The sequence below is a fragment of the Trichosurus vulpecula genome, chromosome X (genome assembly GCF_011100635.1).
Source record: "Trichosurus vulpecula isolate mTriVul1 chromosome X, mTriVul1.pri, whole genome shotgun sequence".
NCBI classification, from domain to species: domain Eukaryota; kingdom Metazoa; phylum Chordata; class Mammalia; order Diprotodontia; family Phalangeridae; genus Trichosurus; species Trichosurus vulpecula.
The window spans coordinates 57,725,336-57,797,424 of NC_050582.1; the positions used below are offsets into that span (position 1 = coordinate 57,725,336).

Genomic DNA, 72,089 nt, shown 5'->3' on the forward strand with positions numbered 1-72,089 from the left:
TAACTCCCTCACAAGTTGACACTGAATCACAGTTGTACTGAACATGGTCATGACAGCCTGATGTTAAATTTTCACTGTGAGCATTTACACCTTAGAAATTGGTAAACACTAAAATTCAGGAATAGATTCAGTGTTTTGTTGATCGTTCAGACTTAAGAAAGTGATGCAGAAAATGTTGATAGTGCATATCAAACTTAAACATATGTTATGCATACTTTTTACCCCCAGAGAGTCAGTTGTTAAGAATTTACCAGCACACTAGTGCATTGAACCACTAATGACTATATCCTTCAATTTGGTCCTGCAGCTAGTTCAGACTCTGCCTAACAAAATCTACCATCTGTTTTCTGTCTTGATCAGAATAGCATGAAAGACTTGATCAAATGCTCCTGAACATTTCTCTGTCGTCGGTTATATGTCTCTGACTTCCAAACACTCCGGGTTCTCTGGTTGACCCCAGTTTTAACCTTCCCTATTTACTACCCATCTCTGTGAATCATCTGTTCCAGAATTTTGCTAGGAATCAGTCAAACTCCTTGGGTTATAGTTTGCAGATTCAGTTCCCTTCCATTTTGTTGAAATTGGGAAAACATTTTGTTCTTCTTGTGTATTAAAGCAAATGAAAATGTTGCATTATTTTGATGTTATGATGGAATTCTTTTTGTAACTCTCATGATTTTTTCCTTCCTGAATGTGGAAGTTATGCCATGTGGGGCATCTATCCCTAATAATACTGATGTCAGGCCATTGCCAGTGGCTCTTTTGAGCATAATTTCCTTTTTTATTACTTTTTTTTTGCTTTTTGGCAGGGCAATTGGGCTGAAGTGACTTGCCCAAGGTCACACAGGTAGTACATGTGTCAAGTATCTGAGGCTGGATTTGAACTCAGGTCCTCCTGACTCCAGGGCCGGTGCTCTACTCACTGAGCCACCTAGCTGCCCCTCCTTTTTTATTTCTATTGCTACTGTGAGATTGTATTTTTCTTTGTCTGATAGAATGACTGAGGTCCCGGCTTTTTTGGATGCATGGTAAATTTTGTTCCTGTTTCTCATTTTGATATTTTCATTTTATATGTCTTTGCTTTTTAGATGTAGATTAAACAGTAGGCTGAGGGGCTTTCTTATTTTATCCATTCTGCTGCTGTCTTGAATTTTTTTTGGATGGTTTCATGCTTTCATGTGCAAAGTTATGAGAGTTTCATTTCTGTTTTATCAGTTTGGGTCTTTAGTATTGTTTTTTTGTCCTCTTTTATACCTCTTTTAAATAAGTGCTTTCCCCCTAGGATTATTTTTGCTTAAACTGCTTTGATATAACCCTATTCCCACAGTTCTCTTCCCCATCCCCAGTCCTTCCATCCTCCTTATTCCCATTTATTAGTAATGGTTAATTCAAAATCTCCCCTTTTTCCTTCCCTTTGACTTATGGGTTTTTTTTCCTGAATATTTGAAAAACATAAATTTTATTGATCTCTTTTGTTTTCACAATGCCTAAATTTCCCTCCCCCTCATTACTCCCAGAGTTATTCATCCTTTAAACAGGTATCTAAGGAGCAGGTAGGTGGTGCAGTGGTTAGAGCACCAGCCCTGAAGTCAGGAGTAACTGAGTTCAGATATGACTTCAGATACTTACTAGCTGGGTCACCCTGGGCAAGTCACTTAACTCCAATTGCTTAAAACAAAAACGAACAATATGTATTTTAAAAATCATCTACACTAGTGGATATATCAAAAAAATCTGATAACATATTCAATTCACCTCTGCAAAAGAATGAGTATGGGTATCTTTAAAAGGAAAAATATTTGGACCTAAGCTTGTCCTCCAAGAGTGTTTAGTGAATGAGTTAAGGCTTGATGTTCTCCACTCTTAATTCTCAGGGCTTCTTGAAGCCTTAAATTCCTCTCTTCTGTGGTGTTAAAGACCTGCTCACTTCCATCCACTCTGTCTTGTGCAGATTGTCTACCTCGTCCCCAGCAGTGTTGCCCTGGCTTCTTCAGGAGAGTCCAGAGGATAAAAAGCAGCCTGTGTGCTTGTGTTTGTGTTCACAGTTCCTGGCAATGTTAAGCATGGAGAAACACTCTCTCTGTTATCTATCTTCCTCCCTCCCTCCCTATCCTATCCTCTCTCTCTATATATATTGCTGTTTATCTGACTATTCTATTATCTATCCTGTCTCTACGCTATCACTGTCCATCTGTTCTATCTATCTCTCTATCTATCTACCTATCTACCTATCAGTCCATCTGTCTTTCTATCTCTATATCTATCTACCTGCTTATCTATTTATCTGTTCTTTCTATATATCTGTATATCTATCTATCTATCTGCCTATCTATCTACTTCTCTATCAATCCATCTGTCTATGTATCTCTATATCTACCTGCTTATCTATTTATTTGTTCTTTCTATGTATCTGTATATCTATCTATCTATATATATCTATCTATCTACCTATCTCTCTCTGTCTGCCTATCTTTCTATCAATATATCTACCTGTCTGTCTACATACCTACCTAGCTATCTCTATATCTATCTATCTACATGTCTATCTATCTCTTCTATCTGTCTGTCTGTCTCTATATCTATCTACTTGTTTATCTATTTATCTGTATCATCTATCTATCTCTATATCTATCTATCTACCTGTCTATCTAGCTGTTCTCTCTGTCTGTCTCTATGTCTATCTACTTGTTTATCTATTTGTCTGTCTCATCTGTCTATCTATCTATTTACCTATCTATCTCTATCTCTATCTACCTACCTCTGTCTTTATCTATCTGCCTATCTATGTACCTATCTATCTCTATATCTATCTACCTGTTTTTCTCTTCTATCTATCTATCAACCTGTCTATCTGCTTATCTATCTTGCTATCAATCTATCTACCTGTCTGTCTATCTATGTACCTATCTATCTATCTCTATATCTGTCTACCTGACTATCTATCTGTTTGTTCTATCTTTTTATCTATCTGTCTATATCTGTATCTATCTACCAGTTTATCTATTTATCTGTTCTATCTATCTATCTATCTCTATCTACCTATCTCTCTCTCTCTATCTGCTTGTCTATCTCTATAGCTATCTACCAGTCTATCTACCTATCTACCTACCTATCTCTATATCTATCTACCTGTCTATCTATCTGTTCTGTCTCTATATCTACTTGTTTATCTGTCTCATTTATCTATCTTTTCATCTATCTACTTATCTATCTCTATCTCTGTCTACCTTCCTATCTCTCTCTTTATCTATGTGTCTATCTATCTGTCTATCTATCTATCTACCAATCTGTCCATCTGTCTATGTACCTATCTCTATATCTATCTGACTGCCTATCTATCTAGCAATCTATCTGTATATCTATGTATCTATGTATCTATGTATCTATCTATCTATCTATCTATCTATCTGCTTATCTATCAATCTACCTGCCTATCTATCTATTTTTCTATCTTTCTATATATCTATATTTCTGTCTATCTGTCTTTCTGTGTCTATATCTATTTATCAATCTAGCTCCTTATGTATTTATCTGTTCTTTCTTTTTATCTATGTATCTATCTCTATATCTATCTACCTATGTAACAGATCTATGTATCTGTTCTATCTATCTATCTGTCCATGTATCTGTCTGTCTGTCTCTTTCTATTTATTTCTATATCTATCTACCTGTTTCTCTATTTATCTGTTCTATCTATCTATGTATCTGTCTCTATCTACCTACTTATATCTATCTGCCAATCTTTTTAAGAGTCTACTACCTGTCTGTCTGTCTAGCTACCTACCTACCTATCTCTATATCTATCTATCTACATGTCTATTTATCTGTTCTACCTATCTATTCTGTCTATCTGTCTCTATATCTGTCTAGCTGTTTATCTATTTATCTGTCTCTTCTGTCTGTCTATCTATTTACCTGTCTCTTTCTACTTACTTAGCTCTTTCTTTATCTATCTGCCTATCTATCAATCTATCTATCTGTCTGTCTATCTATGTACCTATCTCTACATCTTTCTATCTACCTGTCTATCTGTTTGTTCTATCTTTCTATGTATCTCTATATCTATCTACCTGTTTATCTATTTATCCGTTCTAGCTATCTATCTATCAATCATTCTATCTGTCTGTCTGTCTGTCTATTTACCTATAGACAAACACAGTTGACTAAGAACTAACTGAAGCTGCCCTGGTCTCCACACCCAGGCCAATAAATTGCCTGGGGTTGACCAGACAATGTCACTTCTGGCCTCTGTTATTTTGTAGATCTCCCCTCCAGAGATTCCCAAACTTTTTTATGGGTTTTTGCTTGTTATGCAAAACAACTCATCTCTTGAAACTGTGAGATGCCTGACACCTCCCACCTGCAGCTTAGCCATTGTCTCTGCCTAAATACCCTATATAAACCCCATTCCCAGCCCCTTCCTTGGGTACTCCAGCACTTGCTATGTGGCACCCCTGGGCTGCAATTCACTTACCCCATTAAAGACATTCATTTTGTTGTATTGACTATTTTCATTTGACACTATCCTATGTCTATCTCTATCCTATTTATCCCTATTTATTTGAAGCCACACTTGGCCTTCTAGGTCCTCAGGGGCAGCCTTTTGACTGAGTCCAAGTTTTACAGAACCAATCCTTTTCTTAAGGGAAATTGTTCTGTGAAGTTGGGATTCAGTCAAAGGGCTGCACTTGAGGACCTAGAGGGCCAAATATGGCCTTGAGGCTGCAGCTTCCCCACTCCTGATCCTATCTCTGTCTGTCTGTTCTGTCATTCTATCTATATAATCTTTCTTGTCCTGTGGAAACAACTGTAATTGCTCTACCTCTACCACATAATTCCTTTTTCCATTGTTTTTTGAAAGTTAGTGGGGACTGGAAAAAAAGCTCTAGGCCTACATCATGTGACCATCATACATTTTGTTGGTCACACGATCAGGCAGTTCTATCTTTTTTCTAAGAAGTTTTTTTTTCCTTTGTTCTCTTTGATATTTTTATTGTCTCCTAATCTGCAATTTTATTTTCTAGTTCAGCTATCAATCAGCCTTCAAGTGATATAGAAAAGCTAACTCCCCTATAGCTATACTGTATACCTGTGACCCTTAATTTGTCACTGCCTATCCTGTCTTCCAGATCAGTTGTTTTGGCTTGTTAGAGATCATATATTCCTTTAATTTTGGTACTTCAGTATTTTTATATTCCAAATCTGTTAAACAACAACAACAACTCACTAATCAGGTTACAAAAGGAGGATCCATGTTGGAGAGTTACTCTAAACCCATAAAAGAGAGATTATTTCTCTTTGGGGATTCTAAATCCAGAGAATTCATTCTAAAGTTTTTCTATCTCACTTCACTTTTGTTCCATGTCTTGGAAGTCCACAGATTTCTGAATTTCCTCTCAGGCGTTGGTTCACTTCCTTTTTTAAAAAATTTGCATTTGGGGGGATGGAGCCAAGATGGCAGCTGGAAAACAGGGACTAGCATAAGCACCCCGCCAAGTCCCTGCAAAAACCTATAAAAATGGCTCTGAACCAATTGTACAACTGCAGAACACACAAAATAGCATAGGGAAGCAGAGCTCCAGCCCAGGACAGCCTGGATGGTCTCTGGTTAAGGTCTACCATGCACGGAGCTGGGATCGGAGCAGAGCCCAGTGTGAGTCGCACGGACCAACCAGACCAGGAGCCAGGCAGAGCGAGCCCTAGTGCCCTAAATCAGTGAGCTGCAGCAGTTACCAGACTTCTCAACCCACAAACACCAAAGAAAACAGAGAAGGTTAGTGGGAAAAGCTGCTGGGGACAGAGTGGAAGAAGGAGTTCCCAATTCAGCCACTGCCCCAGGGGCAGCAGAGGTGGGGCAGCTACAGAACTACAGCTGTAGTTGCTTTCAGCCCCAGGCCCACCTGGTGGGAGGAATTAAGTGGCAGATCAGAGCAGGAATGCAGAGTCTGCTGAAGATCTAAGTCCAGTCTGGGTTGGGGGTTCTTGGGGAAGGAAGAGTGCCGGTGTGGTGGAGCTGGCGCATCCCCCCAAGCTTGGAACATAGTACTCTTTACTCTACCAGCAGTCATACCCCACTGAAAAACTCAAGGGTCAAGTAAGTTGGCTGGGAATATGGCCAGGCAGCAAAAACGCACCCAGATACAATCTCAGACTTTGGAATCTTTCTTTGGTGACAAAGAAGACCAAAACATACAGCCAGAAGAAGTTAACAAAGTCAAAGAGCCTACAGCAAAAGCCTCCAAGAAAAACATGAACTGCTCTCAGGCTCAGAAAGGATTTGGAAAAGCAAGTTAAAGAAGTAGAGGAAAAATTGGGAAGACAAATAAGAAGGATGCCTGAAAACCATGAAAAACAAGTCAATGACTTGCTAAAGGAGATCCAAAAAAATGCTGAAAGATATACTGAAGAAAACAACACCTTAAAAAACAGACTAACTCAAATGGCAAAAGAGCTCCAAAAAGCCAATGAATGTCTTGAAAGGCAGAATTAGCCAAATGAAAAAGGAGGTCCAAAAGACTGCTGAAGAAAATACTACCTTAAAAATTAGATTGGAGCAAGTGGAAGCTAGTGACTTTATGGGAAATCAAGATATTATAAAACAGAACCAAAGGAATGAAAAAGTGGAAGACAATATGAAATATCTCATTGGGAAAACCACTGACCTGGAAAATAGATCCAGGAGAAATAATTTAAAAATTATTGGACTACCTGAAAGCCATGATCAAAAAAAGAGCCTAGATATCATCTTTCAAGAAATTATCAAGGAGAACTGCCCTGATATTCTAGAGCCACAGGGCAAAACAGAAATTGAAAGAATCCACCGATCGCCTCCTCAAATAGATCCTAAAAAGAAATCTCCCAGGAATATTGTCGCCAAATTCCAGAGCTCCCAGATCAAGGAGAAAATACTGCAAGCAGCCAGAAAGAAACAATTTGAGTATTGTGGAAACACAATCAGAATATCCTAAGATCTAGCAGCTTCTACATTAAGAGATCGAAGGGCTTGGAATACGATATTCCAGAGGTCAGTGGAGCTAGGATTAAAACCAAGAATCACCTACCCAGCAAAACTGAGTATCATGCTCCAAGGCAAAATATGGACTTTCAATAAAATGGAGGACTTTCAAGCTTTCTCAGTGAAAAGACCAGAGCTGAATAGAAAATTTGACTTTCAAACACAAGAATCAAGAGAAGCATGAAAAGGTAATCAAGAAAAAGAACAAGAAAAAGAAATTGTAAGGGACTTACTAAAGTTGAACTGTTTTGTTTACATTCCTACATGGAAAGACCTCAGTATTAGGGTAGCTGAAGGGCATATGTGTGTGTGTGTGTGTGTGTGTGTGTGTGTGTGTGTGTGTATATATCTTTATGTATATATGTATATGTGAGTGTGTATGTATATATATATGTATGCATTTATAGAGAGAGAGAGAGTGGGCACAGGGTGAGTTGAAGATGAAGGGAAGATATCTAAAAGAAATAAAATGAAATTAAGGGATGAGAGAGCAATATATTGAGAGAAGGAGATAGGGAGAGATAGGATGGGGTAAATTATCTCACATAAAAGTGGCAAGAAAAAGCAGTTATGTAGGAAGAGAAGAGAAGGCAGGTGAGGGGGAATGAGTGAATCTTGCTCTCATCGGATTTGACCTGAGGAGGGAATACCATACATACTCATTTGGGTATCTTACCACACAGGAAAGAAGGAGGAAGAAGATAAAAAAGGGGGGATGATAGAAGGGAGGGCAGATGGGGGTGGAGGTAATCAAAAACAAACACTTTCAAAAAGGGACAGGGTCAAGGGAGAAAATTCAATAAAGGGGGATAGGTTAGGAAGAAGCAAATATAGTTAGTCTTTCATAACATGAGTATTGTGGAAGGGTTATACATAACGATACACATGTGGCCTATGTTGAATTTCTTGACTTCTTAGGGAGGGTGGGTGGGAAGGGAAGAAGGGAGAAAATTTGGAACTCAAAGTTTTAAAAACAGATGTTCAAAAACAAAACAAAAAAAAGTGTTTGCATGCAACTAGAAAATAAGATACACAGGCAATGGGGCATAGAAATTTATCTTGCCCTACAAGAAAGGAAGGGAAAAGGGGAGGGGAGGGGAGTGGGGTGACAGAAGGGAGGGCTGACTGGAGAACAGCGCAACCAGAATATATACCATCTTGGAGTGGGGGGGAGGGTAGAAATGAGGAAAAAATTTGTAATTCAAACTCTTGTGAAAATCAATGCTGAAAACTAAATATATTAAATAAAAAATTTCAAGCATGAAAAAAAATTTGTATTTGTTAATAAGGTTTCATGACCTCTTTGAGCATTCAGTACACACCCCTCCTTTGAATGATTCTCTCCATTGCTTTATCTATTTTTATTCTACACAACATTTTTTCCCTTACAATTATTAATTCATTAGCCATTTTTCCCTTAGAGTCCCCCTTCATTTACCTTCTGACTTCTCTTCTTTTGCTGATGAATATACTCACAAGGCTAGGAGATTTAGGGTATACCAATCTGGGTCCCTGACTTTAATGCCCTGTTGGGGAAACAGAACTGGTAGAAGCTGGGTTTGATTTCCATTTCTTCAGTCCAGATGCAGCCACACATACTGGTCTTTTGCCTCAGTTTATTCCTTGGCTCTCATTTCCTTCTTTATCTGGGCTGAATCAGTATCTACCCATTTTCAAAGGATGAGAGGATGGGGGATATTCCAAAAAGAGATTGTGCAGCCTGCTGGGATCTAAAGCAAGGGCTTGTCCTAACAACAGAACATCTGTGAAGTTGAGATTCAGTCAACGTACCACACTTGAGGACCTAGAGGGCCACATGTGACCTCGAGGCCACAGCTTGCCCACCACTGGTAGAAAGAAACTAGCCTCCCTTCCCCCTTTCTCAGTCGGCATCTGATGTTTATGGTTGGATGGAAAGAGGGCAGTGGGTCATACTAAGCTAGCAAAGTCTCTACGGAGGAGAGGATCCACAGGCACAACCCCACAGGCCAATTTGTATGTCCCTTCTTGAAACAGACAACCATTCAACTCAGAGGAGATAATGAGTGATTCTCTCTTTGTTCTGACCACAATAAACATTGGAAATACTCTCCACACCATGCACCAGAATGCTAGCTTCTCACAGACTCTTTATAAAGCTATCTTCATAAAGTTGCTATGTAACACCCCAGCAAAAATTATTCCAGGAGGGTGAGGTTTCTGCTTAGCTCTTTCCTGTCTTCCTTCAGGTTCTTCATAGAGCCTCATGGATCACAGATAAACACACCATCTCCATGAATCCACAAGGAGAAGTATTTCACATTAAACCGTTTTCACAATTGTCATTTTCATACTCTCCCCTCCATTGTTTTTCTCCCAACATTTGATCTCAAATATGCAGGACAGACATCGTGAGGGTTCGAGGTGTCCCCAGAGGTGACACCTATGATCATAACATTGGTTACAGGTACAATATTGCGAATACTTATGGACAGATAGACACATAGTTAGATGGATGTCTTTCTGTTGGTTATGATGCTATTTGTTAATCAAGTATATCTTTAATCATCATGATATTTATTGAAGTGGCAACTTTGACTGAATCCAAACTTTACAGAACAAATCTCCTTAATAAAAGTATTTGTTCTGTAAAACTTGGACTCAGTCAAAAGGCCTCACCCACATCCATTTATTAAAGGGATTTGTTTTATGAAGTTTGGATTCAGTCCAAGGGTCATACCTGAGAACCTAGAGGGACCTGGAGGCTGCAGGTTTCCCACCTCTGCTTTAGCTCATTAAGATGAAATAAAAATAAATAAAAATTAAATATTAAATAAAAATTAATATCTAATGAATTAGATTGTGGTCTTGATTTAATTAACTCATGAATAAAAAGAAATTGCAATTATATGAAAGAAAAAAATTCTTCCCCGTAACCTTAGGTCACGACCGAGCTTGGGATTAAAAAGTTAAATGTAGAGCTGAACCACAAGTGATACAGTCTGAAGCTGCGTGAACGACCAAGGAGTGTGGTCAGATCCCAGTTCCCATTACCTGTTACAATATATTTCTCTTGACCCTGGTTAGGTGCACTCTGTTCTTGGTTATCACTCAGATTTTAAGTTATGCTTCAGAAATCGAAATCTTGTTCTTGGAAACTATTTTTCAATTCAAATTTTGTTGTTTTTCCAATTAACAAGCACTTCTTTTCTCTCCCCACCCCCACAGTCTCCATTCCAAATGATCAATTAAGAAAAGAAAGAAAAGTAAAACCCTTAGAACAAATCTGCATGGTCAAGCAAAAAAATTCTTATATTGGCCATTTCCAAAAATGTATGTAATGTATGTGTAATTTTGCACTTGAAGGGACACAGAAAGGCATAGACAGAAAGAAAAGAAAGAGATGGAGAGACAGAGAAAGACAGGGAAAGACAGAGAGAGGGTGCACACACATTTATTAAGCATTTACTATATGCCAAGCATGATGCTAAGCCCCGGGATACAAATACAGGCCAGCAAGACAATTTGTACCTTTCAAGGGGCTTACATTCTATGGGGGACACGTTGCTGAAAGGAAAGGGGCTGGAGCAAACAAACACTGCCCCATGGGAAGCAAGAAGAAAATGTCTGGAGACATGAGTCCTGAGTGAACTGAAGTGTGATCCAGCCTCTCCTGAAATTGTGGTCTTGGCAGGCAGTCACTAATCTAAGGAGATCGGGTCTCAGAGTTTTCTCTAGGGTGGCAAAGTGGCTAGGGAGGAAGAGAGGGAGGGGGGAGAGAGACAGAGACAGAGATAGAGAGACAGATACAGAGAGACAGAAAGAGACAGGGAGAGAGACAGTAAGAGAAAGAGAGACGGAGACAGAGACAGAAACACGCACAGAGAGACAGAGACATAGAGAGACAGGGAGAGAAAGAGAGACAGAGACAGAGAAAGAAGACAGAGAGGAGATAGGCAGAGGGTTTAGAAGAGAGTGAAAATGGAGGGGGTAGACTGCTTTCTCAAGGACTTTAGCAGAGAAAGGAAGTTGGGAGAGATATAGGAAAATAGGTAAGGGAGTCCCTGCATTTGTAGGCACTAGGGAAGGCACCAGAAGACAGGGAGAGAGACTGAAGATGGAGGGTAAGGGTAGGGATGGGAAATGATAGCAGGGGCAATCTGCTAGAGAAGATTGGGGTGGGAGATGGGAAGGACTGCTTCATCAGACATAGGGGCCTGAAGGAGGAGATCATGACCTAGGGCCTTGCCCCTCCTCCTCTTCCCTCCTCTCTCAGCTGGGCATCTTGCCTTCTATTTCACTGAAAAAACTTGAGGCCATTTCCCTGAGAGCTTGCCCTTCTCAGCTTGCATCCTTCTGACACAATCTCCTCCTTCAGGCCCCTATATCTGATGAAGAACTCCTAGGGGCTTCTTTAAGGACACACAGCTAGGAGGTAACCTGGCATAGATTTGAACTCAGGAACTTGGGCTCCAAATACAACAGTCCTTCCACTGTGTCCCCCTCAGGGACCAACAGTCTTGGTCCGAGAGGTCTCAGATTAAGAGTGGAAGGAGCCCTGAGAGATGATCTAATCTACAGCATCCGCTCCAATTTTTAAAACCTTTACAGAATTAAAATAGTTTAACCTCCCCAAAAGGGTGAAGTACGTTTCATTTCAATAGATTTAACACCGCAAATAAGACTCAACTACACTGATAGCATACATTACAATTTGAAATCTGCAAAGCTGGTAGATGTTTTTGTGATATTGATTTTAAAAATATTTACTTCACACCAAAATAAAGTCAGAATGGGTGCATGATTTAGGAGTAAAGGCTGATACTATAAGCAGTTTGGGAGAGCAAGGAATAGTTTACCTGTCAGATTTATGGGAAAGGGAAGACTTCATGACCCAACAAGAGATAGAGAGCATTACAAAATGCAAAGCTGAGAATTTTGATTATGCTAAAGTGAAAAGTTCTCATATAAACAAAGCCAATGCAACAAAGATTAGGAGGGAAGCAGAAAATTGAGAGAAAATCTTTACAACTAGTGTCTCTGATAAAGGCCTCATATCTAAAATATACAGGGAACTGAGCCAAATTTATAGGAATAAAAGTCATTGCCCAATTGGGAAATTGTTGAACAAGCAGTTTTCAGAGGAGGAAATTATAGGCATATGAAAAAATGCTCTAAATCACTATTGATTAGAGAAATGTAAATCAGAACAGCTCTTAGGTACCACATCTCTCCTGTCAGATTGGCTAAAATGACAAAACAGGAAAATGATAAATGCTGGAGAGGATGTGGGAAAATTGGAACATTAATAAATTGTTGGTGGAGTTAACAGATCCAGCCATTTTGGAGAGCAGTTTGGAACTATGCCCAAAGGGCTAGAAAAATGTGCACTCTTTGACCCAGCAATACCACTTCTAGGGGTGTATCCCAAAGAGACCACACAAGTGGGAAAAGGAACCGTAGGTACAAAATATTTATAGCAGCTCTTTTTGTGGTGGCAAAGAACTGGAAATCAAGGGGATGCCCATCAACTGGGGAATGGCTGAACAAGTTGTGGTGTATGAAAGAAATGGAATACTATTGTGCTATAAGAAATGGGGAAGATATGGACTTCATAATAACCTGGAAAGACCTACATGATCTGATGCTGAGTGAGCAGAGCAGAACAAGGAGAACATTATACACAACCACAGACATATTGATTCTGTGATGACTAACTTTGATAGACTTGGTTCCTGTCAGCAATACAAGGCTAAAAGGACAACTCCAAAGGACTCATGATGGAGAGAGCTAGCTACATCCAGAGAAAGAACTGGGGAGTCTGAATGTAGATTGAGGCAAACTGTTTGCTCTCTTTTTTTTCCTCTTTTTTTTGGTTTCGTTTCTTCTCTGTCATGATTCATTCCATTGGTCATAATTCTTCTTTGCAACTTGACTATTGTGTAAATAAGTTTAATGCAAAGGTTTATGTAGAATCTGTATCAGACTGCATGCCGTCTTGGGGAATGAGGGGAAGGGAGGGAAGGGAAGAAAATTTGAAACTCAAAAGCATGTAAAATTAACTGTTGTAAACCAAAATAAAAAATCTAATTAAAAAATATTTACTTTGCAGTACTGCATTTAGGGCAGCTTGGCGATACAGTGGATAGTGTGCCAGGCCTGGGGTCAGGAAGAAGAGTCCAACCTGGCCTCAGACACTGAACTAGTTGTGTGACCCTGGGCAAGTCACTTCACCCTGTTTGCCTCCCTTTCCTCATCTGTAAAATGAGAAGGAAAAGGCAAACCGCTGCAGTAACTTTGCCAAGAAAACCCCAAGTGGGGTCAGGAAGTCATCTCCACGCTTTTTCAGATGTCAATTATAATTGAATTCCAGCTGTAGAGCAGGAGAGAAATGTGAAGGGAACCATTCCTACAATATTGAAGCAAGGGAATGAAAAGTACAATTTTTACCGTGTAGGAACCATTTTTCGGAGTAATTGTCCTGGGTCTGGGGCATCCCACTCGCCGTCACTGAGGGGGTACATCCAAAGAAGAATGCAATGGCCATTTGTCCAGATGGCCAGTTTCGCTTCCGTTGGGCCCTTTCCCCACATTTGCCAGATGGAATCGGGGTGCTGGGCAATGAGTCGGGGGCACAAACGAGACGGAGCAGACCCAAAGCAGACCAGAAACATGGAATCTTTGTCAAAAATCAGTGTACTCCGACCCCCCCCCCCCCCCGCTGAAGTATATATAATCCCAGGCCTAGATCTCAGCATAATACGTCTATATACTGTTTCTCCAAATAAGTGGTGGGCACCACTGAGCGGGACCATAAATAGATCACACGTTTCATAGGAATGTATGTGCAGAGCCCATACCGGATTGCATGCCGTCCTGGGGAGGGAGGGGAAGAAAATTTAAAACTTATGGAAATTAATGTTGAAAACTGAAAAGGAATAAAATATTTTAAAAAACAGACCACACCAACGGCAATTTTATCATCTTAAGGTTTTTTGTGGCAGTGGGGGCAGAACGATCACTGTGTTCTCAGTTGTGAAATAATGTATCTACCTCGGCTATTTCGCACACTCACTGACTGGAACATGTGTGTTTAAAAAGTGCCTTTTCAGAAATGGTGAACAGACTGATGGTATAATGGCTAAAAGGAAACAAGTATTTTGCAGAATAACGGAGCCCTCTCTCTCACTGCGGCCCCACCCCCACCCCCGCCATGACAAACTCAGCCTATCCGGTGCATGGCGGCGTGAGGTCTCCTCACACTTGCTGGGAGGTATTTATTTAGTCCCAAGATGCCGGGGCCCTTCCAAATTGTCCTTAAACCCAAGCATAGGCATAGTTTGAACGCTATTGCCCAAATGCCCTGCATTTTGCGTATGGGGAAACTGAGGTCCATGGAGAAGAAGGTCCCGCCAGGAGGCTGACTTTTGAATTCAGACCCGGGAGCTTCCCACCACCTCATTGGAGCTTCAGGCAGTTACGTAACCTTGGCCCCAGCCCCCACCCTCTTCCCGCCTTTTCCCCGGGGAAGCAACAGCTCCGCGGCCCACGTTGCTACCTTGCTACATTGTTACATTGCTGTCTATAAAAGGCGGGTCCGCGGCGTCCCACGCACTCGCTTCGGGACAGCGAGAGAGGCAGCAGCTCACAACCAGCTCCGCCCTCCGCAGCCCCGACCACCGGCCCTAGGCCTTTTCTCTTATCTTTACAGCTCCTGAGTTCCAGCCAGAGACCGGACGAGTGGGGAGGTGGCCGTCCAGCCAGCCGGCGATTCCAGCTAGCGGGTCCAGCCGTCCAGTCGGAGGTTCCAGTCTCCCAGCCGGAGGGTGCAGCCGTCCAGTCGGAGGTTCCAGCCGTCCAGCCGGTGGTTCCAGCCGTCCAGCTAGCGGGTCCACCCGTCCAGTCGGAGGTTCCAGCCGTCCAGCCGGAGGTTCCAGCCGTCCAGTCGGAGGTTCCAGCCGTCCAGCCGGAGGTTCCAGCCGTCCAGTCGGAGGTTCCAGCCGTCCAGCCGGAGGGTGCAGCCGTCCAGTCGGAGGGTCCAGCCGTCCAGCCGGAAACCAGAGAAGGCGGGAGTGTGCAGTCCGCAGCAGCAGAAGCTACCAGCGGAGGTGCCCCAGGCCCACTTAGCCTGTTGAGAAATGGCTGATTCGCGTATCCGAGGTGACTGGGGGAGAGCGCAGTTTAGGGAACTTGCCGCGGCCCTAGAGGGGGAGCCTGTGCTGACCTTCCGTGGGCCTAAGATGCGCAGGGGGGAGTGTGTCCTCGCAGACACCAAGGATCTGAAGGTCAGATACCTGGTGCACTACGGCGGAGGGCGTGTGAATGCCCCAAGGGGGGAGTGGGAGGTTCCCCAGGCAGCCGCCCAGATGGAGGTTGAGCCTAAGGCCGAGCCCGCACCTGAGCTCCAGGCCCAGGCCGAGGTCGAGGCCGAGCTTGACACGAGTGGCTCGGAGGCCGGGCCCAGCAGCGGCCTCAGCACCATCCCTGGTCGAGGCCGCAGCCTCGAGCGTAGTTACAGCCTCGAGCGTAGTTACAGCCCCAAGCGGCGCCGCGGCCGCTGCCGCAGCCCCGGCTCCGGCCCCGGCCGCAGCCGTGTTACTACCCCCAGCCCCAAGCGGCGCCGCCACCGCGGCCGCAGCCCCAGCCCACGCCGCAGCCGCCCCCGCAGCCCCAGCCCCTGCCCCAGCCAACGGCCCAGCCGCAGCCGCAGCCGCAGCCGCAGCCGCAGCCGGAGCACCACCAGCAGCACCATCACCCTCCTCGGAGACGAGGGCCTGATGCTCCCCAGAGAGGACGACTGTAGAAGCCCGGCCGCGAGCCCGGGAGCGGGGCGTGCCGACGCCCCACTCCTAAGACAGCAGCCCTTTGCCCTCAGACAAGATCTCTCCGAAGATCAGCTCTGCTCCGCTGTTGTCACCGGTCGGTGCGAGTACCAATGGGTCCCCGAGAATCGCCTGCTCCGTTACACTGTTGCCCACATGCAGCTGGACAGCGATACCGCCCTCCAAGTGGCGGCCAAGAGAGAGCAGCAGGACTGCCCCGTCTCGTCGTCAGGGGCCAGCGCCTTCGGGGCCGCGGCCGCGGCCCCCAAGCCACTACCCAGCAAGAGGGGCCGCCGGGGGAGAAGCCGCGGGAGGGGGAGGGCCTGCTTGCAAAGGCGCGAGTCCTGGGGAGCCAGGGCGTCGGCCGGGGATTTACAGTCAGAGGGTAAGATCTACATCCCCAAAGTCTTGAAGCCCCTGCTCGTTCAAGACTGGGAAATGGTGACCTTGGGGAAAAAGCTCTTCACCCTGCCTGCTAGGAAAACCGTTGATGCCATCCTGACTGAGTATGCGTCCTTGTATGAAAATTTGGGCACTCCCGCCAAGAAGCATGCAGTCCATGAGCTGATGGCCGTAATCAAAGTGTACTTTGATTCGGTGCTGGGGACCCAGCTCCTGTACAATTTCGAGCGACCTCAGTATGCTGAGATCGTCGTCAGCCAACCCATTGCCAAAATGTCCCAGATATATGGAGGTGCCCACCTGCTGCGTGCTTTCCCGCAGATGAGCTCCATGCTGGCCGCTGCTACTCTGACTGAGGGGTGCCTTAACGTTCTGCTCAACCATCTGCATGATTTCCTAGATTACCTGGCCGACGACCCTTCTCTGTTGTGTATTGATCCCACCGACTACCAGGTGGCCACTGCTGAGTACCAGCAAATAGCTGAGTAAGGGCTTGGGGGGGCTTGGCTCCTGCCACATTCGCATTTCCTGGAGCCAATCTATGGGGTCTATCGGCCCATATCTTGCCAAAATGATCTGTTCCTATAGTGTGTTTGCATTGTTTCAGGATCGATGTTTGTTCCCTTCAATTTCCCCTTGACTACTTCCAAGGAGATAGCCTCTCCTCTCCTTGCAGAACAGTAACTAGTGCTTGTAGTAATGGGTATAGATAGAGACTGGGACTCCCTGCCTAGATGACCACAGCTTTGCATTGTGATGGCTCCTAACCTCAGCACTTAGAACCGGTGACCAAAGTCCTTGATTGATGATGCTGAAGGTGGATATGTGTTGGGTTATCTGGTACACGGGGCTGGCTATCTGCCCCTTTTTGCAATGTGACTGTGTTTTTCTCTATGCTCCAATGACTGAACTGTTCTGTTATTTGCTGTATTGATTTCGATGCATAATTACATGATAGATCTGTATTGACAGATGTCTAACACATGTTGAAAATATATTGATTTCGTTGCAGAAAACGTTGTGCATATTTTTATTGTTCCCTGAATTCCAATAGAATCCATTTGAATGTGGCCCACCCAGCTTAGAATCACTTTAAGAGGGGGCTTTCAACTTTGCTCTGGTACTGACCCACTCTGGCCCAGTGAGACCTGGGCCTCCCAGAAGGGGGAAATGCTCAGAAATGGGGTGGGGGGCACATCCTCATTCCTTCAAGGTGATCACACCAGGTTCTTATGATGGTCCCAGGACAAGCAGCAGCCCCTGGGCCAAGGTGATAGGACTGGTTTCTGCTGATGCCAGCTATCGAGAAATGGAGGGAAACTGGAGATTTCTTCCTGAGAAGGAAGCTGGAGGGCTCATGGAGCCTTGGTGATGGCTATGCAGTCTTGCTTCTACCTCAGGGCCAGAAACCCCAGTAGGGGGGTGACACCGGTACCCCGTTTAGCAGCTTCCTGTTCTCACCCAGTGGAAGGCAGTTCCCTTTTTCAGTAAGTTCCTGTTGAACCCATGAGCTGGGAGGAATTGGCCATAGCTTGACCAGGGCCCAGGAATAGTTGCAATGGTCAGCCACAGTCCTGGGTCTACCTTATACATGCTGGCTCCCTGTACACCCCTTCTGGACACAACATGCACACACACACACACACACACACACACACAGACACACACACACATACACACCCTACAGATTATCACCAGGTCATGCTGAGGCTTGGAGCAGCCTCACGTACTAGTGCCCACTGAGAAATGGGCAATGAGAAATGCCCAACTCCCAGACCTTCAGTTTATCTGGAAAATGGGGAGAGTTGCGCTGATACCACCTACTTCCTGGGGTCATACTGAGAAAAAGATTTTTGCCAACTTGAAAGCCTTATAGCAAAAGAGTTTGGAATTAACATTCACTAGAGAGGGTATAGACAAGAGTATGACCATTTGAATCACTTTATGTGCATAGCTCCAAATTGCTTTCCAAAATGGTTGTGCCGATCCCCAGCTCTGCCAACAATGCTGTTGGCCAGGCCCAAACATCCTTCATTCTCCTAAGTGACTATAGCTCTATATGGGTACCTCCATTTCCACAATTCCCTTTCCTTTTCAGCTTCCTTTTATCTGTTTCTTTCTCCAGTAGAATATGTTCAAAGCGGCAGGGCCTGTCTTCCTTTTTGCTTATATGTTTATATATCCCCAAGACTTAGGGCAATGCCTGGCATATAGGCGACTTGTGGACTCATCAAGGAGCTTGGTGGCACAGTGGATAGAGCAGTGGGCCTGCAGTCAGGAAAACCTGAGTTCAAATCCAGCCTTAGACACTTCCTAGCTGTAGGCCCCTGGTTAAGTCACTTAACTTCTGATGGCCTCAGTTTCCTCAACTGCAAATTGGGGATAATAACGGCACCTACCTCCCAGAGTCACTGGGAGGATCGAAGGAGACAACCTTAAAGGACTCAGTACAATGCCTGGCACCTGGTACTACTACACAGTCGGCACTTAAATGTTTATTCTCTTCCTTGCTGAATGCCCACTCTTGAAGATCTGGATTTAAGTCCTGTTTCTGACTCATCCCAGCTGTGTGACCCTGCAAAAGTCACATAGCCTCTCAGTACCCAAGCCAGTTCCCTATCACTGTAAATTATAAACAAGGTGATGAATTACCTTGTTAGAGGGTATTTGCTTACTTTGAATTCATGTGCTGATGAAATCCCACAGCTAGACCAGTTTGCCATAGGCTCCAGATTCTGCTTGCCTTGGCTACCAGTAACAGAAAGGCTGACCCTAGGCTGTTTGTCAAGCCCTAATCTCTGGGCTCACCTCCTATTATCACTGGTTGTAGACATCTTGGATATGCATAGTTCTGTGCAGGCTGTCTCCAACATAAAATGAATTCCTTGAAGGAAGAAAGTTTAGGTGCTTGATGACTAACTGCTTCCTGACTTGACTAGGCTGAACCTGTCTCTTCAGCTCTGGACTATCACCATGATTAACTAAAGAATTATTACAGTGCACTGTTTTAAAATACTGTTTGAGGTCCAGAAATGCTATCTGTTCTTTAGTCTCACCTTTTTCATTATTTGCTTCATATTCTAGCTGTTTTGTTTCTCCAAGTGGAACTTCTTGTTAATTTATCATGCTCTATTTTACCATGGGTCCCTTTGATTTATTGATCGGTATGGCACTTAAAATGTAAATTTACTTTGGTAGTATCACCATGGTTTATTACGTTGGCACTGCCAAGCCATGAGCAGCAAATAATCCTCTAGCGAATTAAGTTGTTTTTAAGTAATGAGGACTTTTCATTGGAATTTATATAAATCTTTTGAGTTTCAGTAGATTGATCCTCAAATATTTTACTAGTTTTGTAGTTGTTTAGAATGGGATTTCTCTTTCTATTATTCCCCCTTGGATTTTGTTGTTGTTAAATGGGAATGCTATGGATTTGAGGGGGTTTATTTATAGCCTACAACAGTGCTGGGGAACCTGTGGCCTCCAGGCCACGTGTGGCCCTCTTGGTCCTCAAGTGTGGCCCTTTGACTGAATCCAAACTTTACAGAAAAAATCCCCTTACTAAGAGGATTTCTTCCAAAAAAACAAACAAATAAAGGATTTATTCTGTCAAACTTGGACTCAGTCAAAAAAGGCTGCAACCGAGGATCTAGAAGGCCACAGGCTCCCCACCCCTGGATATCTTCCCTCTGAACTTACCTCTCACTAGCACTGGTCTTAGATTATATAGACATAGATCTACTGCATTACAAAATTAATTATTTAAAGGCAGGAATTTTTTTGTGTGGTTTCCTTTGTATCCCCATCAGTTAGCATAGTCCCTGGCACATAGTAGAGGTTTAATAAATGCCTCTTGACTTAACTAGGCTTGACCTGTTATTTTAGATACTGTCTAGCAGCATGATTAATTAATGGATTACTAAGCAAATACTGAAAAAAATTTCATCCATTAATTGATGGCCATCACATCCTCTGATTCTGATTTTTAGTGTTTGAATAAAATATTTTTGATATTTTATTTTTATCACCAAATTTTCTCCCAGGATCTCTTTTCTTTCTTCCTTCCAGAAAGCAATCTCATATAGCAGAAAGAAGGAAAGAAAGGAAGAAAGAAAGAAAGAAAGAAAGAAAGAAAGAAAGAAAGAAAGAAAGAAAGAAAGGAAGGAAGGAAGGAAGGAAGAGAGGAAGGAAGGGAGAAAGAGAGAGGAGAAAAGATAGAAGAGAAAAACCCCAAAATAATACATATATGAAAAAGTCTGGAGTATATGCAGTGTACCTCACCTGTTGACTTCTAGCTTCTGCAGAGGAATGAGATTGGGGTGTCTTCTCACATCCCTTTTCTGGGAGGAATGCTTGTTGGTAAGTTGACAACATTTTCTTTGGAATGTGCTGTGGTTGCTCTTTCCATTTACATTTTTCATAGTCATGGTGAGTGTTGTCTTCTGAACTCTGCTTTCTTTATTCTTCACCAGTTCTTGATGGTCTTCCCCTGGTTCTGTCTAGTCATTGTTTTACCAAGCACTGTTTTATTTCATGACAATCCCATATCACAATTTGTTTAATTAATCCCAAATTATGGGCAACTGGTTTGTTCCAGTCCTTTGCTACCACAAAGAGTACTGTGTTTATAACATTCTTTTATATGTTTTGGGTTGCATTTAAATTGGTATTCATTTTTATACTTTATTATGTATATATACATACATACATACATATATACACGCATATATACATGTACATATACGCACACCATATTTTGGTGTATAACGGAGGTTTCCTTTTCTTGGTGACCTCCTTAGGGTAGAAACCTAGTACCAGACTCTCTGCATCAAAGAGTGTAGGCATTTGAGTCATTTTATTTGCATAATTCCAAATTGCTTTTCAAAATTTTTGTGCTGATTTTCATCATTTCATCCATAATGTCTATTCCCACAATCTCTCCAGCATTTACTCTTTCCATCATTTGTTATCTTTAAGAATTTGCAAAATATGGGAAAAAACATTGGCATAGATTTGGTTTTCATTTCTGTCATTTCCAGGAATTTGGACCATGCTTTCCTATGGCTGTTAATAGTGTGCAGTTCTTTTTTTGAGAGCTATTCATATCCTTTAACCACTTATCTGTTGGGGAATCCCTTTTGGTTATTAGCAGAAAAACCAATAGATACACACATACATACATGTGCATATACATAAGTCTTCCTGTACATTTACACACTTATACAGATTAGTACTTGCATAGATGTCGTATCTATATCTATATCTATATATGTATCTATATGTATATATGTATCTATATCTATATCTATATATGTATCTATATCTATATATATCTTGATACCAAACCCATCTTATCAGAAAAATTCTCATTTATTTATTTTTGGGTGAGGCAATCGGGGTTAAGTGACTTCTCCAGGGTCACACCACTAATAAGTGTCAAGTGTCTGAGGCCAGATTTGAACTCAGGTCCTTCTGATTCCATGGCTGGTTCTCTATGCACTGCATCACCTAGCTTCCCAGAAAAATTTCATACAAAGGTTTTTTTCTTCTAATTTGATCACTTCCCTTTTTATCACCATATGATAAAATATATCATTTTTAAGTTCCTTTTTATGTTAGAGAGATGCTTTCATTTGGATTACTCAGATTCTTTTCAGTTTCATGTAATCAAAGTTGTCTAGTTTATCTTTTGTAATTGCCTCTATCCCTTATTTGGTGAAGAATACAATTTTACTCCCAGCAGAGATAAATACATGAGCTTCTTCTCTTCTAATTTTTTTGTGATAAGATCTTTAATATTAAGGTCACACATCCATTTAGAATTTATTAGTGGAAATGTGGCATAAGGTGTTGGTCTAAGCCTAATTCCTGACAGACTGCATTCCAATTTTTCCAATAGTTTTTTTAATTAAAAAGGATTTATTTCCTAAGTAATTTATTTGTCCTAATTTATCAAACCCTGGGTTATTGAGTTCTCTTGTTTCTAATTTTATCCTTTATCTGCTCTCTTCCATTCATCTACTTCTCTATTTTTTAACCAATACGAGACGTGTTTGTTGAGTGCTTCTTTGAAAGTGGTATTTCCTCTTTATTCTTACCTTTTCTCATTATTTACTCGATATTCTTGCTCTTTAGTTTCACCAAAGGAAACTTTTTCAGAAATCAAGGTCTATCAAGTTCCCCTTTGACATGTTGATTGGTATTTAAAGTGTAAATTTACTTTGGTAGTATTGCCAGTCTTGAGCAGTGAATGATCTTGCAGCTATTTAGGTAGCTGTTTTTTCAAATAGTCTTCTGTGTGTTTCAGTACCTTGATGCCCGAGTTTTGTGTTTATATTTTATTATTTATGTTACAGTTATTTGGAATGAGATTTCCCCTACTACTATCGGCTGTTGGATTATGGTGTTGTTAAAAGGAAATGCTGCTGTTTTTTGTGGATTTATTTCATAGCCTGCAACTTTACTGAAGATAGTAATTGTCTCGATTAGCATCTTTGCTGATTCCCTAGGATTTCTAAGGATTGTTTTGTTTATTTTTGACTCCCTTTGTCTTTGATTTCATTCTCTTTTCTTTTTGTTATCGATAGCTTTTCTAAAGTTGCATTACATAATGATTTCTTGGGTGAATCACCATAACCTATTTGATGGGATTTTATTTGAAGTGCTTGAATTGCTATTCATTAATGATATTGGGTGTCTCATCCTCTTTGGCTTTATTCTCCCCTGGTTTAGTTATTAGGACTATTTGTCTCACACAACATGTCTGCTAGGTGGCTTTCCTTCTCTATTTTTGAGAATAATTTGGGTAGCAATTTTGGGTCCTCACTGTTTTTTAAAAGTTGCTAGGATTCTGCTGTGAATCAGACAATAGAATGAGGAGAGGAGGTTTTCCCTTTAGTGGTTGCTGTACAGACAATCCTGTTTTCTCTTCTGAGATTGGATTCTTTTAGCTCTCTCTTTGGTCTTCTGTTAGTTTGAGAATTTTGTATTTTGGAGGAATTGCTCTGGTTTCTGTCTTTTTCTGTCTCTCTCTGTCTCTCTCTGTCTCTCTCTCTCTCTCTCTCTCCTCTCTCTCTCTCTCTCTCTCTCTCTCTCTCTCTCTCTCTCTCTCTCTCTCTCTCTCTCTCTCTCTCTCTCTCTCCCCTCTGTTTTGTTGGCATATAACTGTGTATTAAAATGTTCTGATAATTCTTTTCTTTCTCCCAATTTTGTTGCGATTCCCCCTTGTTTATTTGCTCATTGTTGGCTTGGATTTCCTGCCTTCTTTTTCTGTAGCTTGATCAAGATGTGTTTCACTTCTTGTTCACTTCTTCAACCCTGTCGTTTTCCTTTACAAATATGTTTATAAAGGAATATTATTTTACGCATGGAGATTACATTAGCTTCGTCGTAGAAATTTTGGTATGTGTTTTTCCTCATCGTCTTTCACTTTATTATTGCTTCTGAGATTTGTTCTTTGACTTACTCATCATTTGGATTTTCATCGTTTTCACTTGGTTCTGTGTCTTTTGTTTGTGCCCCCTGAATTGATCATTCTTTCAATTGACCTATAGTACCTAAATGCTGTTTGTCATTTCTGCCTTTTTTCATTTATTTGCAATATGAGGATGGAGGCTGGGGAAGCTTTGGGAGTTTTGGGGAGGGATGGAAATGTGTGGTCTTTATAGAATGTGTTTAGTATTTCTGCCTCTTTATATTCATTTGAAATATCCCTGCGCCCTGATCTGGAGGTATGTTTTATAAAAGTTCCATAGTTCCACAAGTGCGGACCTTTGACTAAATCCAAACTTCACAGAACAAATTCCCTTAATAAAAGGATTTGTTCTGTAAAACTTAGACTCAATCAAAAGGCCACCCCCTGAGGACCTAGAAGGCCACATGTGGCCTGGAGGCTGCATGTTCCCCACCCCTACAGCCTAATTTCTAACAGACTGCTTTCCATTTTTTCTCAGCAGTATTTACCAAAAAGTAAGTTATTTCCTGAGTAATTCTTGCTTTCTAGGTTATCAAAAACTCAATAACTGAGCTGCATTTTGTCTGATTCTTCCTTCTCTATTTTTTAAACAGTACCAGATGGATTTGCTGAGTGCTCTGTTGAAAGTGGTATTACTTTATTCTAACCTTTTCTCCTTATTCACTATTTGTATTTCCATTTTATGCATTACATATGCTACATTTTATATTATTTTATGTAAAGTATGTATAATGTATAATATTATATATTATACTTTACTGTTTATATTCATTTGCTTCACTAAAGGAAACTTTTTTATCCAGTTCTATAGTGTCCCTCGGACATATTAGTTGGTATGGCACTTGAATTGCAAATTTACTTTGGTAGTATGGCCATTTTTTATTACCTTGACACTGCCTAGATGAGCAGTGAATAATCTTACAGATATTTAGGTTGTTCTTTTATGTTTGAGGAACACTATACAATGGACTCAACAGAAATCTTTTCCCTGTTTCATTACATTCATTCCCCCAATATTTTATGAGCATTACAGGTATCTGCAATGGGATTTCCCTTTCTATTATCACCTCTTGGATGTTGATGCTGTTAAACGGAAATGCTACAGTTTTTTGTCGGTTTATTTCATAGCCTGCAACTTTACTAAAGCTATTGATCGTCTCGATCAGCATCTTTGCTGATTCTTGCCTAGGTAGATCATCCTGCCATCAGCAGACAAGGATAGCTTTAACTCCTCTTTTTTTTTCTCTTTTTGGCTTTCATTTCTTTCTCTTACCTTATTGCTACTGATTATATTTCCAGAATGATATTAAATAATGATTTCTTCAATGAATCACTGAAGCCTTTTTTGATGGCATTTTAGAGGAAAATTTTTGAATCAATATTCATTAATAATATTCATGTCTAGTTTTCTTTGACTTTATTCTTCCCTGGTTTAATTATTAGGAGTATATTTGCCTCATAAAATGAATATTAGCCTGCTTTCTCAGTTTTAGAGAATAATTTGTGTATTGTGGACACTAATTTTTTAAAAGTTGTATAGAATTCTATGAATCCATCAGGACTTGTAGGCTTTTTTCTTTGGTAGTTATTTACACCTAATTTTATTTCCTCTTTGGAAATTCTTTAAGATCTCTCTTAGTATTTTACACACCTGAAGAAATCATTATTTAATACACCTCTGAAAACATTATCAACAGGAAGAAGGAAAGAGAAAGAAATTAAAGACAAAAAGGTAGTCAAAGGAGATAAAATGATCCTTTTTTGCTGATGAGATGATGGTTTACTTGGAAGTTCTTGGGAATCAGGAAGGATGCTTATTAAGAAATTAAAAGCTTCAGTAAAGTTGCAGGCTATGAAATAAAGGGGCCGAAATCAGTGTTTACATACAACAACAACAAAATCCCTGAAGCAATGATTAAAAAGGAAATCCTATTCCAAATACCTACAGAATGCAGATAATATCAAGGGGTCAGTCTACTAAAGCACACAAAAAATTTGCATGCTAATATATCTTCGAACTTTCATCTTCAGTTTTTGTATGTAGATTATAGATTTCAGGGACAGCTAGGTGGCACAGTGGATAGAATCCCAGGCCTGCAATCAGAAAGACCTGTATTCAAATCTAGCCTTAGACGCTTCATAGCTATGTGACCCTGGGCAAGTCATTTAACCTTGTTTGCCTCAGTTTCCTCATTTGTAAAATGAGCTGCTGAAGCAGAAAAACCTGGAAAGACTTACATCAACTAACACAATGTGAAGTGAGTGAAATCAGGAGAACATTTTACATAATAACAGCAAAATTATAAAATGATCAACTGTGAATGACTTAGCTCTTCTCAGCGAAACAATGATCCAAAACAATCCCAAAGGATTTATGATCAAAAATGCTATGTATCTGCAGAGTAAGAACCGATAGAGTCTGAATGCAGATAAAAGCATACTTTATAACTTTATTTTTCTTTCCTTTTTTGGGCAGTGTTTTTTTTCACAATATGACTAATATGGAAATATTTTGCATGACTACACATATTTCAATATCAAATTGCCTGCCTTCACAATAATGCGGAGTAGAGGCAGGGAGGGAGAGAATATGGAACTCAAAATGTTTTTTTTAAAAAAAAAAGCACACAAATGTTAAAAATTGTTTTTACATGCAATTGGGGGTAATAAAATATTAATAAATAATAAATAATTAAATTAATCAGGAAAATATATAATTAATAAATGAAATAAATTAGTTAAAATAAAATAATATGTATTTAAATGAGCTGGAGAAAAAATGGCCAATCATAACTCCAATACCTTTGCCAAGAAAACCCAAAATGGGGTCACAAAGAATTTGTGGTCTTTGGTCTTCTTTTAGTATTTTACCCCCCTGGCCTCCATTCTATTCCTTGAACAAGGCACTATGTGCCAGATCGGTGCTTTTTCACTGGCTGGCTGCCCCCTCTGTCTGGAATAACTCCCCTCCCCCAAAGCTAATGCCTCCCCTCTGAGCTTGTTTGTTAGTCGTTTTCAGTTCTGACTTTTTGTGACCCCATTTGGGGTTTTCTTGGAAAAGATACTGAAGTGGTTTGCGATTTAATTCAGCTCATTTTACAGATGAGGAACCTGAGGCAAACAGGGTTCAGTAACTTGCCCAGGGTAACACACTAGGAAGGAAGTGTCTGTCTGAGGCCAGATTGGAACTCAGAAAGTTGAGTCTTCCTGACTCAGGCCCAGCACTCTATCCACTTTGCCATCTAGCTAACCTACTTTGAGCTTACCCCCTATTAACACTGGTTGTACCTAGTTTGTATAGACATGGTGCTGTGTGTGTTGACTCCCCCATTTACTAAATGAGTTCCTTGAAGGCGGGGATCCCCCCCCCTTTCCTCCAGCTCTTAGCCCAGTGCCTGGCACATAGTGGATGCTTAATAAATACTTCTCGACTTAACTAAGCTCCACCTGTCAATTCCGATAATCTATTAGTGTGATTATATCCTTAATATTATTATCCTCCCTCCCCAATAGATATATAATTTGAGAGAGAGAGACAGAGAGAGAAAGAGAGAGACAGAGACAGAGACAGAGAGAGACAGAGAGAGAGGAACTATATTGTAGCGTATTTGGGAACTTTTTCTTTTCAGTGACCTATTTGGGATAGAAGTCTAGTAATGGACTCTATGGTTCAAAGTGTACAGATATTTCAGTATTTATTTGCTTAATTCCAAGTTGCTTTCCAATGCCGATACTCATTCATAGTTCTACCAACAGTGCACCAATATGGATATATTTCCACGGCCCCTCCAACATTCACTATTCCCATCTTTTGTCATCCTTAAGAATTTTTAGAGTGTGCTCGCTTCGGCAGCACATATACTAAAATTAGAACAATACAGAGAAGATTAGCATGGCCCCTGCGCAAGGATGACACACAAATTCGTGAAGCGTTCCGTATTTTTCTATACGCAACCACAGATATATGGATTCTGTGAGGACTAACCCTGACAGACTTTGCTCTTCTCAGCAACACAGTGTGCAGAGACAGCTCCAAAGGACTCACGATGGCGAATGCTATGAAGGGAAGATATCTAAAAGAAATAAAATCAAATTAAGGGATAAGGGATAAGAGAGGAATATATTGAGAGAGGGAGAAAGGGAGAGATAGAATGGGGTAAATTATCTCGCATAAAAGTGGCAAGAAAAAGCGGTTCTGTAGGAAGGGAAGAGGGGGCAGGTGAGGAAGAATGAGTAAATCTTGCTCTCATTGGATTTGACCTGAGGAGGGAATACCATACACACTCAGTTGGGTATCTTACCCCACAGGAAAGAAGGAGAAAGAAGATAAAAAAGGGGGTATGATAGAAGGGAGGGAAGATGGGGATGGAGGTAATCAAAAACAAACACTTTCAAAAAGGGACAGGGTCAAGGGAGAAAATTCAATAAAGGGGGATAGGTTAGGAAGGAGCAAAACATAGTTAATCTTTCACAACATGAGTACTGTGGAAGGGTTATACATAATGATACGTGTGTGGCCTATGTTGAATTGCTTGCCTTCTTAGGGAGGGTGGGTGGGGAGGGAAGAGGGGAGAGAATTTGGAACTCAAAGTTTTAAAAACAGACGTTCAAAAACAAAAACAAGTTTTTGCATACAACTAGGAAATAAGATACACAGGCAATGGGGCATAGAAATTTATCTTGCCCTATAAGAGAAGAAGGGAAAGGGGGATAGGAGTGGAAGTGGGGTGACAGAAGGGAGGGCTGACTGGGAAACAGGGCAACCAGAATATATGCCATCTTGGAGTGGGGGGGAGGGTAGAAACGGGGAGAAAATTCGTAATTCAAACTTATGAAAATCAATGCTGAAAACTAAATATATTAAATAAATTAAATAAAATAAACAAAAAAATAGTGTGTATACATAGGTACAGCCATACATACACGAGTGTGCATATACATACAGGTACATATATACATACATATTAATGCTTTCATCTTCAAGTTGTCTATATAATCTAGATACCCAACTTTTATTAGAAAAAAAATGATACTAAGGTTTATTTTTTCCCTAATTGGATTGCTTCCCTCCTTGTATTAGATGCTGTGGAATGCCTACAGAACTTGGTCAGATGTTGAAGATGCCAAAGCCATCCACTGCATCCCAGGCTATTGCCAATTATCCTCACTTTTGTCTTGCCCCTGGACTTGACTCTGGAAGAAAGAGTTGGGCTTCGTGCAACTCTGCCTCACTTAAATCCAAGTCACGGTCAAGTCAAAACAGCATCTTGTGATTTCATTGGTCCTTTTTGAAAAAGGACAAACAGCATAGCATTTAAACACAATTTGGTAGCATGATAATTTTTTATGATATTAGAACAGTCCGGCCATGAGGACTAGATATTCCCTCACTTGTTCAAGTTTCTTTTCATTCTTTAAGGGGCACATGGTAAGGGAATCTCTATAAATCATTTGTATAATTAAAGAGATTTATCCTCAAATATCTTATTCATTTTGTAATTAGTTGGAATGGGATTTCCCTTTCTATTATATTCTCTTGGATTTTGTCATCATTGTATGGAGCCCTGGTGATTTTGGCAGGTTTACTTCATAGTATGCAACTATACTGAGGCTTTTAATTTCTTAATTAGCATCCTTCCTGATTCCCAAGAATTTCCAAGTAAACCATCATCTCATCACCAAACAGGGAGAGTTTTATCTCCTCTCTGACTCTCTTTTGGTCTTTAATTTCTTTCTCTTTCCTTCTTTCTATTGATAATGTTTTCAGAGTTGTATCAAATAATGCTTTCTTGGATGAATCGCAGCAGCCTGTTTGATGAAATTTTATTTTATTTTGTTTATATAGTATATAAATATATTTCTATGTTATAGAAATATATTCACATTTTATATAACATATTTATTTATATTTATTTTACTGAAAGTGTTTGAATTAATGATATTGGTGTGTCATCCTCTTTGGCTTTATTCTTCCCTGGCTGAGTTTTTAGGACTATTTGTCTCACACAACATGTCTGGTAAGGGGCTTTCCTTCTCCATTTTTGAGAATAATGTGAGTAGTAATTTTGGGTCCTCACCATTCTTTAAAGGTGGCTAGAATTCTGCTGTGAGTAAGCCATTAGCATGAGGAGGGGAGGTTTTCCCTTTGGTGGTTGCTCTACAGAAAATCCTGTTTTCTCTTCTGAGATTGGATTCTTTTAGCCCTCTCTCTGGTCTTCTGTTAGTTTGGGCATTTTGTATGTTGAAGGAATTGCTCTGGCTTTTCTCTGTCTCTATTTCCGTCAATGTCTGTCGGTCTGTCTGTCTGTCTCTCTCTCTCTTCTCTGTTTTGTTGGCTCATAACTGTGTATTAAAACATTCTGATAATTCTTTTCTTTCTCCCAATTTTATTGCGATTTCCCCTTGTTTATTTGCTCATTGTTGGCTTGGATTTCCTGCCTTCTTTTTTTGTAGCTTGATCAAGGTGTGTTTCATTTCTTGTTCACTTTTTCAACCCTCCATTTTCCTTTATAAGTATTTTATAAAGGAATATGATTTTACTCATGGAGATTGCATTACCTTCATCCTAGAAGTTTTGGTATCTCTTTTTCCTCATTGTCTTTCACTTAATTATTGTTTTTGAGATTTGTTCTTTGACTTACTCATCATTTGGACCAGCAGAGCAGGACCGAGCCCCACCAGTTCCAGCACTAGCCAAGAAGGCCCCAGCACCAGCCCAGGTGGCCAAAGCACCATGGGAACCAGCAGCAGCCCCCTAGGGGGCGCCATGGTTCAGGGGGCCTCCAGTGGGAGAAGCGGTAGCAGCCAGCCCGTTTCCCAGGGAGTGGGGGAGCCAGCACCAGTGACCCACAATTCCCTGCCTCCCAAGAAGCCTCCAGTGGCTGGCACTATGAATGGATTGTCCCTCGTGTGGTGCTCCACTACTCTCCTAACCAGCTGAAGCATGATAGTGATGCCGCTATTCAGATGTCAGCCAGAAAAGAGCAGAGACAGGCTGCCTCCTGCAATCTCAGATGTGCCTTCACCTGTGGTGGTAATGATAAAGACAACCACAGCGACCCAGGTGAAGGTAGTTCCTCTGGAATGATGCAGCCACCCGCCAAGCGTCTCTGAAGCCAAGGCAGGCCATGGGAATTGAGCAGCAGAGGTGATGCTGGGGATCCCCAAAAAGATTCCACAGGAGGATTTGAAGTCCAGGTCAACCTGCCCAAGTGCCTGAGATCCCTGCTCGTGCAAGATTGGGAGCTGGTGATCCGCGGGAAAAAGCTCTGCGACCTGCCAGCCAAGGTAAGCATTGATGCCATCCTGTCTGAATACGCCATCTTCCCTATGAATTGCCATACCAGGGATAAAAAGTATGCTGTCTGTGGCCTGGTGGATGTCCTCAAGGAATACTTCAATGCAATCCTCAGCACCCAGCTGCTTTATGATTTTGAGAGGCCACAATATGATGAGTTGGTGGTCAGCTACCCCTCTAGCCAGATGTGTGAGCTTTATGGAGGTGTGCACCTGCTGTGTCTCTTCCAGCAGTTGGGCCCTATGCTCACCTGCACTTCTCTGGATGACAGCAGCTTGATGGTGCTGCTGAGCCATTTGGAAGATTTCCTGGAATATCTGGCCCGTGATCTTTATCTGCTGTTCATTGATGCCAAGGATTATGTGCTGGCCTCTGAGGAGCACCTGAAAGTAGTATAAAGGTGTGGTGGTCTTGGCTCCTTCCAAATTAGCATTTCCTGGAGCCAATCTATTGAGTCTATCAGCCCACATCTTGCCAAAATGATCTCTTCCTTTAAATTTCCCCTTAACTACTTCCATGGAGGAAGCCTCTTCTCTCCTTTCAGAACAGTAATTTGCAGTAATGGACATAGAGACTGGGATGCCAAGTGGGAACATTCCCTGCCTGCCTAGATGACCACAAGGCCTGTTGTGTACTCTGCATCCTGATGGCTCCACACCTCAGCACTTAGGAACTGTGTTAATGCTCAGTAACCAAAAACCTTGATTGATGATTGTCAGTGCCAAAGATATTGTCACTTCAACAGGCTTCTCTTCCAAGTGCTTTGTCTCTATGCACCGATTACTGAACTGTTCTGATCTTTGCTATGTTGATTCCAATACATAATTTGGTAATAAGAGAAAAACACTCATCTGTATTGAGGGATGTCTAAGAAATTTCCTCCATCAGAGGGCTTTCAAAAGGGTCAAAACTGAATTGATTTTGCTGCCCAAAGAAGGTATACGTTTTTCATGGTTCTTTGCTTTTAAATCTCAGCACTTAGGACTTGTGATAATGCTCAGTGTCCAAAGACCTTTATTGCTGATTGTTGGTGCCAAAGAAGTCACCGCTTTAACAGGGGTGGGTGTGGGGTGGGTGTGTTGGGTTATCTGGTAAATGGGACTAGTTACCTGCCCCTTCTTGAAATGTGACTGTGTTCTTCCTCCATATGCTTCATCTCTATGCCCCAATGTCTGATGTTTGCTGTGTTGGTTCCAATGTATAATTTGGTGGTAAGAGAAAAACACTCATCTGTACTGACAGATGTCTACAAAAGTTTCTCTTTCAGAGGGCTTTCAAAAATGTCCAAAATGTATTGGTTTTGCTTCACCAAAAATGTATATATATTTTTATGAGTCTGTGCTTTTACACCTCAGCACTTAGGACCTATGTTAATGCTCAGTGTCCAAAGTCCTGGACTGATTTGTTGGTGCCAAAGATGTCACCACTTTAACATGGTGTGCATGTATTGGCTTATCTGGTACATGGGGCTGGTTATCTGCCCCTTTTTGCAATGTGACTATGTTTTTCTCTATGCTCCAATGACTGAACTGGCCTGATGTTTTCTATATTGATTGCAACGAATAATTTGGTGATAAGAGAAATACACCCATCTGTATTGAGATGACTAGGAAAGTTCCTCCTTCAGAAGACTTTCAAAAGTGTCCAAACTGTATTGATTTTGCTACCCCAAAAGGGTATATATATATGGTTCTGTTCTTTTACATCTCAGCACTTAGGACGTATGTTAATCCTCACTGTCCAAAGTCCTGGACTGATAATTAATTGTTGGTGCCAAACATGTCACCACATTAAGGGGGGGTGGGGTTTGGGTTATCTGGTACATGGGACTAGTTATTTGCCCCTTCTTGAAATGTGAATGTTCTCGCCTTCTGCATGCTTTGTCTCAGTGCCCCAATGACTAAATTGGTGTTTGTTATATTGATTCCAATATACATTTAGATGATAAGAAAAAATTATATTCTGTATTGACAGATGTCTAAGAAAATTCCTCCTTCAGAGGTCCTTCACAGATGTTGAAAATATGTTGATTTTGTTGCAAAATAAAAAGTGTGTGTGTACTTTTATTGTTCTGTGAATTCCAGCAGACCCCAGAGATCCACCTAGCTATGAAATCAATTAAGAGTGAGCTTCACCTTTAAACTGGTGTTGATACATTCTGACCCCATAAGAATTGGACATCCCAGAAAGGGGATGGCTCAAAAATGAGGTGGGATGGGCACGTTCCTGTTCCTTTAATCACACCAGGTCTCTGTGGTGATCCCAAGGGCCTGCTTTAAAAGCACTTCAGCCAAGGTTTCTTCTGATGCCAACTATGTGGAGAAGTAGTTAATCTGGGAATTTATTCCTGGGAAGGTGGGGAGGTCTCCCCAAGTCTCTGTTAGGACCATTCAGCTTTGTTCTAAGCCTTCTACCCCCTACCTGCAGAGGCATCAGCAGGGGGGTGCTAAATCCTGTCCTATGTGCACCCCTTTGAACTTTACAACTTTTGTGGGCCCAAGAAGAAGAGGGTGGGACTGGGCCTTTGCAGCGACAACATACAGGATCAGGGATCTTGGAGGCCATCTACCCTTGTCCCGACAGTACAGACCCCATGCAAGAGAGAGAAACACTGATCTCGGCCATAAGCTTGAGTGTGAGGCCTCCCCTGCCTGGCCTTCTGTCTGCACAGAGATCCTGAAAAACCTTTTCTGCATGCACTGATCTCCAGTGTGCAAGGCTCACTCCCATCCCCCTACTTTCTCTAGGAGCAACTGCCCAACCGGCCCCAAATGGGAGGCCAGTGTTGTGTTTCAGCTGCTCTTCCCTAAGGCTGTGTGCCCTGAGCAGCTCTGTCAGGCTTACAGCCCTGTCTGGTTGGCCCCGCAATGGGTCATTCAGGTAGCTCTCAAGACTTCCTGACTTGTCCCTCTCAGACAGAGGTCCTTAGTTCTTACTCCTAACCCCACCAGGTGTTTGGTTTCCATTCCTCTCTTCCCTGCCTTAGTATTCACTCAGGTCAGTGTTTTGCACCTGGAGTTCCAGATACATATTCATTTCTTTTGTAATAAATCCAGTTGTAACACTTGTCTTATAGACTTGTCTTATATAACAGGGCCACATTGGCATCAGATCATGCAAATTCCCAGAGGCCCGGAGGAGCCTCAGGATATAATAATAATTGCTAACATTTAAAAAGTACCTACTATGTGCCAGGCACTGTGCTAAGCACATTACAGATATCTCATTTGATCCTCACAACAACCCTGGGAGATAGGTGCTATTATGATGCACAATTTAATGATGAGGAAACTGAGGCAGAGGTGAAGTGACTTTTCTAGGGTCATCCACTAGTTAAGTGTCTGAGGCCAGATTTGAACTCAGGTCTTCCTGACTCCAGGTCTGATACTCCATCCCCTGTAGTACCCAGCTGCTAAGTGCATTAGGAACCCTTTGGTGGAGGGGTTGAAGTAGGCTACCTAACAAAAAAGTGAAAGGAAGCCAGCAGTCACTGCTGGCTATCCCGCTCTGATAGTAAACACCTCTATACGTCCTGTTATATTGGAGAAGGGAAGCCCTTCTGACTGGGGGCGCAGGAGAGGCGGTATGGTGTCATAGAATGGGTTCTGGACCTGGAATCAGGAGACCTGGGTTCGAATCTCACCTGCTTGTTCTTAATTTATCTATCAAGATCATGGTTATGTTGTTATGGGAAAAATATTTCCTCTTTGAGTATGCATGGTAGGTTACCACTGCTGAACTAAATCTACCACCAAGTAGAAATGAAAGAGGTGAAAACTTAAGTTTTATTAGGCTTAAGCACATGTTCAGGAGGTAGAGAAATAATCCTGAGCCTAAATTAGGATTCTAAAGGGGCTTTATTACAGACAAAATTATTCCAGTGACAGAGAAATAATTCTTTACATATTACAGTCTCTTACATTCTTTTCGGCTATAAAAGATAAATAAAAAAAAAGATTCATAAGTGGCACAGTGGATAGAGCAGCAGCCCTGGAGTCAGGAGGACCTGAGTTCAAAGCCGGCCTCAGACATTTAATAGCTGTATGACCCTCAGCAAGTCACCATATGTGTGTGTGTCTGTGTGTGTGTGTGTGTATACACACACATATGTATATATACATATATATCCATAAATATCCCATGCTTCCTTCAACATCATAAAAGTTGAACACAGTTAGTTAAACAGGATCACAAGCTCATACATCCTCTAAGGGAACAAACAGACTCCATAGGTAAACTGAGTCAGGTTACAGATTAAACACTGAGTTTGCAAAATTCTACCCTCATGGAAATACAAGGCTACGTTGTACAGAAGTCACAGTGGGCTTTCCATGGCATGAAGACTTAGCATCAGGGAAATTCTTCCACCAATAAAGTCTTTTTTGAAGGTTTATAAATTGCTATATTCTTTTCCTCCTCACATTCATTTTCTTATCTCAGGAATGTCAAAAGTCTTCCTTTAAGCACTACTGTTCCATGAGTCTGGTTTTAGGCAAGTGAGATTAATATTGAAAGAAGACAAACTTTCCATTAACCAAAAGTTGCAGGAGGAACGGACCTGAGCCCTTCATAATAAGAAATTAGTTTGGCAGCTAGATGGTGCAGTGAATAGAGCTCAAGCTCTGGAGTCAGGAGGACCTGAGTTCAAATCCAGCCTCAGACGAGACACTTGACACTAGCTGTGTGACCCTGGGCAAGTCACTTGACTCCATTTGCCTCACTGAAGAACAAATAAGAAATTAGTAATAGAAAATGAAAGATGAATTTTTCCCATTTCCCCCCATTTTCATGCACATGTTCACATTAGATTTGGGGCATATACCTCTGCAGGTAAACGGAATGTCAGGAAATATTAAAGCAAAAGTAATATATTAATGATCATCAATATTGAATAAGACGAGGTCTCCTTGATCAGCTTGTTCCTGGTAACCCACTCCGAATGTGCATTTAATCAGCTTATTTCATCTTGGGTCTAAAAAGTACCACACAGCCATCTAGTGCCTGGAAACATTTTCCCTTAGAAATTCGGAAATAGACCTCATCACCAGGGCAGTTCTGGAGGTATTCTTCCTACGAGACCTGTTTTCCTGGTTCTAACTCACTTGCAGAGGTTGCCAAGGTAAGGCTACTAAAATCTGCTAGTGATGAGACTTACTACAATTTAGTAAGGCCTAACATAACTTCTTAAATTTGGTTTTCCAGTAACTAGTTCATGTGGTGAAAACTAGTTTAAATATTACAGTGCTAACCTTATTAACAGCAGAGCTCTATGAAGAACATTAAATTAGCAACCCGTAATTTATCTGAACATTCAGAGAATTTCAGGTTTTCCATGCTGCTTGCTTTTTATATCTTTACTTGAACCCTGCACCTGTTATGGACAATACCGTCAACGGGTTGAAGGAAGAATCTTGAAAAGGATCTGTGAGGGCCTGACTTGGAAAAGAACACTTTCTGTGTCTTAGTATTAGCAGATACTTCAAAATAGGGGAAAAAACACAATTTAAAATTTTATTTACAATTGTTAATGCAATTTTACATGTAAAATACTTATTCCAATTTTGAGAACTCATTACTAAACATAACAAAAGCCTGTAGAACCAGAAAAAAAGAAACAAGAAAAATTTTAAGAAATTCATCTCTGTATATTCAGTTGAGCCTGTAGTATGTTCAATACTTTTTCAATCTTCTCCTTAATTACCTTCAGGAACAAAAGAAAAAATATTTAAAATACATCAACCAAGGGCATTGTGTTTACTGGTGCTTTGTCATTATTTTTAATAGAAACATTTTGGGGATTCAATTGCACACACACACACATATAGATATAGATATATGCACTCTCTCTCTCTCTCTCTGTCTCTCTCTATATATATATATATATATACATATATATATATATTACACACACACACATATATATAGTATGTGTATGTATACATGTATATATGTGTGGATATACATATATATAGTAGTCCTTAAAAGACAGTCTAATATGGTTGCTTCTCTCAAATTGAATTTTACTATTCCATTAAAATAGAACACTTTTACCTAAAATTTGAAACTTAAAAAACTTAAAACCTTTATTACATCTTGATCATATCACATCTTTGCCCTAGTGCCCATTTTATAACTTTATTTACACATATATAGTATATTTATATATAGTATATACTTACATATTTAAATCCATAATATATTTAAATATAATATCTATATTATATATAAAGTATACATCTTATACATATTATTGTATTATATATTAGTATACATATTCTGTTCTATTAGTAAAGTATATATCTTTCTCTGTCTTATTGCACCACCCAGAAAAGAGGTGGCCATGTACAGACCTGATCCTACACGTGAATGCTAAATCCCGAAAAGCCTAAGGACTTATTTATCAGCTGCTTAGGTTAGGAAGTGGAAACAATTAGTGACGACCAATTCAGAATAGGAAATTAAACACGTTAGGCTATTTCATGTTGGCGTCCTATTATAATAACTCAGAGATGTTTGAGTATTGCGACAATAAGATTAATCATATAAAAACAACAACAGTTTTTACAATTCCCCTGCTGTGGTTATAGAAATTTGCTGTGAAAGGAAGAGGGAGGGACACGGGTATAAGAAAATCACAATTGTCCCTTTAAGGGCATGAACTGACCTGACATAAACATAATGGGATAAAGCTTCTTTAATGCTATTTGATTTCATATAAGAGTCCTAGATAACAGGGAATCATGTAGCAAAATTCCATATTATTTACAGAATACATAATACTTGGCCTGGCTATGGCTTGGCTCAGGTAGGAAAATTTCCTCTTCAGAAAGGAAATAGCACAGTGGAGAAACTGAGTCACAAAGCTCTTACCTTTGACTATGCAAGGTCATTCTCTCAACCTTCACCAGTCGCAGACATCTACCAGTAGCAGTTGTCTGATCTAACTCCCTTTGAGCAGCACATGGTATTTCCTTTAAATGATAGATTATTGACTTAATGATAATTCAGACACTCAAACCCACAATAAAAACTCAAAACAATATAACAAAATATAGTTCCGAGAGATTTCACCTCATCCCAGATTAGGGCTATGTACAATTATTATTATTTTCTCATGTAAGGACATACAAAAAAGGCTTTATCGTATTCATCTTTTCTACTTTAAAGCCATCCTGAAGCGCGATCGTTAGAAATTAAGAAAATAGTCACATTCTGTAATTACACAATACAGTGTATGTAATTACACACTTTTGAGTTGACTCAAAACCCAGAAATGCTCTGATTACTATAAGCATCCATGCTGACAGATATCCATGTCTGAAGAGATTACATATTAACCCCTAAGGCAAACAGAAAATCTTTAAATATGGGGTCTGTTAATATTAAGTTGGCTTAAAGGCATAACTTCAATATATACTATTCCAGATGCAATTTAGTAACTTTAGAAGCAATGGGCAGTCTATCAGATAAAAATTTCTTCTTAGAAATGAAATTTGGGGCAGCTTGGTGGCACAGTGAGTAGAGCACTGGCCTTGGATTCAGGAGGACCTGAGTTCGAATCCAGCCTCAGACACTTGACACACTAGCTGTGTGACCTTGGGCAAGTCACTTAACCCCAATTGCCCTGCCTTTCACCCCTCTGAAAAAAAAGAAATCAAATTTGTAAGCCCCCTTACTTCAACTGTGAGAGGTCCTAGTTTCTTATTAAACCACTTCATTCCTTACAAGCCTGGGGAAGCTTTATATATGTATACATACTATATATATTTACACACACATATATATTTATACACACTCATATATATTTATACAATACATATATTTATACACACACATATATATTTGTACATTCACATGTATATATTTCTATATATACACCCACCTATATTGATACAAACACATGTATATTTGTAGACACACACACATATATACACACAATATATACTTATACACACAGATATATATTTATACACACATACACACATATTTATTTATATACCCATATATTTATACACACACATACACACATATATATTTATACACACATATATGTTTATACACCCACATATATTTATACACACATATATTTATACACACATATTTACACACTTGCAATGTATTCATACACATGCACATATATATTTATACACATATGCATATTTATACACTCATATTTATGCATACTATATATATTTATACACACGTATGTTTATATTCACACTCATATATATTTATGCAAAACATATATTTATGCACACACATAGACATATATACTTATACACACAAATATATTTATACATATATATGTATTTATACAAACATACACCCACAAATATTTATACACACATACATTTGTACAAAAACACACCCATATATGTTTATACAGACATATATATTTATGCACACACATATGTATTTATACACACATGCACACAAATATATTCATGCACAAAGATATCTATTTATACACATGATATATATGTATATACACATATTTTCACATTCATATATTTATACATACATACATATATTTTTCCACAGATACATTTTTATACACACATACATATATATTTATACACTTAAATATTTATACACACACATACACATATATACATTTAGACACACACATATATGTATGTGTGTGTGTGTGTGTGTATATATTTAAACATATACTCGGATATATTTATACACATTCATATCTATTTATACACAAATATATCTATACACAAATATACATTTAAACACTCACATATATATTTATGCACACATATACATTTATACATACATACACACGTATATTTATACATAGAGATATATATTTATACGCACATTTATTTATATATATTTATACACACATAAACACATATATATAGATACACACTGATATATACATTCAGACACATGTACACATATTTATATTTATACACCCACATATATATATACACATATACACTCACATATTTATTTATACAAACTCACATACATATATTTGTCCACACATGCACACACATATATCCATATTTATATACACATATATTTATGTATACTATATATTTATACACGCAAATTTATATACATTCATATATATTTACACAAGTATATATTTATTCACAAATATACACACACACATATATTTACACACATATATTTATACACACCTATATATTTGCACATTTACATGCATGTATTTATATATACATACACATATTAAAACATACATATTTATAAACACACTCATATATACATATATTTATACGTACACACATATATTCATACACACCTATATGTATAAACACACGTATATATTTATGTAGTCGCATATATATTTATTCACACATAAACACATTATCTTTATATACACACACATATATAAGTATATACATATATACCAATAAGTATAAAAATACACACACACTTATATGTTTATACACACACATGAACACATATACATATGTAGACACACAGGCATATATATTTATACACACATATATATTTGTAGACACACACACATATATACTTGTACACACATATTTATATACACGCACATATATTTGTACACACTCATACACACATACATATTTATACACATATACATTTATACAGACATACACACATGTATGCATTTATACACACTCATTTATACATACACACATATACACACATATTTGTACGCACCCATATATATTTATACACACAAACACACACACATATATAGATTCATAAACACACACATATATTTGGATATAGCTAATGTGACAATTAATTTTGCTTGACTGTATTTTTTGCAAAGTTTTTTCTAATATAATATAATAATATTAATAATAATATGATATAATAATATAATAAAATATAATAAAGTCTTTTCTATTTCTTTTTCATCATGCATCGTGGAGGTGGGAGCAAATGAGAAGTGTATTTTCGTTAATTAATAAAAATAAAATTGCTATTTTCAAAAGTCAACATTAGTATTCAGCTAAAACCAAAACAGCCAAAACCAAAGATCTTGGGCTGCCTTAAAAGCCCTTCAGTCTTCCTAGGGAGGTGATGGTGCCACTGTAATCTTTCCTGCTCAGAGACCATCTTCAAGAGCTCACTCCATTCTAGGTGTTCCATTAGCAGGACATCGATAAACAAGACAGGGCCTACCTGGATGGTTAGCATCTTGGAGCTCAGGTGCCATATGAGAATGGGCTGAAAGACCTGGAGGTGTTGACCCAGGGAAGGGGAAGGTCAGACATGCAGAGAGGCAGCTTTAGGCCTAATGTCATAAAAATCACCAGAATCCTTAGGGCTATCCAAAAAAAGAATGAGCAGGCTGGGGAGGTGGTGGGTTCCCTCCTTCTCACTGGAGGCCTTCAAGCAAAGGCCAGGAGACCATTTGTCTGGGATAACATAGAAGAGACTCTTGTTTTGGCCTAGATTGGGCCAGCTGGCATCTGAGGAACTTCCTCAGCTCTGGGATTCTGTGACAGTGGCAGATTCAGGGACAAAGGGGCATGTTTGCTGCATGTGGGCTAAACATCCCAGAAGCCAGGGAATCCTTCCCAGTTAGTGGCTTCCAATGAGGCCTCCATGGCCCTCCAGGTATGATAATTTTGGTGAGAATAAAATATGCAGTTTTCCTTTTCATCTCTGTTTCCCTAGCAGCAAGCATAGGGCCTTGCATACAGCAGGCACTTAAGAAATACTAACCAGATTCAATTCATTGCGCCCCTTAGTTAGCACCATTTGTCCTAAAAAAGCAAATTAAAAAAAAATATAGTGCGAGAGCATCGTTTTGGACACTAGATGGGGGTGTTGCGTCACTCATAGAAAGGCAGCCACTGATCAACGGATTCTAACTCTCCTTCTGGGTCTGGAGTCCCATGGGTGAGACACATCAATGATGGGTCATACAGATATGGAGGCCTAAGGAGAGTAATGAGAATAATAAATAATGGCTCTTATAATAAATATATAAAATCAATATGTAAATATACGATGTAAATAGATAATAAATATAATTTGAAAATGGCTATTATCAAGGCTTCCAGAGACTACCATCAGCCTGGAGGCTCCTGGGAAGGTGGAGCCTACCAGAGGGAGAAGGGTAGGTGTTTTTGATGCCAGTGCTTCACTTTGGTGGGTGGGGAAAGCTCAACCCCTCAACCCTGTAGGGACAGGGAACACTGGAGTGGGAAGAACAGTTGTCTTGGCTATTTATGGGCTCAGTTAATCAAATAAGCATTTCTTAAATGCCTACTATGTGCCAGGTACTGTTCTTGATTGCGTACAAGTTCTTTGTACCTTGCACTTGCAATCAAGTGAAATAAAGTGTGTTCCATATTTGCTCTATTGTTAGCCTGTCTTCTTCACTCCCAGTCTCACAGAGGACTCGGTTTCCCCAACGCCTATATCTTCCACCTCCTTGAGGTGCCCCTGAGGAATGGGGTGAATTTTTCCCCTATGACATTCTAGTGTGTTCTCTCCAATACTGATCATAAGCAATTAGTGTCTCAGTGTCCTTTAGCCAATTAATATCAATTAGCTTTTACAAAGAGGTAATTACTTTGAAGCTATAATAAAGGGAAGTATAAAGCATTCCCTCCCCAAGGGGGAAGAGGAGGGGGTTGTACTCTCTCCCCAAGTCCAGGAGTGGGGAACCTGCAGCCTCGAGTCCACATGTGAACTTCTAGGTCCTCAGGTACAGCCTTTTGACTGAATCCAAGTTCAACAGAACAAATCCTTTTATTAAGGGGATTTGTTCTGGGAAGTTTGGATTCAGGCAAAGGGCCACCCTTGAGAACCCAGAGAGCCACACGAGGCCTCTGGGGTACAGGTTCTCTACCCCTGGCCCAGTCACTTCAGTCCCGAGGAAGAGTGAGCTCAAACTTAAGGCGCTTTCTATAAAGGGCTAAACCTCCAATTTCCCTTTAGTGCTGCTTCTTCCCACTGGGCTCAGTCCAGCAGGCCAAGGCTCTTTGGGCTCTTGGCTTCAGGTTGCCCTTGCTCAGCCTCCTGCAAATCCCCATGTGGACTCTGGCTTCTGGACCTCAAGTGGTTCACCATTCCCAACTTACAACTCTCACAAAGTCACAGATGTCCCCAATAGCCCTTCACCTAAAAAGAGGAAAGAGCCAAAGAATAGAGGCCCATATTAATGGACACTTTGTTGAGTCCTGGAGGTGAGGGCCAGAGTCCTCTTCCCACCCAGAGGCTTACAGGATGTGTCTATCTCCCGCAAGCACATCCTGAGAGGATGGATCAAGAGCCTTGCTAAGGGAAGTCAGTGCCTTTTGGAGGCATCCCAGTTCCTGTTGAGCAGCCAATCAAAACTCTGAAGGACTTAGGCTGAAAAATGCTATCCATCTCCAGAGAAAAAAAAACTGATGGCGTCTGAATACAGATTGAAGCACACTTTTTTTACTTTCTTTAATTTTCTTGAGGTTTTTTTGTCTGTTTTCTTTCACAATATGGCTATTATGGATATGTTTTGCATGACAGCATGCATACAACCTATCTCAAACTTCTTGCCTTCTCAATGAGGGGAGTGGTATGGGGAAGGAGGGAAGGAGAGAATTTGGAACTCAAAGTTTTAAAAACGAATGCTAAAAATTGCTACATGTAACCAGGGAAAAATAAAATACTAAATAAGAAAAAAGAGTCTGTCATGTTCCGATGCTGTTAGCATGCTAGAAGAGGCCAGTGACAGAAAGTCTACACAGGGTCCAAGGTCCACATGCGCATGGCATCTACCACACATGCTTGTGAGTGCTGGGCTCTGCCAGGCCCCTGTTCATGTGAGTTCATAATACACCTAGCTGCCATGTGTGGGGGACTTCCAGCTCTCCAATCAGCAGCACAGGAGTAGGGGCAAAACAGACTAAGGGTCTGAGTCAGTGAGCACTGAGGTTTGGCGAGGGACTTGAGGACAAGCAAGGGAGAAAGAAAGCCGCGAGCTGATGGTGCCAAGGAGTTGAATTGGCTAAGCATAGGGTCAAGACTGGAGAGGTAATGGACTGAAGTCAGTGCAGGGGTAATGGCCTAAGAAAGTCCTCTAGGGTTCGAGGTTTTGATGAGGGAACAGAGTGGGCTCATAACACTGCACTAGCCATGAGGAAAGGGTCTTGTAACCACAAGCTCTCCACTTACAGCCACCATCATCCAGAAATTTAAAGCTTGTAAAAGATTCTGCATGTATTATCTCATTTGATTCTTATACCACCCCTTGGAAGCATTATTATGCCTTTTCTGCAGATGAGAAGACTGAGGCTCAGAGAATGTAAGAAACTTGCCCAGGGTCATCCAGTCAGATGTGAACCCAGATTTCTGCTGACTACAAATCCACAGCCATCCTACTTTCTACCACATTTCTTTTTTTAAAATAATTTTATTGATGCTTTTGCTTCACACACACACACACACATCAGTCATTTAATTCTATTTCTCTCGCCAACAAAACTGTCACCTCAAACAAGGAAAAACAATTAAGGAAAATTAACCAACACTGTGACTGCATCTGAGAATGTATACAGCATTCTGCATCTGTAGCCCCTCCCGCCCAGCTGCCCAGGCAGCCATCATCTCCCCATCCACACTGCTTCAATTTCACACGAAGACTGGGACCTATAACCCACTTACAGACACTTCCTGCACATGATTGATGTGTGACCCTAGGCCAGTCACCTCACCTCTGTGAGACTCAGGCTTCCCCACTGGAAAATGGGCTGATGATCTATGCCAGAGCTGTCTCCTTCCCAGAGCAGCAAGGTGGTGCTGCAGTGGATGGAATAAAGGGGGCCCGGAGCTAGCAAGACTCCTCTTCCTGAGTTCCAATCTGGCCTCAGACACTTCCTACCTGTGTGATCCTGGGCAAGTCATTGCACCCTCCCTGTTTGAATACATACATGCATATGCGAACCCACATGTCCATTCATTATACATAGATATCTATAAGCATACACATATATACAAATCCTTTTATTTCTTCCTAAAAGATTGCTGCTTGAATACACAAGGCACATGCACACACATGCACATGCACACAAACAAAAGTACGCACACATGCACATGTGCAAGCACAAGCAAATACGCGTGCACATATGCACACACAATGCATACGTGCACATGTATACATGCACATGCATATTTGCTCATGCACATGTGCACACTTGCACACACATGCATATACAAATTCTTTTATTCCTTCCTAACGAATTCCTCTTTGAATACACACATGCACATGCAAACGCACATGGACACAAATGCACATGCACACATATGCATATGCACACGTGCACACAATTCAATGTGCATGCGCATGCACATACACACATGTACATGCAATGCATATACACACAGGTACACATGCACACAACTGTGCATGCACACACATGCACATGCACATGAGTATGTCCATACATTATACATTGCTATCTATAAGCATACACATATATACAACTCTTTTTATTTCTTCCTAAGATTGCAGCTTGAATACACAATGCATGCGCACACACACACACACACACACATGCACACAGAATGCACTTGCGCACATGTACACATGCACACATGCACACATTGGGACTTGCACATGTGCATACAATGCACATATGCTCATACACATGTGCATATGCACACATGTGTAGGTGCACGTACACACATGCACATGCACAAAAGGCACCTGTCCATACATTTTACATAGATACCTATATAAACATATAACAAATCCATTCATTCCTCCCAAACGTATTCCTGTTTGAATACACACATGCAAACTCACACATGCACACACGTGCACGTGCATACGAACACAACTGCACAAGCTTGCGTGCATGCATGCACACATGTGCATACACTTACATGCACACGTACACAAGTACACACATATACATGCACAGACATCACATGCACACACTGGCTGTGGAAATGTCTCAAGAGACAAGGGCAAGGCCTCCATCTCTAAGTGGGGTCAGGGGAGAGGGGGAAGCAGTGGGATCTTGTCAGTGTCCCTTAGAGGGTGGTCTTTATTCTGATCCATAAATTAAGAACTTGGATTCAAGGGCCAAACTGCCTTTCTGAGGGTGGGAGATGTCCATGATCTTGAAGGCATGTAATCCAGACTCTGCTCAGAGAAGACTTCATCCCAATCCTTCCTGCCTTTAACACCTACTCAACTGAACTGGGGGGGGGGAAGACCACTCTCTCCAAATCCTTACTAGTCACACACTGTGTGAAAGATCTGGACCCAGATCCTACCAGGGGTGGGGAACCTGTGGCCTTGATGCCACATGTGGCCTTCTAGGTCCTTGGGTGCGGGCTTTTGACTAAGTCCAAGTTGGACAGAACCAATACTTTCATTTGTTCGGTGAAGTTGGGAGTCAGTCTGAGGACCTAGAGAGATTGTAGCCAATCCTGGGCCTGGATTCTGAGGGAGGGCCGACCCTGACCTCATCCAAACCATCAACTAGCAATCATGAAGTGCCCACTGTGAGCTGGGCCCTGTGCCAGGCACTGGGGAGATGGACCAAAACCCAATGCTCCCTGCTCTCATGGGGCTCCCATTCTGTCAGGGGACTCACCCCCCAATGGCAGTATTGGCAGCAGAATCAAGAGAAAACAAGCCAGGGTGGGAAGGGCACCTAGATTTCAGGGCAGGAGGGGAGGGAGAGAGGGAGGGCATCCTGGGTTCTCACCCTCCGAACCCAAGCACCTTAAGCAGAGGGAAGCCTCTCCCCCACTCAAGGACAGCAAAGGAAGCAGAGGCTGGCTGATCCCTGCAAATAGCCTGCCGAGCACAGGACAGGGCAGGGCTGCTGCCAGCCACCTAGCACCTCCCTCCCTCCTGCCCAGCCTGGTACAAGGAGAGGGCCCCGGGGCAAGGCTGCTGCAGTGCCCCAGCACACCTGCCTGGGGGGTTAGACCATGGCCCCAGCCCCAGAATCACAGGCGGCTAAAGGCAAAGGCATTGGGCTCCAGAGAAAAGGAGGGAAGTGGCCGAGGCTCCAGCGGGGCCAGCGGCTGGGGAAGTGGGTAAGGAGGCCAGCCTCAATCAAAGCTGCTGCTCCAGTGGGCTGCCTGGCCTCTGACATCACTGCCTCTAAGACCTGCGGGGGAGTGGAATCCAACTTGGTCTGACTGCACACATCTGGCTTTTCTCAGCTCCACACTGCTCCAGCCCCAGGTGGGCTTCAGAAAGACAGGCCCTCCCTGGCTGGGGTGCAGATGCAATCAGAGTTCTGGCTGAAGGAGCTTTCAGGGGGTCCCTCTGACACCTGAGCCTGCTGCTCCTCCTCCTGTCCCTGGCTTCCATGATGGATGGAAAAACCCCTTCCAGTCTCTTCTTGGGATCTGATATACTGCGTATGAGTTGTTCCAAGGGCCTCTGCCCATTTCCCTGGGCTCCTCCCAGAGGCTGAGTCCGAGCTGTTGTCCCCCCCCACCGGGGGGCCCCAGGGGCATTGGCTTTCTCACTTGCCCTACTCTGCAGACCTCTCCTGCCTGGGGTCTTGCTTTCTGCCCAAAGGATCCCGACAGCGTTGGGTCTTCATGGCTCTGGTTCCCATCAGGCTCTTACTGGCTCCATGACAAACTGGTGCTTTCTGGGCATCCACATTCCTTAGGTACATCTGCAGGGGGATCCTGATGGGCTTTGGGAAAAGAAGAACAGAGGAGTAGGGAAGGGAAAATATGGTCACCATAAAAGCTGCCCCAGACATGGAGGTGCCACCCCCCACCATGCCCCAGCAGAGGCCTCTCTGGGGGCCAGTGTCAGAGGGAAGCCCTGCTCACATGCACCCAGAGGGGCCCCAGGCCATGTCCACTTGTTTCTCTACGTCTGAGGCAGGAGGTAAAAACCAAACCAAGCCAAGGCAGAGAGCCTTTATTAAGCACCCACTCTGTCCAAACCACTGTGCTAAGCCCTAGGGCTACAAAGCAAGGAAAAAAGCCCCAATGCCCTCTTCATTGCCAGATGGAATGGCTTTTCCTCAACCTTCATCTTCCTTTGAGCAGCGTCTTCCTTCTGGTCTTCCTGACCTTGCTAACTCTGCCCTGGCCTCCTCCCTAGCTCACTGCTAATTTAAGAGGGATGGCCATGCTTACAACCTTCTCCAAGTCACTGATAAAAAAGGACCCTGGCACAGATCCCTGTGGCCCTCCACTGGAGACATCCTGCCAATGTGACATGGCCCCTGGGAAGTCCACTCCCTGTGACTGGCTGTCTCACCAGTTCTGATGGCACTCACTTGTGTTATTGTCCAGTGGATGACTCTGTCCCTGTGCTGCCAGAATTTCCTTGTAGATCAAAGCGTTCTAACAGATTTGGGTCCTCTCATAACCCATGGAAATCGGCAGCAACCACCAGGGAGCAAGACAAGCTCCAAAGGGGCCTGCCTGGGAAGTCTGCCGCTTAGGGGCCTGCCCTGTGCTGGACTGCTCTTCTTCTGGTGGAAAAGCTGCTCTGGCCAGCGCTTCCCTGGATGGCTTTCCCAGCAGGCAGGAGCACTCCCCACCTGCCTCCCAGTGGGTCTGTGTCCCAGCACCTCCTGTGGTGGGATGTGGTGACGCCCATCTGCCGGCTTCTCTGGGCACTGGGCATGGCCTAACTCGGGTCAGCACTTCCCACAGTTCTAAGAGCAAGAAATTTTTCCATGTCCCCAGGTCTCCTGAGTTATCTCTGGAGTCCTGTGAGTGTCTTTGGGGCAGAGGTGGGAGAGGAGTTAAAGTGTGACATTTGAGGGGGTTGATTCAAGTTACTCTATCTTGTTCCCTATCTCTTCTCAGGTCGTGGTAGGGAAGTCTAGTACTGCTGTGCCAACCAGTGTGGGAGGAAGGAAAAAATATTCAAGGAGCTGAGTCCTATGTCTGACCACTCACAAGACCCAGGCGTCCACTTCCTCCAGGGAGTAGTGGCTGTACTCTTTGTAATTATCTAATAAGAGCAGGGGGATCCATAGCAGGGTCATGCCAGTTATAACAAACATGACAATACTATTCAAATTATACGTTTGTCACTATACCAATCAGGCTACCAAAGGGATAGTTTACAGAAATAGACAAATTTACACAATTCATTTGGAGGACCTAAAGGTTTACAAGGGTGGGGAACCTGTGGCCTTCTAGGTCCTTGAGTCCAGCTCCTCGACTCAGTCCAAGTTAGATAGAATGAATCCTTTTATGAAGGGGATTTGTTCTGGGAAGTTGGGATTCAGTCAGAGGGCTGCACTTGAGGACCTAGAGGGCCACATGTGGCCTGGAGGCCACAGGCTCCCCACCCTTGGCCTAGATTATGTAAGGAAATAATGAAAAAAGACAGGAATTTAAAGGGTATGGCATTTTCAGACCTCAAACTAGATTACCAAGCAGTAATGATCAAAATCATTTGCCACTCAATAGGAAAACAGGTCCATGGAAGAGAGGTAGAATTAGAAACGATTGAACTCCACCGAGTTTTTGCTACATTCTAAACCACCAGTTACCTGGGGCCACATTCCCTATTGGATTGTGGCCCCCATGGGAGGTCTAGGCTGGGGGGGGGGGGCACGGTCTCCCACGGGGTCAGGATCACTGACTCAGTCCCAGGACCATGCCCAGATGGGATCACAGGCTCGGCTCCAGGCAGAGCATGAAGCTAGGCCATGAAGCTCCAGCATGGATCTCCCCAAAGGCCAGATCCATGACTCAGTCTCCATGGCTCTGAACTGAGCTGAGCCATCGGGCCCCACCCCGAGGGGATTGGACTCACCCCTGAACCCAAAACAGGGATATTCCAGGATGGCAGGTCACTGAACCTGCTGAGTCCTTCAGCTAGGTGACAGGGTCTAGGGCCAACTACGTCTAGTGCCATGGGGATGTTTTCTTTCCTTTTAACCCTCTTGTAGCTTTTGATTAATATTAACCTCCTCTCTCCAAACCCTGTGCCATGGGATGTAAACTTACTGAAGAGCCTTAAGCATTTCTCAGCTAAGGAGCCAGAGGAAGAATCTTCACTGTCCCTTACTCTTCGGTGACATGTAAACCCTCCTCCTCAATCAGCCTATTTGTGAGTCCTCCAAATGGACTTTGACCTGTACCTGACTTGCATTTGCAGCTGCTTGCTGCAGGGCCAAGCTTGGTCGACATAACTAAACGCACGGCCTGGTTTTCTTTACAGTTAAGCAGTTGGCGGCAATTGTTATGACACACACCCCCGCTGCCCCCTTCCCTTCCCTGGCTTGGGCTCCCATGCCGCCTTTTTGGGGGGCGGGGGGGGTGGCAAAGGGAGGCCTCTTTTTCATCTAGGGTGGCATTACTCTCTTGACCTGTAGGGGGCTATAGAGAAGAAGGGGTGCGGAGGAGGACACCCGCCTCCCCGTGAGTGCTAAGACTGGAAGCTGCCCCGCGCAGGAGCCCCAGGTGGTGAAGCGGTCAGCCACGTGCCTCCCGTCCCACGCCGGCCACTGCCTGCCCCGCCCTACCACGCGGCCGGAACCCCCTGACGCCCGCCCCAACTGTCCTTCTCGTCGGTGTGGTCATCCTTGGCGTTGTCGTCTTGGTGCTGCTGGCCGGCGGGTGAGTGAACAAGACGGGGTTCTTGGGGGTCCGCGCTTCCGGATCGGGAGCCGGGGGAGGCCGGGGCCTTCTCCCCTGACTCCTTGCTCCAGCAGGAAGCCTCCATCTGGCCCTCCATCTTTGCGTCCGTCCGACCTCCCTCGCAGCCCCACTACCAGTGTCCATCGGTTGGTCCGTCGTAGCCTCGGCCGGTGGTGGGTGCCCCTGTGTCCTGCCTCACCTCCCCACCCCACCCCACCCCCCGAAGGCGTCCGGGGAAGGCCCAAAGGCCTCGCCCCCCCAACGTGGCCTGGCCTGGGGGTCTTGCAGGAGCCCAGGCCGAGGCTAAGGACCGAGGAGTGAGAGCTGGACAGCAGCCCGGGTCCGACCTTGACCTTTCTCCCTAGGCCTGACCACCCGGAGAGCCTCCTGCCCCTTCTTGCTTTTCCTCCTCCCCCTCCTCCTTCCTTCCCTCCCCTCCTCCCTCTTGCTCCCCTTCCTCCTCTTCCTCCCTTCCCTCTCCTCCTTCCCCCCTCCTCCTTCCCCCTTCTTCCCAGATATTGACCTGGACCATGACCTTGATAATTATCCACAGCCCTGAACTCCCAAGAGGTTCTCTCCTCTCCTCTCCTCTCCCCTCCCCTCTACTCTCCCCTCCCCTCCCCTCCTCTTCTCTTCTCTTTCCTCTCCTCTTTCTGCTCTCCTCTCCCCTCCTCTCCCCTCCACTCCCTTCCCTCCACCTCCTTGTCCTCCTCCTCCTCCTAGATATTAACCTTGACCAGGACCTTGATGATTATCCACATCCCTGAACTGCCAAGAGGTAACTCCACTCTGAGACTGACCTTGACTGTTCTACCCAAGCCTCATACCAGAAAGAGCCTCCTCCTCCTCCGCCTCCTCCTCCTGCTCCTCCTGCTCCTACTCCTGCTCCTCCTCCTCCTCCTCCTAGTCATTCTTGTCCTAGATATTTACCTTGACCACTATCTTGGTGATAATCCATGGCCCTGAACTCACAAGAGGTAGCTCCACTTTGAGACTGACCTTGACTGTTCTACCCAAGCCTGGCCTGACCCCTAAGAGGCTCTCTTCTCACAGACTGACCTTGACTTTGTCTAATATCCATAGACCTGAGGTCCCAGAAGACATCACCTCCCACAATAACATCATATTTGTAAAGGACTTAGCCCAGAGGTTGGCACATAGTAGGTCCCTAATAAAGGATTATATCTTTCCCCAAACATTGGGATGGGGGCCAGGGGGTCATTTCTCAGAGACTGACCTTGTTCATTCTCCCCAGATCTGACCTCCCAAGAGGTATCTCGTCCCAGAGACTGAGGTTGGCCGTTTCCTCCAGGCCCCAGCTCCTGAGAGGCAGCTTCTCCTACAATGAGATAATATTTGTAAAGGGCATAATCCAGTGTCTAGCACATAGGAGGCCCATAAGAAGTGCTTTTTCCCTCTTACGAGCTATCTGGGGGGCTCCTCTCAGAGACTGACCTTGCTCATTCTCCCCGGGCTTGAGCTCCCAAAAGGAGGCTCCTGTCACACTGGCCCTGTGCCTTTACCCTCTGGCATCTCGAGGTGTGCATTCAAAGACTATCCAAGTCTGAGGCCCTCCAGCCCCACCTTCTGCCAGATTCTCTCCTCATTTGAACAACAATCTGTATCTGTCTTTCCTTGCCTCCTCTTCTCTGCTACACCAATATCTCAAATGCTTTCCCCCCAGATTGACCTTGACCACCCTTCCCACACCCAAGTTCCTTTAGAGGCAGCTCTTCTAAGAGACTGACTTTATCCTTAACCTTTCTCCCTAGACATGAGCTCCAAAGAGGTATCTCCTCCCAGTGACTGAGTTTGGTCATTTTCTCCAGGCCAGAACTACTGAGAAGTGTCTCCTCCTAGAATGAAATAATATTTGTGAAGGGTTAAGCTTAATGCCTGGCACATGGTAGGCCCATAAGAAGTGAATATTCCCTACCCTGTGCCGTCCATGGGGACTCCCTTCACAAACTGATCTTGCTCATTCTCCCCAGGACTGAGTTCCTACAAGGAGTCTCCTATCAGACTGAAGTTGGCCATCTTCCCTCAAAGATCCAAAGTTCTGCCAGCAAAGACTCTTCGTGTCTGAAGCCCTCCTGCTCCACCTTCTCCCCTGTCTCCTTGAGAGACCCACATTTGAGTGCTTACCTGTGAGTGTCTGTCTTTCCTTGCCTTCTATTCCCCACGGGACCCATATCTCACAGACTTTTCCTCTCAGACCATTGTGCCCAGGCCTGAGCCCCATAGAGGCAGTTCTTCCAAGCGATTGGCCTTTCCCTTGTCCATTCTCCCCAGATCTGAGCTGCCAAGAGGTATCTCCTCCCAGGGACTGAGGTTGGCTGTTCTCTTCATGCCCCAGCTCCTGAGAGGCAGCTTCTCCCACAACGAGAAAATATTTGTAAAGATAATATCTGCCCAGTGCCAGCACATAGTAGGCCCGTAATCAGTTATTATTTTCTTGTCTACGAGCTGTCCAGGGGGTCTGATCTCAGAGACTGACCTTGCTCATTCTTCCTAGGTCTGAGATCCCAAAAAGAGTCTCCTATCAGACGGGCTCTGGGCACCTGCCCTCAGGCATCCAGAGGTGTGTACCCAGAGACTAAGTCTGAGGCCCTTCAGCCCTACCTTTTCCCCTGACTGAGCCAAGTTTGATCTGCCACCTGTGAGTATCTTTCTTTCCTTGCCCCCTATTCTTCACTGGACTGATACCTCAAAGGCTTTTTTTTCCCAGACTGACCTGGATAGACCATTTTCCCCCAGGCCTGAGCTCCTTAGAGGCAATGCCTCCAAGAGACTGACCTTGACCTTGACCATTCTCTCAGACCCCAGCTCCCAAGAGGCATTTCTTCCCACACTACAACAATGTATGTAAACAGTGTAGCCCAATGTGTGGCATATAATAGACCTGTAATAAATGCATTTTCTCTTCCTCATGGGGTCTCATTTCAGAGACTAATCTTACTCATTGTCCCCAGGCCTAAGCTCCCAAGACTTATCTCCTCCCAGAGGCTGAAGTTAACCATTCCCTCCAGGCCTCAACTCCTGAGAGGTATCTCCTCCTACAGTGACATCATATTTGTGAAGGGCCCAGTGCCCTACACATAGTAGGCTGATAATGTATGATTATTCCCTGGACAAGCTGTTCAGGGCGGATCCTCTCAGAGGCTGACCTTGCTCATTGTCCCCAGGACTGAATTCCCAAAAGGAGACTCCTACCACGCTGGCCCTGGGCATCTGCCCTCAGGTACCCAGAAGTGGACACCTAGAAACTGTCCAGGCCTGAGGCCTTCCAGCCCTACCTTCTCCCCTCACTATCTCATTGAGAGACCAGCATTTGATCTGCCACCTGTGAGTATGTTTCTTTCTTTGCCTCCTATTCTCTGCTGGACCAATGTCTCAAAAACCGTTCTTCCCGGACTGACCTTGAGCTGAGCTCCTTAGGGGCATCTCCTCTAAGAAACTGACATTGCCGTTACCCATTCTCCCCAGATCTGAGCCCCCACCCAGAGGTACCTCCTCCCAGAGACTGAAGTTGGCCATCCCCTCCAGACCCCAACTCCTGAGAGGCATCTCTTTCCAGAATGAGATAATACTTGTAAAGGGCTTAGGTCCACAATTAATAATTACTCCCTTTCCCCAAGCTGTCCAGGGGGTCTGATCCCAGAGACTGACCATGCTTATTCTCCCAGAGGAGTATCCAGTCAGAGTGGCCCTGGCCATCCTTCCTCAGCCATCTAGAGGTGTACGCCCAGAGTCTCTCCAAGTCTGAGGTCCTCCAGCCCCACCTTCTCCCCTATCTCCTTCATAGTCCCACATTTGAGTTATTACTTGTGACTATCAATCCTGACTTTTTTATTCTCCCTCTAATCATTATCTCAAAGTTCTTTTCCTCCCAGATTAAACTGGACCATTGTCCCTAGTCTTGAGCTCTCCACAATTTTCTCCTCCCAGAGACTGATCTTGACCTTCTCCCCAATTCCATGTTCCTTAGAGGCATCTCCTTTTACACTGACCCTGAACATTTGCTCAAGGACCGTGTTCCAGAGAATAATCTCCTCCTAGACTGAGCTTGCCCATTGGTTCTAGTGCTCCCTAGTTCCTAATCTGAGGCTGTTCTGCTTCAGCCTTTTCCCTATACCAAGATCCTGAAAGGCATCTCCAATCAGAGCCTGACTGTGACCATTCCCAAGTCTCCAGACATTGCTTCTCCTAACCTGATCTTGCTTTTCTCCTCAGGACTGTATTCCTGGGAGAATTTTCTTTTCAGATTTACTTTGGCCATAAGTCCTTCTGTAACCAAGCCCCAAGTCTGAGGTCTTCTGTCTTGACCTTCTGCCCTGTCTTCTTGGGACACCCACATTTAAGCTGCCTCTTGTGCATATCTTTCTTTCCTTGCTTCATATTCTCTGCCACACCAATATCCCAAATGCTTTTCCTCCCAGACTAACCTTGATCTTTCTTCCTAGGCCTGAGACACCAAGAGGTATCTCCTTCACAGACCCACATCCATAGTAAGAGCACTGGCTACATAAGACTGGCCACAAGACTCTCTGAAGGCCACTAGTGTACATTTCTCCATCTGTCTGACCTTGCCCAATACCAGGGGCCAGTTTGGGGCCTGAGCTGACTTTCTCAGAGGCTGTGTGTTAATCCCAGGGTGAGATCCCAAGCAGAGCTGAATTGCCACCTTGGGATCAAGATGAGCTGGAGTCTGGCACTGCCCACTTCTCCAGCACCTTCTGTCAGGAAACCTGGAGACCGCTTCATTCCCTCTAGGGCTGGTGCCAACTGGGGCCTGCACTTCCGTAGCAATGATGACTCTGAGAAATCTCTCACGCTGAAGACCCAAACCAAACATCCTGACACACGCAACCAGAAAAGTGACCTTGTCTACTCTGCCCTGTTGAAGAACGAGCTTCTGGGAGCCAGGATCCAGAAAGTCCAGGATCCAAAAGCAGAGGACCAAACACTGCAGCTTTCTGTGCCAACCAAAAAGAATCTTTTTACCTTCTCCCCTAGAATTAAGCGTTGGAGCCCTGATACCAGGTATGAAGTCTCACCTTATCATTTGTCACCCATCAGCAAGAGAAGTCAGACCTTACTAACATCTGCACGGCAACTGACCCGGAACATTGCCAAAAGCCCGTTCAAGATTCTCGAGGCCCCTGACCTTCGTGATGACTTCTACTTGAACCTTTTGGATTGGTCTCGTCTCAATGTCATCGCTGTGGGCCTGGACAGTGATGTTTACCTGTGGAGTGCTCTTACATGCCAGGTAACAAAACTGTGTGACCTCTCTCTGGAAGATGATTTTGTGACCTCTGTGAACTGGTCTGAACATGGGAACTTGTTAGCAGTTGGCACACAGAGAGGCTTTGTGCAGATCTGGGATGTAGGTGCTGAAAAGATATTGTCTGTACTGCGTGGCCACGTAGCCAGGGTCAGTTCATTGGCCTGGAATGCAGACCAGATTTCTTCTGGGAGCAAAGACAGAAGGATCCTTCAGAGAGATATCCGGGCACTCTCCCTGCAGTCTCAGCGCAGGCTGAAAGGTCACAAGCAGGAGGTGTGTGGGCTGAGATGGTCCCCAGATCACCACCTGCTGGCCTCAGGTGGGAATGACAACAAGGTTATAGTCTGGAATGATTTCAGTTTAAAGCCATTCCAGCAGTATACCCATCATAAGGCAGCTGTGAAAGCCATTGCGTGGTCTCCCCACCAGCACCGTGTGTTAGCATCGGGTGGTGGTTCAGTTGACCGCTGCATCCGATTCTGGAATACGCTGACAGGGCAGCCCCTGCAGCAAATTGATACTGGTTCTCAGGTGTGCAACCTGGCCTGGTCTAGGCAGGACAGTGAGCTAGTCAGCACTCATGGCTTCGCAGAGAATCAGATTGTTGTCTGGAGGTATCCCTCCCTGACCCAAGTAGCCAAACTTACAGGTCATTCCAATCGAATTTTGTATATGGCAGTATCTCCTGATGGACAGGCCATAGTTACAGGGGCTGGAGATCAGAGCCTAAGGTTTTGGAATGTTTTTCGCAAAAATCGTTCACCAAAGGAATCTGTATCTGTCCTCAATCTCTTCACTAGAATCCGGTAACTTCCCAGCCCCCTACTCCTAGAGCAGGGGTGAGGAACCTGCAGCCTCATGGCCACATGTGGCCTTGTAGGTCCTCGGGTGCAGCCTTTTGACTGAGTCCAAGTTTGACAGAACAAATTTTTTTATTAAGGAGATTTGTTGTGTAAATTTGGATTCAGTCAAAGGGCTGCATTTAGGGACCTAGAGAGCAACATGTCATCTCAAGGCCTCAGCTTCCCCACCCTTCAAACTAGACAGCTGAGAAATTGATTGCAGTGGGAGGGTGTCCCCCTTTTTGTCTCCAGTTAGGTGCAGGAGGAAATTCTGTTTCTCATGCACCTCTCACTTGTCTAGCTCTTGGCCAGCCTTGGGAAGCGCCTTGGAGATCTGTTCTAAGCGGAGTCCATAGGGAGGTTTATCTTAATACCCTGAATCATCCAGCAGGCTTTGCAGATGGGGGAAAAAAGTATGTGTATAAATACATGCATATTTTTGTGAGTTTTTTTTAAGATGTTAAAAAGACTTCTTGCTTTTCCTTAGCCCACTGTCCATTTTTAGCTAAAGGAAACAGACAAATTCAGGGAAAGGTATTTTGGTGTGTGTGTGTGTGTGTGTGTGTGTGTGTGTCTGTGTGTGTCTGTTTGAGGGTGGGAGATAGGAGATATTTGTATCTAGGTCTTTTTTCATAGATTTTGCAAAGCAATTAGATGTTCATTGTCTACTGAATTTAACTTTTAAAGGATAACAAATAGTGAAACCTTCAGTCTTCTGTGTATAGTTGTGGTGTTACTGTGTTATTCAGTTTGCAGGTGACTTGGGGAAGACTCCTGCATTTCTTCCCCTGGAGTTTATTCAAGCCAATCCTGAGAAGGGGAGGCTTATTTCCCATGTTAAATCATAAGGCAGCGACTATAAGTGGAGGAAAGTAGAAGTCTCTCATGAAAAGTGATGGAACTGGTATTAAAGAAGTTGCAGTTCTTTAAAAGTGAATGTGTGTGATTGTCTTTAAAGAAAAACCCAGAAAGCCTTAGGAGCTCTGATCCATGCACTGACCAAGCCTGTTTTTCAAAGACCTAAGATGAAGCAGGTTTCCTACCTCCAAAGAGGGAGGTGATCGACACAAGAAGCAGACACATGTTCTTGGACATGGCCACTGTGTGAATTCATTCTCATCTTCATGCTGGTTTTGTCTATCTCTGATTTCACTGGGGGAGGTGGGGTGGCCAAGGGTGGAACGGGTGGGTAGAGGTTAGCCGTAGTAATGCCAAAAATACAAGCTGGCCATTGAAATATGTTGAAGTACATACAAAAGAGATCAAAAGTCAGGTCAGAAGGAAGCAGACATGAGCAAGAAGTAACGTGTTGAATTTACTCCATACTTTAGGAAAAACAAGCCGCACGAGATGGAGATCCATGGTTTACCTATAAAACCCTTTTTATGTTCTGCTGTGTGTGTGGAAATGCTATTTTTCTATTATTTAAGCTCAGAATTTTAAAAAAAAAGTTAAAAGTGCTGTCTTTTTTAAAAGTGTTTTCCTGGTCCTCCTCACTTCAATCTGTGTCAGTTCCTACTACCCAAGATTCTCTGAAATGATCTCTTTTGTTGTTTCTTACAGTGCAATAATATTCCGTTACAGTCATATGCCACAATTTGTTCAGCCATTCCTCACTTGTTTAAGAGGAAATCTAAGATACCCCCTTAGATTCTAGTTCTATTCTTTTCCCTTTTTCCCCTTTTACTAGGCCCATTCGGATCAAGAAATTCATTTTGCTTGTGACTGTTTCTTCCCCAGTATTATCTTTCATATTAGGCCCCTCTTCCTATCCCCATCTTGTTTCCCAGTTGAGTTCAATATATGTCTATACCAAACCTGTGTGTGTCAGTGTTCATGTCTCTTTTGTCTATTTCAGATCAAAACGATGTCCATTTGCCCATTCCTTCCTCTGTGTCTGTATATTCTTTTCACATGCTTCAATTTCTACCCTTTCTTCCTCCTTCCTACACTGGTGACTTCTTCCTCCTTTCTATACTAGCGACTTCTTCCACTGTCCTCTCTTTAAAACCCTCAGAAGCCAATCCACACCCACAGAGTCCTCTGTATTTTTTTTCTTATTTCACTCAGTGCCCTTTGGAGTTATTATACAAGGTTCTGAAGGGACCCTTAAATCCTTTCCTTCTGTTAGAATATTGTCCCTAGATCATCATTCAGCTCCTTCAATTGCTTCAATAAATTTACCTTTCTAAGTTTCTCTGGATTCGTGTTTGCGTTTTAGAGTTCCCACTAAGCTCTAGTCTTTTCATCAGGAATGCATGACAATCCTGTATTCCGTTAAAGGTCCTGAATGATTATACTCAACTTTATGCTGTAATTTGTTCTTGGTCATAAGCCTATATATTGTTCCTTTGGAAATATTGTATTCCAAATTTCCTCTTGTTTTTGGAAGAATCTTATGTTTCTTGTGTGATCCTCACTGAAGTACCAGGGTACTTCAATTGTATTTTTCTTGGTACTTGGAGCATTTTTGTTAGCATGGGAGCTCTGGATTTTGGCTTTGACATCCGTGGGAGTTTTTCAGGATTTCTTTCAGGAAGTGAAAGATGGATTCTTTCAGTATTTATTTTACTCTCTAGTTCTAACAGATCTAAATGCTTTTCATTTATGATTTCTTGAAATGTATAGTATGTGACCTTTTTAAAAAATCATTGTTTTCAAGAGTTCAGTGCTTCTTAAAATCATTTATCTTACCATTCTCTTCCATTTTTCTCAATCCTTTTACTTTATCCTAATAATTATTGCTGCCTCATGGAGTGATTAATTTGTATGTAGTCTATTTTTGTTTTCAGGGTGTCCATTTTTCAGTGTTTCAAGCTACAGCCCAGAAGCAGTGAGGGATTTTAAGGATGTCATGAGGGAAGCAGATGATAGGAAGAACAGATGGTCCGGTCACATGGTGAGGGTGAGGGATGACAGGCAGACCGACCCACTGCTTCTCTGGTACCCTTGTCTTCTAGCATCATGGGCTGGACCCCTGTGGTGAGCTTAGGGGAGGATGTGTACAGCAGCCACCCAGGATGGGCAGGCAAGCACATGGTTGGAGGAAGGCACATTGAAGATGAGGGACATCGCAGGTGCATTGCAATAGCTGAGGTGGAGACTGAGGATGGGTGGAGATGATTCAGACCTGTCTAGCCCCAGCCACCATGGTTCTGATCGCCAAGGATGATGAAATGCATCAGACACCACCGTCTAAGACCATTTAGCTCTCCTGGTTCTGTCACTCTCGAGCTCTGTGGCTTTGAACAGGTCATTCGCCTCTCTGGGTATCAGTTTCTTCATCGGTAAACTAAGGGAGTCAGATTAGATGAGGGCTGACAGCCATGGTTCCAACTCTAGCCGTTCTGTGTTACAAGGCCATGTCCAGGTCTGTTATTTTCTCTTTTATGGTCCCTGATGGCCCCTATTGGTCTATGTTCTAAGAATTTCTGAGCTCCACCATGTTCTAGGGTCCCTTCTTGCTGCGATGTACTGTGCACAGTACATATACAGCCCTTTTGGCTCTCACGTTCAATGACGCAGTGTTAAGGGGCCGCCAGTTTCCTCAGTGCCCTCTGTTCCAAGGTTTCCCCAATGCCCTCTGTTCTAAGGCTTCCCCCAGCTCTTCATTCTAGCTTCTAAGGTCCTTTCCTCCTCTGATATGTAGGTTGCTTCCAGCTCTGGCATGGAAGCCCAAGTAGGGTGGCTTAGTGCCAAGAGCCAGCCCTAGGGCTGCATAACACTGGCAAGCCAAAGCCCCCAGCTGGCAGTAGCTTTCATGGTGTTCTCCTGGGGAGTTGACCAAGCCCTCAGAGGTAAGTGGTGGCCTTGTTTAGTCCTCTAAGGGCAATGTTGCTGGAAAGGGGAGGCAGTCTCAAGAGAACTCAGCACTAAGCATGAGTCCGGGATAGGTAAAGCCTTTCTGAATTAAGAAGCCATCCTACTGACCCCACAGGCCCAGACCTCTCACTCCCAGCCCAGGCCCAATGTGCTGCTTTGATTGGGCTGACTTCTTTCCTGTCCAAGGTCATTCTGAGCTGCCAGTAGGAGGGAAGGGAGTTTGGGAAAGCTAGGAAAATGGTGATGTAACTCATTCAACAGACTGGGGAAATGGCAGGGTGATTGGGGGTCCTGTCTTGAGATGTCAAGTGGGCCTCTAGTTCATCTTCATCATTTCCCAGATTCCAATGCATTAAGTTCCTATTGAGTGCCATGGCATATGCCGGATGTTGGCGGTACAAGTGCAATGAAGGAAGCCATCCCTCCTCCTAAGGAAAGGATATTCTAATGGGAGACATTGAGAACACCTATGTATATATGCAGAACAAATATGAAAGGAATGAATGTGGATGGATCCCAGGGAGTTGAGGAGGGAGGGAGGGTGGGATCTGGCCATTAGAGGGATGGGGAAAGGGTTCTTGCAGAAGGAAGAGAAACTATAAGGCAGCGGTGCAGAGGACGTGCATTCTAGGCACAGGGGATGGCCTGTGCAAAGACTGGGGGATGGGGTGGTATGTATGAAGAAGAGAGACAGCGCCAGTTTGGCTGGATTACAGTGTGGGAGAAGGAATAATATCCCTCTGCAACTGTTTGTTCCTCCTCCCTCCCCCAGGTAGAAACATAAGTTGGGGCCAGATCACGAAGGGTTTCAAAAGGAGGACAGAGGGTTCATATTTTATCCTGGGGCAATAGGGAGCCACTGGAGTTGATTGAGTAGGAGAGTGACAGTCAGATTTACACTTAAAATCCATTTGGCAGCAATGTGGAGGATGAGCTGAAGTGGGGAGAGAGTTGAGGCAGGGAAAACAACTGAGAGACTAATGCAGTGCTCTAGGTGAGAAGTGATGAGAGCATGTGAACGGAGAGAAGGGACTTGATACAAGAGTTGTTTGGGAGGTGGATTAGGTTGCTGTTAGGGGGTGGATTAGATCACTGTTGAGTTGCTCCACTAGACTCACCTTTCTTAGGCCTCCTTGTGTAGCCTTTTCTGCTGTGTTAAACAAAGGATATTCAAGGCATAAGCAAGAATTTATTTAGTTTGGTTGGAAAATGCTTCCTTTGCCCAGTAGCTTTCCTTGAACCCTCCCATATGTGTGTCTGTATGTATTTGTTAGTGTGAGGCTGTGTTGTTTTTGTTGGTTTTGTGTGTTGGAAATAATCCTGGATCTAAAAATAAATAAATGAATATACAAATAAATGAAAATCCACCTCCAAAAAGCAAGAGGAGGATGAGAAAGGTGTCTTACTAGCCACAGCTCCACAGTGAACATGGGGAGTTCGGGAGAGCATCCAAAGATTGTGGACACTATTTTCATGCCTCTTTTGAAAAAAAAAGTATTATGTTTCACAGCGACCACATTAAAGGAGCAGCGAGCTTGGAATATGATATCCTGGAAATTAAAGGAGCAAATATTACAACCAAGAATTACCTACCAACCAAAACAGTATAATCTTCCAAGGGAAAAATAGATGTTTAATGAAATAGAGGACTTTCAAGAATTTCTGATAAAAAACAACTGAATAGGAAATATAACATTCAAACACAAGACTCAAGAGAAGCATAAAAATGTAAGCATGAAAGAGAAATTTTTAAGGGACTTAATGAGTTTAAACTGTTTAGATGATTCATGTAACCCCTAAAAACTTTATCATTATTAAGGCACTCACTCCACACAGCATGTGATTATGTTGAGATGATCTCTAAAAATGAAGGGATGAGAAAGAAGGACGCACTGGGAGAAGGGGAAGAGGAAAGGGAGAATGGGGAACATTATCTCACAAAAGAGGAATACAAGGAAGAGCTTTTACAGTGGAGAGGAAAATGGGGGGTGGCAGGCAATGCTTGAACCTCACTCTCATCAGAATTGGTTAATAGAGGGAAGAATATATATACACATTGAGTTGGGCATAGAAATCTCTTACCTAACAGGGTGAGGATAGGAGAGGACCTTGATAGGAAGGGAGGGAGGGTGAGTTAAGGAAGGCAGTGGTCAGAAGTAAGACAAACTTTTGAGGAGGGACAGGGTAAACGATAGAAGAAAATAGGATGGACGGAAATGCAGTTATTAATCATAACTGTGAGTGTGAATGGGATGAGCTCACCCATAAACCGACGCAGACAGCAGAATAGATCAGAATCCAGAATCCACAAGAAACACACTTAAAATAAAGAGACACCCAGAGTTCAAACTCCAGTGTCTCACTCTTACCTCTGAGATCAAATACAAACTTCTTTGCCATTTAAACTTCTTCCTAATTTCTCCCTTTCCTGCCTTTCTGATACTAGCCCTCCATGCCCCCTAAGGCTCAGTCACAGTGTTGTTCCTGAGCTGCTCCTCCTGTCCTTTCCCACACAGGACATTTGATGTCCTATCGTTCTGCTTCTGCACTGGCCTTCCCCCCTGACAGGAATGCCCTCCCTCTTCCCCTGTTCCTTCCTTGGTTTTCTTCAAAAACCACCTTCCACATGAGACCTTTCCTGGTCATCCCAGATTTCCCTTAAACTTTGCCCTGTATCTCTTGTGCATGAATCTTACCTGTGCCTGTATGTATGTACATGTGGTCTGCCCTGTTAGAATGGAAGATCCTTGACAGCAGGGGCTGTTCATCTTTTTTCTTTGTGTCCACAGAGCTTGGCACAGTGCCTGGGACATGGGAAGTACAAATAAAAATAAATCCTTGTGGACCGATTGATAGACCAGGTTCCATCTTCATATGTACACTATAATTGACTCAAAGAAAAGGAGAATACCACAAGCCACTGTGTTCATGATTTTTTGCTTCTGAAAAAGTCTTTTCATTCAGGAGACTCAAAGGGTCTCTTCTCACAAAGCATTTGCCATACATGTGTTCAGATCACACAAGTTTCTATGAGAGACAGAGAGAACTTTAACTCTCTGACCGATAATATCAAGTGGTGCCTAAAACAAGGAGTCATATGATGTCTGAGGAATGTCCAAATGGCAGCAGGATTCTTTATAGAAGGTGAGATTCTCCAGAAGAAGCTCTTGGTTGTGGATGACATTGTTCTGACTGTTCATTCAACCCCGATGTAACGAACCTCCTAATGAGAACCCTGATAACTCTAAATACTCTAACTCTCTATACAGGGAAAACAAAGTGGATGAGGAATTCGTATTATTCAGACAACCAATTTCCAAAATGAGAGCTGGGGAAAGGTGGATTAACACACTTCCAAGGTCCATGTATTAATAATAATTGGTGGTGGTGGTGGTGGTGGTGGTGTTACTACCACTATAGCGTCTCAGAATTGGAAGAGACTTCAGATTCCAGCTGGTCCAATCAAGACTGAAACAAGAGTCCCCTCTATAACATCAGACAAGTGGGATGGAAGGGAATCCACCACCTCCCCAGTCAGCCCATTCCCTCCATTGGTAGGCATTCTTCCATCAAGTCTAAGTATGATGTCTCTGTAACTTTCACCCATTGGTCCCAGAAAGCAGAATTAGCAATGAGAAGTATGAATTTCTTCCCCATTCCACATGACAGCCTTTCCAGTACTTGAACAGATTGTCTTCCCCTACATATATCCTCCTCTGGCCCAAATATTCCTTTACCATCCTGGTCCCTGTATCAGGAGGGCAGAGTTTATAATCTCAAAGAGGATCATAAACATGTCTGAAAGGTTCGGAATCGCCGGATAGAAGAAACTCTCAAAGTAGAAGGCAGAAGAATCAAAACATTTATTTAGGCTCAACAGTAACCAACCCATGAACCAGCAACCCCATTTTGATATGTTGGTCATAATCTTCCAGGCCCAATAAGTACGCCTTGAAAGAGTAACCAGGAGGCTACAGAGAAACATGATTGCGTAAAGCAAAATCATGCTTCCCCCTCGATGGTAATAAGATTACCCACTGGCCTGAAGTCTTTGTTCAGCTTCCTCCCGTAGATCAGCTCTGCTGCTGGCAGCTCCTGCCTCACCTGTGTCTGTTTCTGAAACTGACGTAACTGCCGTAACTGCCTCTGTAACTGCCTCTGGCTCCAACTGTCGCTGTAACTGTCGCTGTAATGGCCTGAAGTCTTTGTTCAGCTTTCTCCCGTAGGTTAGCTCTGCTACTGGCAGCTCCTGCTTCAGCTGTGGCTGTAACTGACGTAACTGTCGTAACTGCCTCTGTAACTGTCGTTGTAACTGTCGCTGGCTCCAACCGGAAAAGGAAAAGAGAGTCTTCAAGCTGTCCTCTCCCCTCTTATAGGGTTTTTTGACATCATCAAGCTCCGCCCAAATGACCAGGGCCGATTGGTTCCTGAGTTGGCTCCTCCCCCTAGGGTAGACCAGGTTCTGGAGCTAACACCTCCCCTCAGCCAGCCCCATGACTCATCACACAGGAAGTTCTGGTCCTGCCCCGGAAGAGCAAGCCCCAGCGTCCAGGGAAGCTCAATGAGGTAAACTGAGTCATTCAAAGAAAACAAAGGCCATTCTGGCTACAGTCCCTCTGCTTGTATGTCCTTCCTAAAACATAACACCCCGAACTGAACCACACTGCAGGTGTGGTCTGACCAAGGGAGAAAGCAAAAGAATTCTTCTATCCTGAAGTTTGGAAACATTCTTCTTTCCTTAAGACAGCCTGAGGCTTTAGTATCTAGCCACTGTGTCCCCAACCTTACGGTTAACATGGAGTTATGTGGATACCTAGGATTAGGACCTCAGGTGCTGGAGGAACAAAAAATTCCTTCTCCAAAACCAATAAATTTCCTGCATCTCTAAGTCACTTCCCTAAATAAACTTCCCATTTTCATGACCCAGGAAAGGGTTAACGTTTAAAATTCTGTTTTGTGTTCAAGGGGGCAAACAATTCCCCACATTCAAATTAAACAAAATCTACACATTTCAGTTTGGGGAGCCAATTAAACCTGGGTTTACAAACTTTTAGTATTCAAGATCAAGTTCCAATTAAAGTTTTAGTCTTCAAACCAGGAAGAAAACTTAACCTCCAGCTGCTGAGTTAACCTCTGGTTAACTTAACTTAACCTCTAGCTTCTCTGAGTTAAAACAAAATTTCTTTCCACACTCAGTTTCAGTTAGTTAATGAACATCTGTGAGGTTTCTACCAGATACCTTGAGGTGTGGGTTGCCTTTGACACTACCTGTGTCCAAGCCCCTGAGACAGAAAGCCTGAACGACCTGGGCTGAGATTTCCTGTACTGGGATAGTAGCTGATCTTTCTCCAATTCCTGTTCTTTCTTTCCTTTCTCTTGCCATTCCTTTTCATCGTAGAAAGTGTATAAAGGAACATTTTTGCACAGTAAAGAATTAACATTTTAGCCCCATTAATTTCTAATTGATTTGAGATGTCATAAATTTCTGTAAATTGGAGGGAAGCTCCCCTTCCCTGTCTGCCTTCTAACCTAGCCATAGTCAAAAGACAGAAAGAGATTTTCTTTTCTTCAGGAAACATTTTTTTCTCTTTCCTCTTACCTTTCAGGAAGAAAACACCTTAGTTTGACTGTAAACATAAATATCTCCACATACTAAATTATAGACACGGAGTCAAAGACATGAAGCTCTTAAGCATTCCATACTGACACAAAGATAGACAAGCATATGTGTGGAATAGCAAAGCCTCAATGACCAGCTTTCTAAAAAAATTATTTCTCCCAATAAATGACCTCCTCTGCTCAAAGAAATCTTTTGCTGATTCAAATCTTAAGATGAAGGTGGAAAAAAGAGTTCTGGGAAAAATTCAAAGGTACAGGAACTTGAAGTAAAATCTTTCCCTCAAAACACATACACACTTCCAACTTGACCACAGACATCTGCTATCCAACTCAGACATTAAAACTGGTTAAAGTAATTTTAAAATTTATTCTCTCACAGAACAACTACCAGGACCCCCTTTAGAGGCCCCATGTCCTTCTAAAACTCTGGTACAAAATGTAACATGCCTTGGAGTCATAAACAATTTCCACAATACATCAGATCCCCAGGTGGTCAGATATTGTACTTTTTGTCTCTCTATTCTACTTCAACAGCTGCAGCTACTAATACTAGCAGAAACATTCAAAACAAATATAAAATATACAAGATTAATCCCCACACATCTCCTTTTACTCAGAGAAGATCCAACTTGTTTAAGATTCAGGTGGAGAGCCACAGAGTGGCAGAGTGGAAGATATTCTACTTGGCCCAGTAGGATAAGGAGAATTTCTAATACAGATGTGAGAGGGAGGCTCTCCTACCTGAATTCCACTCCTTACATCAACTGTTTTGTTTGAAATTTAAGAAAAATGTAAATCAAGGCAGGATTCTCTGAGCAAAATTATGATTTATTAGTAGGGGTGCTACCCACCAATAAAGCAGATCTCTTCACCCCTCAAATAGTCAAAAGACCCAGAATTGAGGGCGCAATATATTTTTATAAGCATAGAACAAAGAACAGAATGGAAATCATCTAATTGGCCAGCGTCACAGAGATGAAAGGTCATTATTGGTCACATCAAAAGCATAGCCCCCACATGTCATGAGGACCACCTCTCACTATCTCTAAGGAATTCCTTTATAAGCGACTAACCTGAGGTTCCTGATAAGGGCAGACTCACTAGTGGTCAGGGAATTCAAAAATACCACCTTAATTGTTAAAGATGGAACAAGGTTAGGCTGCCTTAGCTTCTCAAGTATACCCCATAAATCTTGAAGGGAATGCTGAGACACTGTTTTATGAGAGTATTGAGACCATTTCTTTAATTGGCAGCAAGGGTAAACTTTACCCTACATAAACAGTTTTGCCCAAGTTTCAGAGAAGAGACTTCAGGTTTTGACAGAGTAACGTCATAGTATCAAATGAAATATAAAATATAGAATCAAAAATTAATTCCCTCACAAGTTGACACTGAATCACAGTTGTACTGAACATGGTTCATGACAGCCTGATGTTAAATTTTCACTGTGAGCATTTACACCTTAGAAATTGGTAAACACTAAAATTCAGGAATAGATTCAGTGTTTTGTTGATCGTTCAGACTTAAGAAAGTGATGCAGAAAATGTTGATAGTGCATATCAAACTTAAACATATGTTATGCATACTTTTTACCCCCAGAGAGTCAGTTGTTAAGAATTTACCAGCACACTAGTGCATTGAACCACTAATGACTATATCCTTCAATTTGGTCCTGCAGCTAGTTCAGACTCTGCCTAACAAAATCTACCATCTGTTTTCTGTCTTGATCAGAATAGCATGAAAGACTTGATCAAATGCTCCTGAACATTTCTCTGTCGTCGGTTATATGTCTCTGACTTCCAAACACTCCGGGTTCTCTGGTTGACCCCAGTTTTAAACTTCCCTATTTACTACCCATCTCTGTGAATCATCTGTTCCAGAATTTTGCTAGGAATCAGTCAAACTCCTTGGGTTATAGTTTGCAGATTCAGTTCCCTTCCATTTTGTTGAAATTGGGAAAACATTTTGTTCTTCTTGTGTATTAAAGCAAATGAAAATGTTGCATTATTTTGATGTTATGATGGAATTCTTTTTGTAACTCTCATGATTTTTTCCTTCCTGAATGTGGAAGTTATGCCATGTGGGGCATCTATCCCTAATACTACTGATGTCAGACCATTGCCAGTGGCTCTTTTGAGCATAATTTCCTTCTTTATTACTTTTTTTTTGCTTTTTGGCAGGGCAACTGGGGTTAAGTGACTTGCCCAAGGTCACACAGCTAGTACATGTGTCAAATATCTGAGGCCGGATTTGAACTCAGGCCCTCCTGACTCCAGGGCCGGTGCTCTACTCACTGAGCCACCTAGCTGCCCCTCCTTTTTTATTTCTATTGCTACTGTGAGATTGTATTTTTCTTTGTCTGATAGAATAACTGAGGTTGGGGCGGAGCCAAGATGGTGGCTGGTAAGCAGGGAATAGTGTGAGCTCCATACCGAGTCCCCCCAAAAACCTATAAAAATGGCTCTGAACCAATTCCAGAATGGCAGAACCCACAAAACAGCAGAGGGAAGCAGGGCTCCAGCCCAGGACAGCCTGGATGGTCTCTGGGTGAGGTCTATCCCACACGGAGCTGAGAGCTGGGATCTGGGAGATGGGAACGGAGTGGAGCAGCGCCCAGCCTGAGCGGCGTGGACCAACAAGACCAGCAACCAGGCAGAGCATGCCCTAGCGCCCTGAATATGTGAGCTGCAGCAGTTACGAGACTTCTCAACCCACAAACACCAAAGACTGCGGAGAAGGTTAGTGGGAAAAGCTGCGGGAGTGGAAGGAGTTCGCGGTTTGGCTTCCAGCCCCGGGGGCAACGGAGGTGGGGCAGCTATGGCTGTTGCTGCTTCCGGCTCCAGGCCCGCCTGGTGGGAGGAATTAAGTGGCGAATCAGAGCAGGGGTGCACAGCCTGCTGAAGATCTAAGCCAAGTTCGGGTTGGGGGTTCTTGGGGAAGGAGCAGTGCTGGTGTGGCAGAGTGGGCACCTCCCCCCCAAACGTGGAACATAGAACTCGTTAGTCTACAAGCAGTCATACCCCACTGAAAAACTCATAGGTCAAGTTAGTTGGCTGGGAATATGGCCAGGCAGCGAAAACACACCGAGATTCAGTCTCAGACTTTGCATTCTTTCTTTGGTGACAAAGAAGACCAAAACATACAGCCTAAAGAAGACAACAAAGTCATAGAGCCTACAACAAAAGCCTCCAAGAAAAACATGAACTGGTCCCAGGCCATGGAAGAGCTCAAAAAGGATTTGGAAAAGCAAGTTAGAGAAGTAGAGGAAAAATTGGGAAGAGAAATGAGAAGGATGTGAGAAAACCATGAAAAACAAGTCAATGACTTGCTAAAGGAGACCCAAAAAAATACTGAAAAATACACTGAAGAAAACAACACCTTAAAAAACAGACTAACTCAAATGGCAAGAGCTCCAAAAAGCCAATGAGGAGAAGAATGCCTTGAAAGGCAGAATTAGCCAAATGGAAAAGGAGGTCCAAAAGACCACTGAAGAAAATACTACTTTAAAAATTAGATTGGAGCAAGTGGAAGCTAGTGACTTTATGAGAAATCAGGATATTATAAAACAGAACCAAAGGAATGAAAAAATGGAAGACAATGTGAAATATCTCCATGGAAAAACCACTGACCTGGAAAATAGATCCAGGAGAGAGAATTTAAAAATTATTGGACTACCTGAAAGACATGATCAAAAAAAGAGCCTAGATACCATCTTTCAAGAAATTATCAAGGAGAACTGCCCTGATATTCTAGAGCCACAGGGCAAAATAGAAATTGAAAGAATCCATCGATCGCCTCCTCAAATAGATCCCAAAAAGAAATCTCCCAGGAATATTGTCGCCAAATTCCAGAGCTCCCAGATCAAGGAGAAAATACTGTGTATTAGGAGGGCAGAGTTTATAATCTCAAAGAGGATCATAAACATGTCTGAAAGGTTCGGAACCGCCGGATATAAGAAACTCTCAAAGTAGAAGGCAGAAGAATCAAAACATATATTTATGCTCCACAGTAACCAACCCATGAACCAGCAACCCCATTTTGATATATTGATCAAAAGCTTCCAGGCCCAATAAGTACGCCTTGAAAGAGTAACCAGGAGGCTACAGAGAAGCATGATTGCGTAAAGCAAAATCATGCTTCCCCCTCTATGGTAAAAAGATTACCCACTGTCCTGAAGTCTTTGTTCAGCTTCCTCCCGTAGGTCAGCTCTGCTACTGGCAGCTCCTGCTTCAGCTGTGGCTGTGGCTGTGGCTGTGGCTGTGGCTGTGGCAGCCTCTGGCTCCAACGGGAGCTGCTTTTAACCATCCAGCTTCTGCGGGGGTGTAAGGTACGCCGGGGAAAGCACAGGTTCTTTCAATCTGCTTAAGCAAGGTGAAGGGGTTGACCGGGAAAGCACAGGTTCTTTCCATCAGCTTAAGCAAGGGAAGCAAGGTGAAGGGGCCGACAAGCTTACTCCAGTCCAACATACGAACAGCATTCAGTTCAGGGGAAAAAGCCAAACTAGTCAAGGGCACTTGTTGACTAAGTGCTAAGGAGCCCATTTTTGGTTGCCAATACATACTGCAAGCAGCCAGAAAGAAACAGTTTGAGTATTGTGGAAACCCAATCAGAATAAGCCAAGATCTGGCAGCCTCTACATTAAGAGATCGAAGGGCTTGGAATACGATATTCCGGAGGTCAATGGAGCTAGGATTAAAACCTAGAATCACCTACCCAGCAAAACTGAGTATCATGCTCCAAGGCAAAATATGGATTTTCAATAAAATAGAGGACTTTCAAGCTTTCTCAGTGAAAAGACCAGAACTGCATAGAAAATTTGACTTTCAAACACAAGAATCAAGAGAAGCATGAAAAGCTAATCAAGAAAAAGAACAAGAAAAAGAAATTGCAAGGAACTTACTAAAGGTGAACTGTTTTGTTGACATTCCTACATGGAAAGATGATGAGTATGATTCATGAGACCTCAGTATTAGGGTAGCTGAAGGGAATATGCATACATATATGTTTATGTATATATATATGGGTGAATGTGTATGTATGTATATATCTATGTATATATATATATATATATGTATATATATGTGTGTGTATATATATATATATATATATATATAGAGAGAGAGAGAGAGAGAGAGAGAGAGGACACAGGGTGAGTTGAAGATGAAGGGAAGATATCTAAAAGAAATAAAATCAAATTAAGGGATGACAGAGGAACATACTGAGAGAGGGAGATAAGGAGAGATAGAATGGGGTTGATTATCTCGCATAAAGGAGGCAAGAGCAAGCAGTTCTGTGGGAGGAGGGGAGAGGGCGGATGAGGGTGGAATGAGTGAACATTGCTCTCATCAGATTTGGCCTAAGGAGGGAATACCATACATACCCAACTGGGAATCTTACCCCACAGGAAAGAAGAGGGAAGAAGATAAAAATAAATGGGGGGGATGGTGGAGGGGAGGGCTGATGGGGGTGGAGGTAGTCAAAAACAAACACTTTCGAAAGGGGACAGGGTCAAGGGAGAAAATTCAATAAAGGGTGACGGGTTGGTAAGGAGCAAAATATAGTTGGTCTTTCACAACATGAGTATTGTGGAAGGGTTATACATAATGATACACATGTGGCCTATGTTGAATTGCTTGACTTCTTAGGGAGGGTGGGTGGCAGAGGGGAGAGAATTTGGAACTCAAAGTTTTAAAAACAGATGTTCAAAAACAAACAAAAATGTTTTTGCATGCAACTAGAAAATAAGATACACAGACAATGGGGTGTAGAAATTTATCTTGCCCTACAAGAAAGGAAGGGAAAAGGGGATGGGAGGGGAGTGGGGTGACAGAGGGGAGCGCTGACTGGGGAACAGGGCAACCAGAATATACGCCATCTTGGAGTGGGTGGGAGGGTAGAAATGGGGAGAAAATTTGTAATTCAAACTCTTGTGAAACTCTTGTGTAATTCAAACTCTTGAAACAAACTCTTGTGAAA

At 42.8% G+C, this 72,089-nt stretch overlaps 2 protein-coding genes and 1 non-coding gene across 3 annotated transcripts; all 3 read left to right on the top strand.

Moving 5' to 3' along the window:
• The first annotated feature begins 27,529 nt into the window (after nt 1–27,529).
• LOC118832970 lies at nt 27,530–27,636 on the top strand. The gene has a single exon (XR_005009254.1). It is a non-coding gene; the product is annotated as a U6 spliceosomal RNA (small nuclear RNA).
• Nucleotides 27,637–30,458: 2,822 nt separating this feature from the next.
• Nucleotides 30,459–31,387, top strand: LOC118832543 (mortality factor 4-like protein 2). The gene is made up of 3 exons (XM_036739834.1): nt 30,459–30,533; nt 30,629–30,761; nt 30,864–31,387. The coding sequence occupies exons 1-3, from the start codon at nt 30,459–30,461 to the stop codon at nt 31,385–31,387; spliced, it is 732 nt and encodes a 243-aa protein (XP_036595729.1).
• A 23,849-nt stretch (nt 31,388–55,236) lies between these two features.
• Nucleotides 55,237–56,640, top strand: LOC118832462 (fizzy-related protein homolog). The gene has a single exon (XM_036739775.1). It carries the CDS (start codon nt 55,237–55,239, stop codon nt 56,638–56,640), a length of 1,404 nt encoding a protein of 467 aa, XP_036595670.1.
• Nucleotides 56,641–72,089: the final 15,449 nt, after the last annotated feature.

Excerpts from the sequence above, each read along its gene's own strand:
- LOC118832543 (XM_036739834.1), top strand. The coding sequence starts at position 30,459 with ATGGTTCAGGGGGCCTCCAGTGGGAGAAGCGGTAGCAGCCAGCCCGTT. Across the intron at positions 30,534-30,628 it reads GAGTGGGGGAGCCAGCACCA|CTGAAGCATGATAGTGATGC; the intron begins GTGACCCACAAT and ends TCTCCTAACCAG. Across the intron at positions 30,762-30,863 it reads CCACAGCGACCCAGGTGAAG|ATTCCACAGGAGGATTTGAA; the intron begins GTAGTTCCTCTG and ends ATCCCCAAAAAG.
- LOC118832462 (XM_036739775.1), top strand. The coding sequence starts at position 55,237 with ATGAGCTGGAGTCTGGCACTGCCCACTTCTCCAGCACCTTCTGTCAGG.